This window comes from Lactuca sativa, chromosome 6, assembly GCF_002870075.4.
Source record: "Lactuca sativa cultivar Salinas chromosome 6, Lsat_Salinas_v11, whole genome shotgun sequence".
NCBI lineage: Eukaryota > Viridiplantae > Streptophyta > Magnoliopsida > Asterales > Asteraceae > Lactuca > Lactuca sativa.
In genome coordinates, this window is record NC_056628.2 from 179,795,039 (window position 1) to 179,867,127 (window position 72,089).

Consider the following 72,089-nt stretch of genomic DNA (forward strand, 5'->3'; position numbering starts at 1 on the left):
CTTAGTTACTTAGGAAAATGTGAATAAGGTGCTAATCCATGAAATTACACTTTGCACTTTGTTTAAGTCGTTAGTGGAGCGTGTGTGGTTAACTGGCACATTAACCTGGACTTAACAGGGTAGGCAAATGGTAGCTTAATATTTATCATAGTATCGATGGAGCATGTGTGGTTAACTGGCACATCGATTAAGGGGTAAATATTAAGGGTACCAAGTATATTTGCATGGTTACTTCACACCTTGATTTGTGATCCTCGGCATCCCAGTCACAAAACCTGAAGGGTACACTCGAGATTGAAACATGTCATTGAAAAGTTCAATGAATCTCAAAAGAATATAGGAGTTTCAAAACCAATTAAAACCTAATAATACATTTTCATTTATCTTGGTGGAAATTGGTGAATCATCATTCACTTACCTTCAAATATTTTATAGCTTAGATTACGGCATCCCTCTTCCAAGTTATAAAATAGTTTGTAGGGTCCTAGCCTTAATATTTCATATTGGGTGTTATATTAAGGACTTTAGATCAATTATCTTGAATATCTCCCAAAAGATGTCTAGTTCAGACATCTATGATTCTCCCAAATCTCTTGGAACTTCACTTCCTCCACCTCCTCCAATTATTCTCCCTATTCTACAAGTTCAAGGTCAATCTAGCCCTATTGGCAAGCAAGGTCTATGTGTGCACACATCTTGGAGATGAAGTCACATATTGACAAGCCGGGAGAGTTGGGTGTCAAAGTCTTGAGAAAGTTGGATGTCTAATCACTTTCTAAGTCACATAGTGAGTTCCTTTGGGACTCCTATGAAACAGACTATGACAAGACCCTTAATGAACTTATCTATTTGCTAAGATCAACTTCCAAAAAACTTTATGGACATTGACAATGATGACATTGGAAATCCAGAAAAGCATTCTCTTCCCAATGGAACGGGATCAGCCATAGGTAATTCAGTTGACCAAATGATAAAGAGAAATGCTAAGTTTGTGATAGTCCCATGTAGCATTATCAAAGAGTCCATATGTTAAATTGCCAAAGGAAGGGGCATTGATTACGAAGCTGCTAAATTTACCTAAGGATGTTAAAGTCAATAAGTTTGACTCTACTTCACGTAAAGTCCACTATCTAACTCTGTTAAGTTTGTACTCTGAGATTCTTATTACATGATGTGACTGGGACACATATTGATGTTTTAAGAATCAAAGAAAAAGTGGAGAAGGAAGTATATGCTGATTCTGATCGCGAAGATGGATTTCGATCGCGTGGTTCGGTGATCAGAATTTTGAGCAGGTGCTTAAGAGTTATGATAGATTGCTTAGGAATAGATGACAACAAGTTTTCCTATACATTTGCATTGTAAGGAGTAGTTTTTCCGCAAATTTTTAAAATAAAAGAAAAGTTTTTAATTTTATTTATTTTAAAATATCCTTACAATGACATTTGTGGAAAAAAAGATGTTGCTTATATGATTCCATTGATAGCAATATTGAAAATATGAATTTGATTCTTTCATTTGTGGTAGTGTCTAAATTTACCAAATAAGGAAAGATTCTCATCACCCAAGTTTCAATTGGACCAAAACTTGGAATCATGCAAGTTGTATAGTATGATGAATGAGAACTTCCGAGCATTGGAAAATTAAGACTAACTACTTGTTCACATGGATGTGTGAGTCAACTGAAAGGACTAAGGGATCGAGTACACATTCTTGTGCACTGGTCAAGTCTACCACAAAAGATAGATAAGACTATTCGTCATAATTTACTAAAGCTCAGTAAATATGGTTATACTTACAAGCTTAAGTGTAATTCTGAGACATTGGAAAAGGTTCCAATGTATGGCAGAGCGAATAAGAAGAATCAACTTAGGCGGAAAGATAAAGGTTTCTCAAATCTGAAAGGATGTGAGAGTACTTTAGCATCATGTTTTGTGATCATCTTAATGATTTAAAAATCATGTCAAAATTAGTCCTTTAAAGTCACCGTAGTGTATTCTTATGACTAAGAAGAGGAATCTTGAATTGTTGAAATGATTAAATTAAGAAGATGGGTCATGCTTTGTTCCAAAAACAATTCTTTGAGTGACACATCTTAAAGAAGGTTTATTAACACTAGTCAAATGTAAGAGTAAAAGGTTTTCTACTCTTGTACATTTGAAATTGGAAAGTTGTGATGTTTTGGATAAAACAAAGACTAACTTAGGCCAATTGTGTGAAGTGTTTGTCTTGATTAGAATCCACACTATCTCTTGAATATCTGACAAGAAAGTCTTATATGTCAAGAGGACAGTGGGAGTCTTAAAGGTCTTGAAAGTCTCAAGAACTAATCAAGAGTAAAACCTAAAGTTCTTCACTAGCACACGACTTGAGGTTTATAACCTATCGTGTTGACATATCTGTGCCTATTCAAGTTGGCTTTACATAGGAGTTCTGAGAGTTCTCAATTGGTTGCACAACTACTTGGAAGCAATGGCAGGCCCTTGAACTGCCAAATGGCAAGAATTTAAGATTGCACAAGTTTAATCCATATAAGTGTGGATTTGTCAGTAACCTTGTCCTGGGATTATGGTTTTGACAAATTCATATGGGTAGGAAATCATACACTAGAAAAATCTAAGTGTCATAAGGTTTCTCTTCGATTGAAGAAAATGATGGTAAGGAAACACTTTCACTAAGTAGATTTTAAGTAGATAGCAATGTTTGCATTCTCAAAGTCGTTAGTAGAGCACACTAACATGGACTTATGAGAAACAACAAAGGTCTAAACAATTGAGACTATGATTACGACATCCATTTTCATAGTTCTAAAATTGTTTAGACACACCTGTGAGCTATCTAAGAAAAGGTGTGTGATATTGATAAAGTCTTATCAAAGCAATCTAGTATCAGAAATCTGAACTTTGGTAAGAAAGTCAATAAAGTATTGATTTCTAGAAGTCCAGTTGATTTCTGAGTACATGTCAAAGCTAGTGGGAGCATAAGTGCTATGCTAATAATCATCATGTTAGTGGGAGCATGATAATTATGATAAGTATTGCATGTTAGCAATGTTAATTATAGAAAACAAAAGTTTCAATTCGTTGAAAAAGGTGTTTTGCTATAATTAAGGGAGATGAAAATATACTTCATGTCAATTCTAAAAGGCTTAGAGTGAGATTTTAAGCTTAGATTGAGATTTTAATCATCTTTAGTCAAGAATATATATATGAATTTCATGTTGGATTGGTTCAAAATAAGGAAATTCTATATATTGCGTTCTCAAAATTATATTATGATTACGGCATCCCTCTTCGTAGTCAAATCTTGAGAACATGGAAAATAAAAAATATTGTAGCAAAAGACTGATCTAGAATCATGTCTTTATGTAAGACATCATGAATCATGTCCCATTTGCTTTGGGTACAGGATCGATTGCATGTGCTATAATATTCATCCTTTCTAAAATTTCCAGATGCATGGGGCATTAAGAGGGGAAAAGAACTAGAATTGGATTTGACTAAAGTGATTAAGCAATTGTCGAGGACAATCTAAGGTTTTACCAAGGATTGGTTTCTTCAGGACAATTGGAAGTATAGTGTTAACTTTGGAAGGACCATATTGACCTAATCTGAAAAGAGGCAATTCTTGTTCAGAAGGGGTAGTCAAAACGGGAATATGGAGTTGTCTCCATAGGTGGAAGTTATCTATGTAAGAAACTTAATGCAAGAAGAATGTTCAAAGGCAATGAACTTTGAATATGAGACTTCGGTTCCATGGAGTTGATCTCTCCATTGGAATACTCTGTAATGTTTGTTGACAAGTCTTTGTGACTTTGTGCATAATCGTTACAAAAGGACCAATGCGTATAAGTTTAGAATCGAATAGATTTCGGTAAAAGGCATGAATTTGGAATTCTTGCATTGCCGTAAGGACGGGAGTGTGAAATTAGAATCATGGTTCAATTGGTTATTTCACAAAGTAAAGATCATAGACAAACTTGGTATGCATACTTGGAGTATGGCATAACTAATGTTTAGACAAACATAGAGTGCATACTTGGTGTATGGCAAAACTATTTTTTAGAAAAACATAGTGTACATGCTCGGAGCATGGGACAACTATTGTTTTAATTCAAGAATAAAGTTGATAGCTGAAACAGTATGCAATGAATAATGTGTAATCACATGGTGATAAATAAAAGGTGTTTTATTTATATTCATAAGTTCTGAGACCATACTAGATTCAATTATTCTTGTGTTTCATTTTGCATGTTTTGACTTCCAAATTAAACTAGGCCACTCTTACCGAATGACTAAGTTATTCAACCATCCACAGTCGGTCAAATGTTGGAAGTAGATATGAATAGAGACTGTCATGAGTTGGCTTGTAGAGGTCTAAGATGTTGGACAAAGGGGCTACAAGACTCTTGAGTGCTTATAAGTTCTGAGTATTGGATTCAACCTGCGCTCATTTGAATCACTTCATGGATTTTATCACGAGTGATCATGAGACGATAATATCTTATATTCTTCAAACCTTAAGATATGAGTTGTTACTATGATTTGGTTGTACGTTGATTGCATGAAAACGCATTGGTAACTCGATGTTATAAAACGTGCATTTGTGTATGATTCAACAAGTTGTAGAACAAGCCATATGAGTCGAAGTTTATCCATTCCTTTTACCTTCAGGAAAAAAGCGATATCTGTGGGCCCCTCGATGATTTAATGATGATACATGTGAGTGCTTGGCCAAGCCAGGACTAATTTGATATGTTCAATCAGTCAGTCACCATGAATCGGAAATTGGGAAACAACAGATGGATAGAGAGAATGATTCATAATCCATGTCTCAGTCCATATGATATCTAGAATGTTGGAATATATGATCACTTATCTAATGGAGAAGTCATTGACAAATGTCAGAGATCATCGACAAGGTCAGAGTTTGACGGAAGCTTTTGAGAGCTACGATTGCCAGTCGATTCTTGAAGTCATACGCAATAATAGTTTTAGACTTATCCAAGTGGGAGACTGTTGGATTAATGTCTAAGTCCATAACTATAATTGGTAAGACTTGACCCGACCGGACATGGTCCATTTGGGTTGCATGGCATTGGGACAATTGGATAGACAAGATGAGGAAAAAGGATACTAGTGATTTTATATTAATATATTATAAGTTCTAATATATTAATATATAATCATATTATTTAATTAGTATTGATCAAGAATTAATTTATAATTAATTAAGTGATCAAAAGGAACTAATTAAATATGGACTCTTAGATATATATGTGTGATGGGTCAAGTTCATTTAAGTTGGGCTAAGCTTTCATGGATAGTCCATGGAGTGTTTAACCCATGGATCATAAGAAATGAAAGGTCATGGGTATTAGGGTTTACCCTAATCTCCACACTATATAAAGAGGTCATTGGTTGGTGAAATTGGCACTAGTGTGGGTACTCTAAGAGGGCTAGCCGATTTCACTAGAGAGAATCAAAGTGTCCTTATTCTCAAGGTTATTCCAAGAGTTCATGGTGTTGTGTAAACCATTTAAGGTGTCACACTTGGGGCACTAGGCACTCAAGCTTCATGAAGAAAAGCTACATCAATAAAAGGTATGTATTCTATCCATTTGATTACCCAAGTATCAATTATTGTATGCTAGATAGGGTAATACCTTGGAAAGTTCATAATTGCATATATAATAGAGAAAACATAGATCCAAGGTATATAGGATTGCATGTACACTTAGGAGTGTTAGAATGCTCAAAACCCAACAATAATAGCATATATGGTAAACATATAGCATTTTAGGCATTTTCCTAAATATGGTAGTGCTTGTGTCTATTCAGGTACATTACCTAAATTTATTAGTCACACTCCTCACAATCATTTCTTAGCATTCTAAGTTTAAGTCTAGAAATCCTACAAATTCCTAGTTCGCTTAAACTAATGTTCTGATACCAACTGTTACATCCCCAAATTCACGGCTAGAAAAAAGACCAATTTAGCTTATGCTTTTTAAAATAAAATTAGAGTAATCTTTTGATTAAAAGTGTTGCGGAATTTGTTCCCAGAAAACATGATAAATGCTTTATCATAACATCTCCGAAGAGATGTATTTTGTTCATTTTAAAACATTTTGGATGTCCTGGTCAATACAAACACATAAGCATAAACCGAACTTACATTCATCTACACTAATGATATACGTCTCTTTAATCTCTCAGTGTAATGTGTATTTGTATCTATACCTATGATACAAAAATATTGAGTGGGTCAAGTTGGGAAAACCTGGTGAGTACATAGGGATTTCAATCCCACAATGTTATAACATATATATAATTTAGAATTCACATAATATAAAATTTTCTCTTTATATATATAACGAACTCTTAACCCACCCCGTCAATCCTCTCAACGAGACTATCCATACTCCTGGACCTTAAATTTTAGCTCTTACTCCCGGATTTAATCCATATTCTCAAGTCCATGATTGTGCCCATTCCATACTCTTGGATCTAAAATTTACCACTTTACCTAATCCATACTACCGGATTCCAGAACTAACCTATCGACCTAATCCATACTATCGGATTCTAGAACTAACCTCTCGACCTGATCAATACTCCCGGATCTAAAACTAACCTCTCTACCTGATCTATACTCCAGGATCTAAAACTAACCTCTTTACCTGATCCATACCCCCGTATCTGGTATGTCTAACCCATACTCCCGGATCTGGTATGTCTAACCCATACTCCCGGATCAATAACTGTGCCCATTCCATACGCTCGGAGTAGGGACAATTAACTATGTCTTAATCCATACTCCCAAATTAATAACAAAGAACTATGTCTTAATCCATACTCCCGGATTAATAACAAATAACTATGTCCTATCCATACTCTCGGACTAAGGACAAATAACTATGTCCTATCCATACTCCTGGACTAAGGACAATTGATTAAGTCTAATCCATACTCCCGGATCGATGACATACTTTTAAAGTTCTATTCTCTGTATATATCTCACTCGTACTCATAAAGAGATACTACCATATAACAATTATAACAAACCTTAGGTTTACTCTTTAAGCTAAGTTATCATAACAACCAGGTATGTTCTTTAACACATAATTCAGACATCATCAAATAACTTTCACAAAACATGTATTTAATAAATTCAAACAATACTTGTATTAAAATCCTGTTCATGAGAGGGACTATGCACTCACATGATTAGACGATGCTCGGACAGCACTACGACTCTTCAAGTACTATTCTTTTGATGTAACCGGGATATCTTCCAAAAACCGGGCTTCTCGCGGGCAGAGTTTCGGCTCGAAACTCTTTTCTTCTCGGGATCATTGGGGCTTCGGGACTTGCTTTGGGTGTTGGGGTGATACTGGGGCTTCGGGGGTACTTCAAGAGGGCTAGAGAGGGTATCGGGAGTGAGAGAGTGAAGGAATTAGCAACCAAAATTGGCTGCCCTTCGATTTCTATTTAAAGGGCCATTTTTATGGATTCACGTCGTGAATCTCAAATATTCACTAGTTTAGTTATCATCAGGTGCGTCATCGCAACTTGGGTCTGAAAGGCTCTAGGAGACGTCATTACTGAGTTCACGTCGTGAACTCTGACACAGTGTCGGGGTTTGTGCCCCGAACTTCAGAAAATCATATCTTTCACATACGAGCTCCCTTTTCGACATTCTTTATATCCACGCGTAGGTGAGATTATGCTCTACAACTCTCGTTTAGACTCCGTCGGCTAATTTTGACTTTATTTTTAGTATATTATTTTTAGTAGGTTGGGATAGGAAAACTCCGTTAGAAATTCATAACTTCTTCATTTGACGTCCGTTTTCGTCTGTCTTTTTACCGTTGCATTACTATCGACAAGATCTTCGGTTCTCGTTTAGATTGTTTCGGCTAGAAACCACTCGATCTCGTATTCGAACTTTGGGCTGCATACTACTAAGCTGAAACTTAGAAAAATCACAACTTCCTCATACGAAGTCAGATTTGGACGTTCTTTTTATGCACGCTATCGGTTTAACGTATTCTATGACTTTCGTTTAGATCAATAAGACTAAATATTGCTTTATCGTAAATTCACTAGTTACGTCCTATAGCGTCGTGCCGAATCTGTCGCGAAACTCCGGCAGGTCATAACCTCTTCGTTATAACTCGGATTTCAATGTTCTTTATATGTGCGGAAACTTTGTGACATATACTACAACTTGGTTAAGATTATTTATTCTAAAAATTCTTCTATCAAAAAGTCATTTTTGACGCTTATCGTCTCTAAATTGACTAGCCCGGATCTACGGGCGTTACATCCTCAGTGTCTATATTTTCTCTAGTTGCTAAAGCAAAATCAATGGAGTCAAGTTCTCCTGAATTTACACATACCACATATCTATCATGGTATCGAATGACCGTCTTTGATCTTCTCTTTGCTATAGATTTAGAACCATCATCCTTCCTAGCATTAGCACCACTGGACGAAGATCCCATAGGTTGCTCTTGGGTTTCATTTTGTCCAGGCTGTTTACTGCCACCTTGATCTTTGTTACTTATAACAACTATGTATGGGGTATGAGTTACAAACTCCACCTTCTAGCTAGCACCTTGATCTTTGTCCTCTTCTTGACTTGTATTACCTCCTCCCTGGTTACCCATGGCAGATTCATTAAAGGTTACATCTTTGCTCATGATAAACTTAGGAGTTCTGCTCATGATAATCTTTTACTCATGCCACATATCCTAGAAATATGCACTTCATTGCCCTTGGCTCATGTTTACCATCATTCACATGAGCATATGCGGGGAATCCAAATATACGTAATCCAGAATAGTCAGAGGGTTTCCCAGACCATATCTCTTGAGGAGTCTTCAAGTCTATTCTAGTTGATGGTGATTGGTTCACCAGATAGCAAGCAATGTTAACTGCTTCCACCCAAAATTTCTTGGATAAGTTAGCAAATATTCGCATGCACCTAGCACGCTGCATGAGTGTTTGGTTCATCCGTTCTCCCACTCCATTTTGTTGTGGTGTGTGTTGTATAATGTGGTCCTCACTATACCTTATACCTTGAAAAAATTATCAAATGGAGCATTGCAGAACTCCAACCCATTGTCAGTCCTCACATTCTTGATCTTTTTTCCAATCCTTTTCTCAAACATTGGTCTTCTAGTCCTTGAACTTCCCAAACACGTGATCTTTGGTCTTCAGAAAGTACAAGAAAACCTTCCTTGAATAGTCATCAATGAACGTCACAAAGTATGAGCATCCTCCTTGAGACTTCACTGGTGCAGGACCCCATAGATCTGAGTGAACATACTCTAGGATTTCCTTGCTTGTGTGTTGACTGGAACCGAACTTCACTTTGCGATGTTTTCCCTTAACGTAAGCTTCACAAAACTTGATATTTCCAGTAGCCACTCCTCCAAGTAGTCATTGTTTACTTATAACTGACATGCCCTTCTCACCCATGTGCCCCAACCTACAATAACACAACCCTGTCTTGTTATCACCTTTATTCAAGGATTGGGATTGGGATATAGCCACCATTCCCATAACCGTAATGCCTTCTAGGATATAGATCCCTCCACGATTCATCTTCCCTTTCATTATAAAAGAGAACCTTTGGTCACTTTGACCCAGTCATCTTCACCAGCGCACCTCATCCCATTCTTATCCAATGTGCCAAGAGACATTAAATTCTTTCGAAGTTTTGGAACGTACCAATAATCTAGCTTCCTGACCATGCCATCGTGCATCTTGATTTGCACCGTGCCACTATCTTTGATATTTCTCACCCAATCATTACCCATCTTGACTCTGCCATCCCACTCTTTGAAGGAGTCGAACCAGTTACGATTATACGTCAGGTGAGGTTTTGGCCAATAACCGCATAGAACCGCACGATGCTCACTCCTAATAATATCCACCTTCTTCTCAGATGCCATGTCCTTTGGCAGTTTTGCCTCTCTTTCTAGTGCCGCTGCACACCCTTGTTGAACCAGAAGAGCCTTCATCTTCACCTTCCATGAGGCTAAGTCATTTGAACCATTGAATTTCTCCAAATCCAACTTGTGAGTAGACATCTTCAATTACAGGAATATAAATCGTAGCTCTGATACCACTTGTTAGGAAGTAAAGTGGATAACTAGCAAAAATATAAGCACGCAAGACACAATATTTACGTGGTTCGGTCAAGGTGACGAACGCCCATGGGTAGGAGGGGAGTATTCTTTTATTTCAAAGCTCTCAAACAGAGGTTACAAGTACAATTAAACAGAGATTCGCCTATCACTCTAGACTTCAAGATATAAAATGACCTAACATGCATCCCTATTTATACTTGAGGGGTCAAACCTAAAACCCTAATAGGCCAAACCTATATGCCCATGAAAGGTGGAAACCTATCAGATTCCTCCATGTAGCATCTTCTGGAACATTCACCCATGTCATACAACCCATGAGCATCAGCAACACACATGATGGAGGACCTTGTTCCATAATGGATCATCATGATGTACAAGTGGCACATCATGAACACTGATGGCCCAACATCCATCATGGTGGCACAACATGGTGTAATCCTTGGGCAATACCAACTTTAGATCATCCTTGAACGATCTTGAGCATCATAGAGGATTTGATAGCATACTTGGCTCATCAAGGAGAAAGATGATACATCTTGCGCCATGATGGCACAACAAGAATATGGATGGCGCAAGAGGCTTTAAGTGTGGCACAAGAACTTCTAAGTTGGAGCAACATCACCATCTTGGCGCAACAATAACATGCATGGTGCAACAAGGCCATGTTTGGCGCAACATCATACTCCATGGCGCAATAGGAGTACCCCATGGCGCTAGAGGTAGTAGCTTGGTGCAAGAAGGAGTACCCTTAGCGCAACAACATCCTTCTTGGCCCAACCCTTCAACAAATGGTGCAACAAGGTCCCCATGTTGCTCTATATCACTCCTAAGTGCTCCAAACCTCTTCTAGGTGCTCCAAACCCCCTTTTGTATGATCTGTTCCTTTGGCACCTGATCCATTCCTTTGTCAGATGAACCATTCCTTTCTCAGATGATCCGTTCCTTTGTCACATTCTCCATGAATCCCAAGAGCTCAATTGAGTTCCAAGTGCTCCAAATGCTCCATGAACATGATCCAAATGCTTGAGTCACATATAACACTGAAAGATATAGTTTTCATTAACAGGTTGTCATAGAGATTAATTGGTTAAAGTATTATACGTTAATACTTGTTTGACGCGCTATCCTTCATTTGGATCGTCAGTAGAATCACCTGGATAACTATCAATCTTCCAAGTTATTATCAAGGTTAGTGCTTTTCAATATATTGTATACTCCAATATGTATCCTCTATATGTTAGGATATAGATACCCTATAGTATGCACTTAGGTAATTAGACTAGGACAATTAGTTGCTTTTTATGTGGATTGTTATATATATATATATGGTGTTGAGGGTAGACCAGCCCTGTGATGAGCGCCAATAGACTCGGGCGAACTAGCGCTATGCTAAAGGCCAAGTGAAAGCGGACCAGCCACGTGCTGAAGGCTATATAGGGTGGACCATCTTTATGCTAAAGGCCAAGGATGCACCCACTATATGTTCAAGGCCATTATGTGTATGGATTGTATATGTATTATGGATTATGGTATGTTGGGGAACTCACTAAGCCTAGCACTTACACAATTGTTATAAATATTTTTCAGGCACTTCATCGGTTAATGAAAAGGGCAAGGCTCGACTGTGCAAGCGCAGTCACAATCATGTTTCCGCATAATGTAATAAATACTCTGATGTAAATGAATATTTCAAATAAATAAAAATGAAAATTTTGGCTTAAAATGGTGACGTTACAAGATCCAACCGGTAGGCTACTTTGCCCACTCAAGCAATAACTCAGAAAGGATCGATAAATCTGGCGCCTAGCTTTCACTGCTTCCTGAAGCGAATAACACCCTTATAAAGGGATACTTTTAGAAGTACCATATCCCCGACCTAAAACCCGAACTCTAAATGATGTCAGTCCGCATAGCTCTTCTGTTGACTTTGAGTCGTCAGCAATCTCTGTCTAACATACGGAATAAGCTCAATCATCTTGAGCACCACCTTTGTGCTCCCCATGAATCTCTACCCAACCTCCTCCAAAAAATCGCGGTCCCATACTCCTTCCCATATAGAAGCTCATAGGATGGCATACATATGCTGGCATGATAACTGTTATTGTACGAAAACTCAGAAAAAGGAAGTGTAGGAGTCCTAGCTCCCATCAAAATCAATAATGTAGTCCCTCAACATATCCTTGAGAATTTGAATCGTCCTCTAACTCCGTCCATCTGTCTACAGATGATAAGCAATAATGAAGTGTAGCGTGGTACCCAACTCCTCATGGAATGTTTTCCAAAACCTAGAAGTAAACCGAACATCCAAATCTGAGACTATAGACACTGGTACCCCCATGATGAGACACTACCTCTCGAATACAAATGTTAGCCAATTTCTTGGCCTACTAGTTCTCTCGAATAGCAAGGAAATGGGAACTCTAGTTCAAACGATCCATAATAACCCAAATAGCATCAAGTCCATGGTCATCTGCTCCCATTTTCACACGGGGACCTCTAAGGGCTACAACTTACTATGTGGTTTTTGATGCTCAACCTTGACATTCCAACAAGTCAAGAACCTTTCAACAAACCATACAATATCCATCTTCATGCAGGGCCACCAATAAATGAGTCTCAAGTCTCGATACATCTTAGTGGCTCCAGGATGAATTGAAAACCTAGACTTATGTGCGACACTATTTGACAGACTCCCCCAGAAACTAGAATCCAAACTCCCCCACATTGGGTCAATAGCCTCTGACTATCGGTGATGAATCCCTCAATATGAGCCTCTATGGTCAAATATAGAAGTGGTTAAGTGATGTTCATTCTCAAACATATGTCTCGAGTGGGGGTACCAGCTGTATTACTACTCAAAGCATCGGACAACACATTAGCCTTCCCCGTGTGATATAAAATGTCATACTTATAATCATTAACCACATGAAGCCAGCCGCGCTTCCTCATATTCAGATTTGGCTGATCCAGGAAATACCTTAAACTCTTATGATCCATGTAGATAGTACCACGGATCTCATACAGATAATGACGCCAGATCTTGAGAGACAAAACCACAAACACAACTCCAGATCGTGAGGAGGATAATTCACCTTAAGACGCTTCATCTGCATCGAAGCGTACGCTATCACATGATCCCTCTGTATCAAAACAACACCTAATACCAAAATAGATGTGTCACAGTATACCGCAAAATCATCAACTCCTTAAGGGAGTGCTAGAACCGGTGCCTCATATAGCCTATGTTGTAGGGTTTAAATATCCACATGCTGCTCAGACTCCCAGCAAAAAGTGACATCCTTCCTAGTCAACTTGGTTAGAGGAACTTCAATCTTTGGATAAATATCGAATAAATCTCATAGTACCCAACCAACCCAAGGAAACTACATATCTCTGATGGGGATCTTGGAACCTCCCACTGAATTACAGCCTCAATATTGGCTGGATCGACCAAAATACTGTTCTGGTTGACAAGATGCCCCAAAAACTGAACCTCATGCAACCAGAACTCACACTTGGACAGCTTGGCATACAAAATCTTCATCCATAGAACCACAAGAATATCACAAAGGTGCTCCTCATGTTGCTCCTTGGTCTTACAACAGACAAAGATATCATCGATGAAAACAATCACATATTGATCTTGCATTGGCCTACACACTCGGTTCACGAAATCCATGAACTACTACTGGTGCGTTGGTGAGCCCAAAAGGCATCATCAGAAACTTGTAATGATCATAACGAGTACATAAAGTCGTCTTATGAATGTCATCCTTTCTAAACCTCATTCGGTGGTAGCATGACCTCAAATTGATCTTGGAGAACCCTGATGTTCCCTGCAACTGGTCAAAAAGTTCATGAAGCCTCAGTAGTGGGTAACGGTTTTTCACCGTTAACTTGTTCAACTCCTCGTAATCAATGCACATCCGGTGTGAACCATCCTTCTTCTTAACAAAAATGATTGGTGCCCCCATGGAGAGCTACTAGGTCGAATAAATCCTTTGCCCAACAACTCATGGAGTTGTGAGGAAAACTCCTGCATCTTAGGAGGCACAAGGCGATATGGCGCCTTGGCAATCGGGGCAGCATCAAGAATCAACTTGATCCTAAACTCTACCTACATCACATGAGGCATGCCTGGTAGATCGACTGGAAAAACCTCAGGAAATTCCCTCACCGCATGAACATCGGAAACTGACTTCTTCTCCTCCACTCGATTGTCAACCACATAAGGAAGGTAACTCGAGCATCTATGTTGAAGATACTTCTTAACCCTGGCGGGTGAACAAAAGGAGAAACCCACTCTACTTCCCTCCCTAAAGATGGCCAACCAATCCATACCCGCGATCACACATACATCTCTCATCAGAATAGGAATAAGGTCAATCAGAAATCCCACACAAAAATCTCCGTCATACAATCACGATAAACCTTCGAGGATGAAACCGTGTGGTTATCGGTGATGGAGACCTTTATAGGTCGATCCACTGATCTAAGGGGAACACAAAGATCCATGCTAAATGATGATGACACAAAAGATCGACTCGCTCATGAGTCAAACAATACTAACGCACGTAATGAATTCAATAGGAATGTACCTACATAAACATGGATATAAGCATATTAGAAATATAAATTGTTAGAAATATAAATAGATACATATCAATAATAATGCCCGACGTCGCCCTAGCCTCCTCCGCTATCAACTAGAAAGCTCGACCTTGGGCCTTTTGGGCCTCGACCATCCTGTGTCATCCATCAGTGATACAAAAAGTGGTAGGAGTTGGGGTATGCACTGATCTTAAGGCAAGCAATGGAAAATCAAACTTAACATGACCCATTTGGTTGCAACTAAAATAGATATGAAAACCCTTCGGATAATCTGTCGCAAAGTTCCCCTCCTTGCCACACATGTAACAAACCAACCCTATCTGACAAGGCCCCTCATGACCCTTACCGTAGTTGTTGCAAGTTCCTTTGACCTCCTGATCTCAAGTCTGCAGGTTTGGACCACTTAGTAGTTGGCTTCAACTATACTGGGACATGCCTCTTCCCCTTCCTTTGAATATCTATCTCATTATCTCTTGCCTGAGTCCCCAACTCAATCTCCTCCTCCTGGCATTGGACTGCAGCTCAACTAATAAACAGTACTTGGTGTTCATCATGAACTCTCTGATATCCATCTTGAGCATACTCAAGTACTGGGTCATCGGCACCTGCTCCGAGGAAGCATACTCTGGAAAAAAATAAGTACTGATGTGTGTAAAACCCACTAGTTTTAAACCTACTTTTAATTATCAAATAACACACAAAAGGCAGTGAACCTATCAATTGTGGTATAGCTAAATAAGCAGGGTATCGAACACAGGGAACGGCAAATTAAACTAAAAACTAATTTAATCTAAGTTAATTAAAAAGCAAGGGTTTTTCTCTAGTTTTACAAGACTAGAAACTTACTAATTATTACTAATTTAAGCTAGAAAATGAAGACTTTGACTAGATTCAATAACGGAGAAGTACTTCTATTTAGTTCAACTTAATTGATCCTATGGTTGATTTCAAGGTAAAAGTGCAATGGATTAATTCTTTTGCTAGTTACTGATTCAATTGATTAGTTCCGTATTCACTTCATTAATCCTTAGCAAATAAATCAATTTAAACAATGGCCAGTTGTCTATTTCAATTAAATTTACTAGATATAATATTCGGGTTAAGTTAGACTTGCAATAGCTAATTAATTTATCTTTTAATTAACTTCTTGTTTAATGGTCATCTCACAAGCTTGCACATAAATTTACTTGATTTTCTTATTAATCCTAGTTTCATGTTCACTACACTAGACATATGACAAAAAGTGTTCACTAAGCATATGAGATTGATAACTAATAGATGTTCATGCTAATTAATTATCTCCCTATTAAAAGAAAATCAATTATCATTCACATACAAGGTTCTTTAGGAAGCTAAAATAACTAAATTAATCAACATAGAATTAATCCTACCAAGAATCAAACCATTTTACCAATTTCGTATCCCCAAATAGAAGTTTAAAGAATTTAGTTCATAACTAAGGTAAATAACAGCAAACAAATAAGTTCAAGTTGCTTAATCATGTTGACAAAACAAAAGAAATAAGTAGAATGGTGAAATTATGCCTTAATTACTCCCGGAATTGGATTCTAGCTTCCTTGGTCGACTTCTAGGGTTCTTCTGGCTTCTTATTCGCAGCTAAGCACTTCTGAAACTTCCCAGAACTTCTACCTCTCGATCTGTGGAATTATCTTTAAATAAGCGGTCCGACTCGTCGAGTCAAGTGGTGACTCGTCGAGTCCCTCTCACATTCTCCGTATTGCGATAACTATCTGGGATCCCGAGTCATTATCCTTCTGATTCCTCGACCGGACTCGTCGAGTAGCTATCTGACTCGACGAGTAGAAGCTTTCTTTTAATGTTTTTTTTCCTTCTTCATTCCACTCTCAATCTTCTAACTGTTTCTCTTGCTTCCTTTTGCTTATGAGCTTCATCTTTGGACTGAAAAACATAATTTAACACTTTTAAGTACCTTTTGTCCATAATATGCGATAATTTAGCTAATATATGAATAAAAAACTATACTAAATACACACTAAATATGCACATATCAAAATACCCCACACTTGTCTTTTGCTTGCCCTCAAGCAAAACTGAATTTTAATCACATTAGAATTATGTATAACAACTCCAATCTAACCCAGCCATTATGCCAAGACCGCAACGCATGCATTTGTGTCTAAAATTTTTCCTAAAGAACCCCCCATATTCCAAATACTCACAATCCTCATAAACATTCGCCCACTTTTTCCGAACAATGCTCATTTTATGCATCCCTCCGAATCCATCCTCAGAAAACCTTTTAACCTCAAGGTATTTTTGGTTGAGCAACCCAAGCATACATAATCTAGACAATTACAATTTATGATACCACATTGGAGCTCTTTGGAATTCTTCACTTCTTTGACATTTGATCTTTAATTTCTTTGAATTCACCACCTTGTTGTTTGATTTTTGGTATCTTCAACTTTTTTGGATTTCTTGGAATTTTGATCTTTTGATCTTCACTTTATTTGCTCCAAAATTCTTACAACTTTTCTTGTAATTCTCTCTTTTTTTTTACATGTATACCTCACCTTTTTTTTCACTCAAAACCTACATGCTTAAGCAGGGGCGCTCAATCTCAACCTTTATTGGCTAATGATACAAATTTTCCTGGATACATTTCAGGTTTAGGCTGCTAAACATATTGCATCCCTCAAACTAAGCGAGGTTGTGTTTTTGTCCCATGATTTCACTAGAATAAGGAAGCCACAAATGCACTAGAACGTATATAGGCTCAACTAAACATTTGGGTTCTCATGCAATTATTAACACAATTCTAGTATGGAATCCTAATTTTTACCAAAATTTTCTAATTTAAGACCTAAATAATACTTTTGGTATGCAAAAATTTTTCAAATTGACTATTATGTAACCAACCCCCTACCCCACACTTATGTGATGCAATGCCCTCATTGCATATGATGCATAAAAACATAAAAAGAAACTAAAGAGGGAATTGGAACAAACTCCCCTGGGATAGCAGTCGATAGGCTGATCACTTCCATTTTAAGCTCTAACTTCAATCAACTTTAGACATGGTAACATCTCATCCATGCCTTGGGTGTCAAAACTCGTGTGGGTCGCTCCAAATATGCGGAAATTAGTGTAAGATCTTCAAGAATGGATATGGAAGAATAAGTGAGCAAGTTGGACAAGTAGCAGCATCAAATCAGCAGTCCGTCGGTATAAAAAGTGAACGACTCGTCGAGTCTTATGGTGGACTCGTCGAGTACCAGCGCGCCTTCTCAGAATATGTAGAAATACAAGGCGACTCGTCGAGTCAGATTAGTGCACTCGTCGAGTAGGCCACTGAACGAAAAAACTTGGTATTTTGCAACTGTTTTAGCCTCTAAAAACTTCTTTAACCCTTCCTCACATTTGGACTCAATTGCTCATACCCCTAAGGACCGGACTCGACACTTTGACGTTAAAAACCCGCTTCCTTGACTCGCTCTCACTCTCGAAAACATCCATGCTTTACATCTCTAAACCTTCCTAAGCAAGCAATCATAATTCAATCCTGAAAAATAACTAAAGCAAACAACCATTAAACATAATAAAATCTCAAAGCATACACACCAAATTAAAAATAAAACAAAACAAAAAATTAAAATTGTTTGATTAAAAACACAAAAACATCAAAATCAATCTTCATCCTCCTCATCATCATTGACGACTCCACTTCCCCCGGCTCCGCTTCGTCTCGCACCAATCCTCTCATCCCAAGATGGAATGAATGGGTAATTCCCACCATCAATATGTGGGATATTGAAGTGGTCAAAAAGTCGTATGTGGGATTGATTGCAAAAGTTCAGCCCCCTCGCCATTTGATCCTGCATCCGCCTCATCTCTACATTGTACCAATCCATTGGTACGTCTTCATTTTCGACCGGAATCACTGGCGGTTCGTCCTCCACATCCCGTTCTCTTCTTGATCTCACCCTCCGTCCCGGTGCTTCGGGACCAACAATGGGGTCATCATTTGGAATGGCATAATGGCCACCACCATAGTCTTCAATTATCCGTGCTCTTTGGAAAAGAATGGGATTAAACGGGGGCGTCGGGATCAATGTCATGAAGTTCCAGGCACCGCGGTTCATCAACCCGAATGAATTAGCCAATCGAGTGACAAACATTCCTCCGTTGATACGGGAGGTTTTGCGATCTTTGACCGCACCCTCCGAAAGGTATGAAGCAATACACCATGGGATGTTGCAAAAGACGCCGGGTGTTATTATGCTCCATAAGTAGAAAACGTCAAGGTTGGAGATCTTGTCATCGTCTTTCCTTTGGTTAATGGTGGAGGAAATAAGGCGGTGAATGAGGCGGTGTGTCGGGGATCGGATGCTCCCTTCTTGTGCAGACTTTGGGATGTAAACTTTGTTTCCTATGGTATTCCACCAACCCGTGCTTGTAACTCCATCGGGGAACGCCATATGAGTGTTTTCTAAGAAGGCCCGAAAGATGTTTGTTGACACCAAGGGTTGATCATAGATCCCTAGTCGGCAGGCAAGATCCACCACCGAGCATTGACGATACTCGCCCCCAAGACAAAAAGTAAAGCTCGCCGGGTGATACACATCCACTCCCCCGGTGAAAGACACCGTGGAGAAAAACTCCAAGCAAAGCTCTAAATACACCGGCTCTTGTATACGGAAGACCCGGCTCCACCCATCACACACCATAGTCTCGCCTTCATGTTGGAACTCCTTCAAAAGGTAAGGAGCTAGTTCTTCTTCATATCTAACACTTTGCAGCCATTCCCAATCAATTCTGTTCGGCACATACACCTCCTTCTTCTTAATGTCGGAGAGCTTCTTCTTCCACTTCCTCAGTGTTGAGGTGGATTCAATTTGCGGGAAGTTTAACCATGGAAACTCCCCTTGGCTACCACTTGAATATTGTCCTCTTCTGAACATGATTTCTGCAAAATAAACACACAAAACCCAGAAAACACAGAATATAGTTAAAAAAAATATCTCCTGTCTGTAACTCGACTGGACTCGTCGAGTCCAGGCCCGACTCGGCGAGTCGCGCAACCTGCACGAGTCAGTCGACGGGTCGCAATAAATTGGACCATAAAACCTTTAATTTCTGTCAAGGGTTTTTGTTCAGGGACTTCCTACTAAGTAATAAGGCCAAAATAAATGTTCAAAACAACAATATTCATGAAAAATCGAAACCCTAGAATTTCATTACTTTTCAAAAACGGGTTTTTTTCATGCAATTGCAGGTATAGATGGCCTTATAATCACATTCTTTCTAGAAATCAAGAAGAAAGTTGTTACCTTTTGAGTTTAAACCTTGAGAAATTGGAAGAAAATTTGAAGAACTCTTGAATGCTTGAGAGAGAGTTTGAGAAAGAGGTACCCGGCGAGTGTGGTGTGGAAACTAAATTTTAGGGTTAAAACCCTATTTACCAGATGTAAAAGTAATTTCGAAATTATTTTTTTTTTCTGTAAATAAAACCGACTCGTCGAGTCAGGGTCAGACTCGGCGAGTCTAGTCGCGCAGTCAAAGATTTTCTAAAATCCATATATACTCGTCGAGTCAGGGTCAGACTCGGCGAGTCATTTAAAAATTTGCATATTTTTCAAAAATTTTCTGTTTATTATGAATCATTTCACCCCACACTTAGGCTATGCTACTCTCAAGCAGACATGTCCGATGATTTGGAAGATTAAAATTGTGAAACAAAACAAAACTAAAAAAAAACTAAAGAGTAAAAGAAAGCAAACTCTAACGACGGGTTGCCTCCCGCCAAGCGCTTCTTTTTAAGGAGTCATTAGCTAGACTCCTTCCCATTTACGTTTTGTCATCTTCAAGCATCGGGAATGTATGCCTCTCTTTTTGTGGTTTATACTTGGTTTTGTAGGTGTGAATCTTTTTCTTGTAAGCCCTCTTCAATTCGTCTCTTCTCCTTTTCATTGCCTCATCTTCAGCTGCTTGGGCTTCCCTTTTTTTCTTTTTCTGCTTTACCCTCTTCTTTTTCACCAACTCTTGAACATCCTTCTCTTGAAATTTAATAACTTCATATTTCATGATGGTCCGTGCTCTAGGTTTAGTGGTGAATTGGTGATCAGCTTCCTCCTTCCTTTCCTTTATTCCTGCATCCTTTCCCGTGCTTAACCCTTCCTCGAATTTGACCGTATTAAGGCATGCCACATCGGCGTGTTGGACCTCCATTCCTTTTACTTCTTCTGCCGATTGTTCTTCCAAAGAATCAAAAACAGTAACTGAACCCAGGGTATGTGAAGAACTATCAACAAACAAATCAGCTTTGGTCAAGTTTTTATCCAAATCGACTGGACTCGTCGAGTCCATTATGATGACTCGGCGAGTCTGATCGGGTTCCATCAATCCTGGAGTGTTTTCTGAGTTGGCTCCTTCCAGTAGCTTTTCTAGCTCCTCCAAGTCTTTGTTAGCATCTTCAACTCCTTCAGAGTGTAGTGTGAACTTACTTGGGTCTTCTTTTAGTAAAATTTCAAGCTCTTTTTGTAATACCTCATCATCCAATTGGATAAATGAGATTTCTTCTCTCTTTTCTTCTTCTTGCTTGACTTCTGGAATAGCTTTAAACATCACCGACTCATCACCCACTCTTAATGTCAATGTAGACTCACATATGTCAATTAGGGCACACGCGGTGTTTAAGAATGATCTTCCCAAAATAATTGGTATTTCGGGGTCTTCTTCCATTTCCACCACCACGAAGTCTACTGGAAAAATAAACTTGTCCACTTTGATAAGGAGATTTTCACAAATGCCTTGTGGATTAATTATTGTTTTGTTTGCCAAATGGATTCTCATATTTACCGGCCTTGGTGCTGGTAAATTTAGCTTCTTAAAGAATGAGTAGGGCATCAAATTAATGCTTGCACCTGAATCAGCCAATGCTCGTGTAGAAACTTCATTACCAAATTGGCACGGAATTACTATGTTACCCGGATCACCCTTCTTCTCAGGCAGCTCACTCATCAATATCTCCGCGACTTCAACCAAATCCTTCCTAGCAGCAAAAAGGCCTTTAAGCAAGTTAAAGTATTTAGGAGTTTGGAGTATTGTTTCCACAAATGGCATATTGACTTGTAAAGCTTTAACATGCTCCATGAAGGTTCTATAAACTTCAACTTTTTCTGCAGGCATGGCTCTGGTTGGGTATGGCAGTGGAGGCTTATAAGGTTTCGAAGAACTGATGGGTTTCTTAATTTTGCATTGACTCGTCGAGTCCATAGGAGTGACTCGGCGAGTCGGGTCGGGTTTGGCTGGCTTCGATTCTTCTGCCTTCTCTTCCTACTTATTGGAGATCCTTAGTGCTTCTGTAAATTTTTCTTCACTGATGGAGGTTATTACGCTCACGTTCTCCATTCTTGGATTGGGCTCGGTGTTGCTCGGAAGTTGACCCGGTCTTCTTTCATTCACTTGATGTGTAAGCTGTCCCAGCTGTTTCTCAATGTTGAGAATGGAAGCTTGCTGATTCCTCAACATGTTTCTGGTTTCTTGCATTGCTACATCGTGATCATTATGTCTTTTCTCGGACGCGGTTATGAACTTTGTGAGTATTTCTTCTAAATTTGCCTTCTTTTCCGTCACCGGCTCCTCCTTTTGATAGAATCCCCTCTCCCTCTGTTTGTATTTCTCCTCCTTAGCCTTTTTATATTCTTCGTATGGGAGCCATTCCTTCTTTGGTTTCCTCCAGTCTTCATCGTATCTATCGCCACTGGAATAAAATACTTGAGCCTTTTTATTTCCATTCTCGTCTCGATCACAATCCTTGGTAAGATGGGGGCCGCCACAATTTTCGCATCCTACCCTAATAACAAGGATCGTTTGATCCATTTTCGTCATTCTTCGGTCTAGGCTATCGAGTTTAGCTATTACCGCCGCCATGCCATCGTTCACCGAGTTTACTGCTCCACGACTCACTTCATTCCTCGGATTGTGGTATTCTCTAGAATTCTTAGAGAATTCTTCAATTAATTCCTTTATTTCCGGAGGTGGCTTTCGGATGAGCGGGCCTTGTGAATAGAGTAGTTGCCTTGTGGTGACATTAACTCCATCATAAAAGATGGAGACCTCTTGTTGGCTATTAAGATCATGGTGTGGGCAATTTCTAAGTAGACTCTTGTACCTTTCCCAAGCTTCATAAAGAGATTCTCCAGGTTGTTGCTCGAAGTTGGCAATGGCTTTCTTTAGCTTGGCTATCTTGGAGGGTGGGCAGAAATGGTCAATGAATTCTTCTTTCATTTTGGCCCATGTGGTGACCGATCCGGGAGGAAGTGATTTTAACCAATCTTTTGCAGCGCCTTTAAACGTGACAGGGAGCATTCGAAGAAGCTGGGTCTCGCGTGGAACACTAGGCACGTTGAAGTAATCTGCCACATCATTTACTTCATCCAAGTGCTTATAGGCGTCTTCATGATCTCTCCCGTAAAAAGGGATCTCCTTGAGTTGAGCGAGAATATGGCCCTTTAGCTCAAACGTAGCGGTTGCGGGAATTGCGGGTTGCACAAGTCCCGGGCCGGTGTCATCACGCATCCTCTTCTTCCACTCCCCCATGGGGACTTCATCGATGTTAGCCATAGTGATAGCTAATTCTTCTTCGGAATCGGTTTCGTGCTCGGAAATATGCTCTTCTTTTTCCTCGGTCTCGTACTCGATATCTTCGTGAATTGGTTCTTCAATTGTTAACGAGGCACTGGATGCTCCTGATTTGCTGCCTTTCTTCTTGCTGAAAACAGATTTCAAGTTCTTGAGTGGTGAGTTCTTTGAAGTTGCGGTTTCTCCTACGGCTTTTCCCTTGCTTCTCTTTAGTGCAGATTCCAGGTCTTCCAAAGGTGGTACTAGAGGTGTGTCCGATCCTCGGGTCATGAAACAGCTGAACCTTGACATGGGAACTCTAGTTCAAACGATCCATAATAACCCAAATAGCATCAAGTCCATGGTCATATGCTCCCATTTTCACACGGGGACCTCTAAGGGCTAAAACTTACTATGTTGTTTTTGATGCTCAACCTTGACATTCCAACAAGTCAAGAACCTTTCAACAAACCATACAATATCCATCTTCATGCAGGGCCACCAATAAATGAGTCTCAAGTCTCGATACATCTTAGTGGCTCTAGGATGAATTGAAAACCTAGACTTATGTGCGACACTATTTGACAGACTCCCCCAGAAACTAGAATCCAAACTCCCCCACATTGGGTCAATAGCCTCTGACTGTCGGTGATGAATCCCTCAATATGAGCCTCTATGGTCAAATATAGAAGTGGTTAAGTGATGTTCATTCTCAAACATATGTCTCGAGTGGGGGTACCAGCTGTATTACTACTCAAAGCATCGGACAACACATTAGCCTTCCCCGTGTGATATAAAATGTCATACTTATAATCATTAACCACATGAAGCCAGCCGCGCTTCCTCATATTCAGATTTGGCTGATCCAGGAAATACCTTAAACTCTTATGATCCATGTAGATAGTACCACGGATCTCATACAGATAATGACGCCAGATCTTGAGAGACAAAACCACAAACACAACTCCAGATCGTGAGGAGGATAATTCACCTTAAGAGGCTTCATCTGCATCGAAGCGTACGCTATCACATGATCCCTCTGTATCAAAACAACACCTAATACCAAAATAGATGTGTCACAGTATACCGCAAAATCATTAACTCCTTAAGGGAGTGCTAGAACCGGTGCCTCATATAGCCTATGTTGTAGGGTTTAAATATCCACCTGCTGCTCAGACTCCCAGCAAAAAGTGACATCCTTCCTAGTCAACTTGGTTAGAGGAACTTCAATCTTTGGATAAATATCGAATAAATCTCATAGTACCCAACCAACCCAAGGAAACTACATATCTCTGATGGGGATCTTGGAACCTCCCACTGAATTACAGCCTCAATATTGGCTGGATCGACCAAAATACTGTTCTGGTTGACAAGATGCACCAAAAACTGAACCTCACGCAACCAGAACTCACACTTGGAGAGCTTGGCATACAAAATCTTCATCCATAGAACCACAAGAATATCACAAAGGTGCTCCTCATGTTGCTCCTTGGTCTTACAACAGACAAAGATATCATCGATGAAAACGATCACATATTGATCTTGCATTGTCCTACACACTCGGTTCACGAGATCCATGAACTACTGCTGGTGCGTTGGTGAGCCCAAAAGGCATCATCAGAAACTTGTAATGATCATAACCAGTACATAAAGTCGTCTTATGAATGTCATCCTTTCTAAACCTCATTCGGTGGTAGCATGACCTTAAAATGATCTTGGAGAACCCTGATGTTCCCTGCAACTGGTCAAAAAGTTCATGAAGCCTCAGTAGTGGGTAACGGTTTTTCACCGTTAACTTGTTCAACTCCTGGTAATCAATGCACATCTGGTGTGAACCATCCTTCTTCTTAACAATAATGATTGGTGCCCCCATGGAGAGCTACTAGGTCGAATAAATCCTTTGCCCAACAACTCATGGAGTTGTGAGGAAAACTCCTGCATCTTAGGAGGCACAAGGCGATATGGCGCCTTGGCAATCGGGGCAGCATCAAGAATCAAGTTGATCATAAACTCTACCTACATCACATGAGGCATGCCTGGTAGATCGACTGGAAAAACCTCAGGATTTCCCTCACCGCATGAACATCGGAAACTGACTTCTTCTCCTCCACTCGATTGTCAACCACATAAGGAAGGTAACTCGAGCATCTATGTTGAAGATACTTCTTAACCCTGGCGGGTGAACAAAAGGAGAAACCCACTCTACTTCCCTCCCTAAAGATGGCCAACCAATCCATACCCGCGATCACACATACATCTCTCATCAGAATAGGAATAAGGTCAATCAGAAATCCCACACAAAAATCTCCATCATACAATCACGATAAACCTTCGAGGATGAAACCGTGTGGTTATCGGTGATGGAGACCTTTATAGGTCGATCCACTTATCTAAGGGGAACACAAAGATCCATGCTAAATGATGATGACACAAAAGATCGACTCGCTCATGAGTCAAACAATACTAACGCACGTAATGAATTCAATAGGAATGTACCTACATAAGCATGGATATAAGCATATTAGAAATATAAATTGTTAGAAATATAAATAGATACATATCAATAATAATGCCCGACGTCGCCCTAGCCTCCTCCGCTATCAACTAGAAAGCTCGACCTAGGGCCTTTTGGGCCTCGACCATCCTGTGTCATCCATCAGTGATACAAAAAGTGGTAGGAGTTGGGGTATGCATTGATCTTAAGGCAAGCAATGGAAAATCAAACTTAACATGACCCATTTGGTTGCAACTAAAATAGATACGAAAACCCTTCGGATAATCTGTCGCAAAGTTACCCTCCTTGCCACACATGTAACAAACCAACCCTATCTGACAGGGCCCCTCATGACCCTTACCGTAGTTGTTGCAAGTTCCTTTGACCTCCTGATCTCAAGTCTGCAGGTTTGGACCACTTAGTAGTTGGCTTCAACTATACTGGGACATGCCTCTTCCCCCTCCTTTGAATATCTATCTCATTATCTCTTGCCTGAGTCCCCAACTCAATCTCCTCCTCCTGGCATTGGACTGCAGCTCAACTAATAAACAGTACTTGGTGTTCATCATGAACTCTCTGATATCCATCTTGAGCATACTCAAGTACTGGGTCATCGGCACCTGCTCCGAGGAAGCATACTCTGGAAAAAAATAAGTACTGATGTGTGTAAAACCCACTAGTTTTAAACCTACTTTTAATTATCAAATAACACACAAAAGGCAGTGAACCTATCAATTGTGGTATAGCTAAATAAGCAGGGTATCGAACACAGGGAACGGCAAATTAAACTAAAAACTAATTTAATCTAAGTTAATTAAAAAGCAAGGGTTGTTCTCTAGTTTTACAAGACTAGAAACTTACTAATATTACTAATTTAAGCTAGAAAATGAAGACTTTGACTAGATTCAATAACGGAGAAGTACTTCTATTTAGTTCAACTTAATTGATGCTATGGTTGATTTCAAGGTAAAAGTGCAATGGATTAATTCTTTTGCTAGTTACTGATTCAATTGATTAGTTCCGTATTCACTTCATTAATCCTTAGCAAATAAATCAATTTAAACAATGGCCAGTTGTCTATTTCAATTAAATTTACTAGATATAATATTCGGGTTAAGTTAGACTTGCAATAGCTAATTAATTTATCTTTTAATTAACTTCTTGTTTAATGGTCATCTCACAAGCTTGCACATAAATTTACTTGATTTTCTTATTAATCCTAGTTTCATGTTCACTACACTAGACATATGACAAAAAGTGTTCACTAAGCATAAGAGATTGATAACTAATAGATGTTCATGCTAATTAATTATCTCCCTATTAACAGAAAATCAATTATCATTCACACACAAGGTTCTTTAGCAAGCTAAAATAACTAAATTAACCAACATAGAATTAATCCTACCACGAATCAAACCATTTTACCAATTTCGTATCCCCAAATAGAAGTTTAAAGAATTTAGTTCATAACTAAGGTAAATAACAGCAAACAAATAAGTTCAAGTTGCTTAATCATGTTGACAAAACAAAAGAAATAAGTAGAATGGTGAAATTATGCCTTAATTACTCCCGGAATTGGATTCTAGCTTCCTTGGTCGACTTCTAGGGTTCTTCTGGCTTCTTATTCGCAGCTAAGCACTTCTGAAACTTCCCATAACTTCTACCTCTCGATCTGTGGAATTATCTTTAAATAAGCGGTCCGACTCGTCGAGTCAAGTGGTGACTCGTCGAGTCCCTCTCACATTCTCCGTATTGCGATAACTATCTGGGATCCCGAGTCATTATCCTTCTGATTCCTCGACCGGACTCGTCGAGTAGCTATCTAACTCGACGAGTAGAAGCTTTCTTTTAATTTTTTTTTCCTTCTTCATTCCACTCTCAATCTTCTAACTGTTTCTCTTGCTTCCTTTTGCTTCCGAGCTTCATCTTTGGACTGAAAAACATAATTTAACACTTTTAAGTACCTTTTGTCCATAATATGCGATAATTTAGCTAATATATGAATAAAAAACTATACTAAATACACACTAAATATGCACATATCAGTACCTATCATGGAACATTTAGGTGATCTCGGTCACCAACTTTGTTGTGTATCTGAGCGACAGGTACTCATGGGTCGGCTGCTCTATCTCCACCAAAGGAATATACTCATCAAGAAACATCTCAATAAATTGCTCCCATGTCACTATGGCTCGCTCGGTGGCTGAGTAACCTGTGGTCACAAACTTGCACCAGTCATTCGCTGTAACGCCCGTAGATCAGGGCTAGTCAATTTAGAGACAATGAGCATCAAAAATGAATTTTTGATGGAAGATTATTTAGAAGGAGTAATCTTAACTAAGTTGTAGTATATGTTACAAGGATTCCGTACATATAAAGAACGCCGAAATCCGAGTTTTAACGAAGAAGTTATGACTTGTCGAAGTTCCGCGACAGAACCGGCACGACACAGCGCGACGTAAATAGTGAATTTACGTTAGAGCGATATTTGGCCTTAGCGATCTAAATGAAAGTCGTAGAATACGTTAAACCGAGAGCGTGTAAAAAGAACGTCTAAATCTGACTTTGTATGAGGAAGTTATGATTTTTTGAAGTTTCAACTTAGCGGTACGCAGCCCAAAGTTTGAATATGAGATCGAGTTGTCTCTAGCCAAAACAATCTAAATGAGAATTGAAGATCTTGTCGATAGTAGTCCAACGGTGAAAAGACAGACGAAAACGGATGTCTGATGAAGGAGTTGTGAATTTCCATCGGAGTTTTTCTGTCCCGACCTACTAAAAATAATATGATAAAAAATAAATTCAAAATTAGCCAACGGAGTCTTAACGAGAGTTGTAGAGCATAATCTCACCTACACGTGGATATAAAGAACGTCGAAAATGGAGCTCGTATGCGAAAGATATGAATTTCTGAATTTCCGGGCGCAAACCCCGACACTGTGTCAGAGTTCACGACGTGAACTCAATATTTATGACTTTTGGAGCCGAACAGACACAAGTTGCGATGACGCACCTAATGACTACTGAACTCACGACTTGAATATTTGAGATTCACGACGTGAATCTAGAAAAATGTCCTTATAAATAGAAATCGAAGGGCAGCTGGGCATAGTTGCTAATTCCTTCACTCTCTCACTCCTGATACCCTCTCTAGCCCTTTTGAAGCACCCCCGAAGCCCCGGTATAATCTCGATACCCGAAGCAAGTCTCGAAGCCCCAAAGATCCCAAGGAGAAAAGAGTTTCAAGCGGAAGCTCTGCCCACGGGAAGCCCGGTGTGTGAAGATATTTCGGTTTCACCGGAGAATTGCTACTCCAAGAGTCGTAGTGTTGTCCGAGTATTGTCTAATCAAGTGAGTGTGTAGTTACTTTCTTCTACTGCACAGATATGAAGTATTTGCTATGAAATACGTGCTATGTGTTTATACGTTGTTCGTTTACTTGAGATGGATGTTGAATGAATGTTTTATACAAGTTGTTAAATGATTTAAACTATATATGTAATTTATATCTACAAATATGTTAGGTAGAACATGGGTATATGAAATAGTTGGTGTGTGAGGAAAGATTAGTTTGAGTATGAGACGAAAGATGATATAGATCATCAGATGAGGGTGACAGGTGAAAAATGAGTGAAACCTTCACCCAAACGATGGCCCCCGTCATTTATCAGAGTAAGGATGACAACCCCAGACTATTCTAGAGAATCCTGTGGAACACTAGCAAGCTTGCAACTTATAGATGTTGTGAAGGATATCTTCACCGGTGTACTATAAAAACACATTGATATGTATTGCTAGAGGAGTCTCGGAACCAATACTATCAATAAACGAGATAAACCCGGGCGACTATGGAGTTAGCGCTTGATAACTACGGATATAGTGTCTGTCACACCCCCGAACCAAGGATGGCGGACACATCTGGGGGTGGAGAACTTCATGTGTAGTATCATAACAACGAGTATAATAGTGCTCAAAGTAAATAAAATCATCATAAATATAATTGAAAAAGTTACATTGTAGCATGTGTTCACATATTTCAAAATCAATTACATTATGATGACAAAATGAAATGTTTGATGTCGGAGCGTCCCATCCTCAAAAGCTGTTGTTTATCTGGTTCACTGATTTCCTGAGAATACAAGTAGTTTCAAAAAAGTGTCAACAATTAAGTTGGTGAGTTCATAAGCTTTTGAACGCGGTGTTTGAATTTCTTTCCTTGTAAAAGTAATGTTTGTTCCAGAAAAATCCAATATTTCCCTTATAAAATGCATAGCGAAATGTACAAGTAATTTTCCATATTTAAAGTAATTTATGGAAGTGTAAATCGACATAAACTCGTTTAATTGAAAGTAAAACCCGGTACTTTGTACTGTACCCATTTTTGTATAAACCCGATACTTTGTATTCGTACCTCATTTATATGAAGACCCGATACTTTGTAATGTACCCCTTTTTATATAAACCTAGTACTTTGTATTCGTACCCCATTTATATGAAGACGCGGTACTTCGTAATGTACCCCTTTTTATATAAACCCGGTATTTTGTATTCATACCTCATTTATATGAACTAAAAACCCTTTTATAATGAGTTCGAAATGTAAATGAAACATAAACTATACCTATTATAGTTCATCAAAATTGTTTGTAATGTAAATGAAACCTTTTTTGTGTAAGTAGAATGTATAGCAAAAACATAACTATGTTAATCATCCCTATCTTGCATTATTGGTAATGATAAAGAACTCTTACAATTCAGTGAATATTTTCTATTATATAACTATATCACAACATAAAGCACATGTAAAATATGAAGTCATCAAGGATTAATACTTTGCTCGACATGTTACAAAGAGTTATGAAAGTGATAAGCTGTTGATCTGTTTTTAACATTTCTACACTGTTTTCGAAAAATCACAGAAAAATCATAAGAAGCCTAAAACTAAATCCGTAAACTCTGAGAGTTTAGAAAATATGTCTAGTTTGTTCATAAGTTGTATTATGATTTTTAGAAGTCTCTAACTGGTGTGAAAACGTTCATATTCACAGACTGGTCCGAATTCATAGCTACAGTGATAGGAAGTTTTGTAAAAATCAACATAAATTGTAGAAAAATCATGTGAATATATGTAGGTAGTAATTTTAAAGGTATAAACATGAGCTATTTGCATCTAATACATTTTTGAAAACTAAAAAGTTTAAGATGTTCAAAACAGTCCATGAATGCAACTAAACTTTCATGATGGAAAGCTGATGTTTGAGTTTAGTTAAGTTGTTGGTGTTTTAACATGTATTCTCCCCCCTAAAACTTGAAGAAAACATGAAAATATGGGGGTATGAACTCACCTTGAGTGATTCCTTGAGATGAATGTGGAAGAAGAGAGGTTTCCAAGTCAAGAACACTTGGGAGACACTTGAAGATTTGAAGATTTAGCAACAAATATGACAATATTTGTGTGAGAAATCCATGACTTGAGTGAAGATGTATGGGATAATAAGGTGAAGGATGATATTTACTTACCAAAACTGAAGTGAAAAGCTCCAGAACAACCTTGAAATCTTGAGTTCTAGAGTGGGAAAGTGAGAGGGGAGAGAGAGAGAGAGAGAGAGAGAGAGATGTGTGCTTTTTGGTGAGAGAGAGTGAGTAAAGTGGAGAGAGATATGAGAGTTCCCAGCTTTTGATGAAGCTATGCAGCTAGAGGAGGGGTGCCAAAGGACAAATACTTGCCTAGGTAGGGAGGAATAGTGACTGAGGGTTGTCCTATGAGGGTATGAGTGTTAACTTGTGTCATACTCTAGCTAAAGTCAACACTCCAACACCAATATCTTACCCACTAGATTTTATTCTTAGGAATGATTTTCCTCCAAAAATGATTAAAATATGATTATATAGGGTCTCATATGCCAAAATACGAGTTTGGGTAAAAATCCCGCGTCAAAATCATGAAAAAACGGGCTTAAAACGTGAAAATAGTCGAAAACCGGGACAAAGGAGCGAATCTGTGAAAATCCGAGGTCAGGAGGCGAAGTTCGGTCCATGGTGCTGAGAACCGAAAGCAGGTTCGGTCCGAGAAGGGTTCGGTTGCGTGGGTAGGACTGAAGGTGGCTCGAAAGCGAAATAGACCAAAAGCGGAAGAAGCGAAATGGACCGAGAGGACTTAACCCGAACCGAAGGTGAGTTCGGTCCTAAGAGGTTTCAGGTCTAGGAGGTTTCGGTTCCTTAAGGGAGGTTCGGTTCCTAAGAGGTTTCGGCCTTATATGGCTGTTTTTCAAGAAATCTTCCCGTTTTGCATGGTTTTTGACTAAGTTAAGGGTCGGGATGCTCCGAGTGATTATATATATATATATATATATATATATATATATATATATATATATATATATATATATATATATATATATATATATATATATATATATATATTCTAATTAACTGCTAGTTTTTGCTATTTCTTGTTGAGTTATGCGATCCCAACAAATGGTAAATACCGAGGTTGTGGAAGAAAAATTCAAACAACTCGAAGACATGTAATATAAAGAAACATACATTTTGATTTTTTGTTAGTTCTCTATTTTCTATGTGGCTATAAGAAAATTGAAGTTGATATTAGTGGATCAATCGAATTTTATACAACATGTTAACAACATATTGATCTTCAATCCGAGAGATGGAATTCGCAATTAAGATTTCTCAAGTAGATATTTATGTTTGAAGTTTCTCTCGACTTTCTTGATATGCTTCATATTATATTCTAGTTAAAATATAAAAGAAAAAAACACACACATTTTACACATTCTATAAATGATAAATTTGAGCTTACATGGAAGAATCGATTAATCTGTACATAAACTTTGTAGGTACTATCACACCACGAACCTTGTTGTAATGACTGAAGCTATATGCCAACAAATCTAACATCAAGATATCAATCACAAACATTAATGCATGATCAATCAAAAGGCTTTATGACAACATACCACAATCTAATAAATATAAAAAAGATCCACATACCTAATCACTTATATATAACACATGCACCATGGGGAATTTGGGCATTCAATCACAATGAAACACAATTAATGAGTAGCTCACAATGCTATGAATTGGTAAAGAAACTTAATGTTTAAGCTCGACCATCCTTGAATTAAATTGTTGGGCATATATATTCTAATTTTGCTTTCCATAAAAAATGGCATTTGTTGTAATAGGAATGAAGCATGAGGATTTTGACAAGAACACCATTTTGTCATAAGCTTGAATATTCATTTTTGCATGATTAACTGAATCTGTTTTTATCATTTTTAGACTTTCTATTATCGCTATCAACTCTATTCTTTTTTGATCTCTGATGCGAGAGAGATAAGCTCGAAGTCTGGGCATACTCCTCTACATTTCCTTGTCTCTATCTCTATAAATATTTATTTTTTCTTCTTGAACCTCGTAGCTACCACTTGTTGGGATCATATAACCCAAAAGGAAATAAAAACAACGTAGTGATCCATGACATCTCAATAAAGGCATTCTAAACGATCAAATAGACAAATGTGAAGAAAGTTTGATGCACACCAAGTAGGGATAAACATTAATCCAAAATCGAACGGAGAACCAAAGAACAGGAACCGATTTAATGGAAAATAGAGAATTGAGAACCCAACCAAATACTTTGGTTCCTACTTTTTATGGTCTAATCCAGTTCCACCGGGTCAAATGTTTATCCGTAAATTATCAAGTATCATACAAATTGTTTTGAGTTTAATACATAGTCATATAATGATATCACATTAGAAATTTTTTTATTTAATTTTTATTTGTCTATTTAGGAAAACTCACGAGATGTGAGGTTTTATTTAAAGAAAACAGTTATATATTATCGTCTGTTAACTTGCAAACATGATAAATTATTAAAAAAATTTAAACATGATAAATTATTAAAAAAAATTTAAAAATGCCAAAAAGATGATTTTAATTGATAAATATTTATTTGCTAAATCGAAAAATAATTTAAAAATATTGGATTTTTATAGAAGTAACCCAAAAGTACATACACACATGATCATTTATATTGTTTACTCTAAATATTGTTAAATTATTAAAGATAATATTACAAATTTTTTTATATATTCAAAAAATTGTATTTAAACCTAAACCTTTTCGTTTTGACCATTTAATAGGTTTATCAAAAATCTTCCGTTAATTAGCAATTAAAGAAAAAAAAACCCTAAACTTTTTATTTTCAAATAACCCCCACATGTCGTTCAATAAAAAATAACCCCCACATAATTTTAAACTTGCAAGTGTGAAAAAAAAAATGGTATTTGTACACGTTACGTAAACTGTGAATAAGTTACTTTTGTCCATCAACGATTCCTAAACTACGTTTTTGTACCGAAAAAATGTTATAGCTGGCAAAAATGATTTATTAGATAAAAATTTATAAACTATAAGATCGTAAAAAAAATCCAAAATAACTACATATAGGTACATCAATTAATTGGACAACGAGCGTCAAGCTAAATATTAATTATAAATTTGGAGAAAAAGTTTTCGAACGTGAATTTCAAATTATAAAGCATTAGAATTGGAACGTTTTCGAACATGAAGCATTAGAATTGGAACGTTGACTTTTGAAATTATTTATAAAAATTAGATTAAAATACAGATTTGATCCCTGTGGTTGACATATTGTTACAGTTTCTATTCAATTTTGAAAAATTGAACATGGAAAGTGACCTTGTTTTCCTTTTTCATCAACTTCGATCCATTTGTTGTTACCGTGACACCGTCTAGCTTCATCTATTAACAATATATAAAACATACCATTTTACCTTCTTTCTTTTGTTATTTTTATAGTTACATACTTTTGTTATATAGTTAAGGGCCCACCACCCCACCCCAGCACCAACGACATTAATTTCGGTCATTTTCTACAGTCATTTCAAATCAATCTTATAATAATATTCTTTTGCCATCTTTTACCATCTCAAGTCAATCTGAGATGAAACTGTCATTGTTCCTTCTTATGTCGCCTTTGTTAGATACGTAAAATTAGAAATCATCATTAAACTTTCAAAAACCATAAACTAGAATCAAATACAATGATATGCTTCAATGGACCAAAGTGCATTGAATTTATGGAGCATGAAGAAAAAAAATATGTTAGAGGTTATAACTTATGAAAAAACGAAAACCCAAGCAAAGATCTACGAATGAAACATGACATCCAATTGACCATTCATCTTTGATGCTTTGATATGGTATCTTACAAAAAATAAAAAATTGATGTCTCAACCAAGCACATCCTAGCTAACACTAAGTTGTATATGAGAAATATCATGAACAAAGAAGAGTGAGTATGTAGAACTGTTTTTCTATGACATATATCGAGAGCAAGAATTAAAATTCAATCCCACCTTGAGTAACTTGGAATTCGAATTAACAATTTGGATTGTGGTGACTTGGTAAGGCATGTGAAAGATATGATGGATAATCTATTGACCCATTTTCAAATCATGACACCACTCAGCTCTTGTGGCCATGAAGGTTCGCCTGATCCAGGACATGAGACAAAACTTCATGTTTGAAGCGGGGGATTAGTCGGTGGGCGAAAGCTGGCCCGGAAACCCTTGTTAGGGAAGTTCCCTCTAAAAAAAACTTGGAATTCGAATGGAGCAAAAATTTAGGTCGACAATTTGACATAATCTTTGACTATTATTTTTATACAAAAAAAAAAGTTGATACATTAGTGAGAGAGTGAGGAGTATAAGAATGTGGGAACATTCGTTGGGATGGAGAAGATTAGAGATAATGAGGATGAGAAATGGGTTGTAATGGAAGTTGAAAGATGGACACAACCAAAGTTAAGGACACCAACGAACGAAGGAGGTGAGACAGAAGAGATGAGAATTGATAAAAGAGAGCATAGACGAAAAAGTGAGATGTCGACGGTTTTACTGTGAATAAGTAAATACGCGAGATGGTGTAATGAACGACAGAGTCTGCGCTTTATTTCATTTTTGTGTTTTTTTATATAACTTTTTTTTTTAAAACGACAAACTAACTTGGTCTTAAAATCATCTATGTCTCCTAAAAAGACTTAAACCTATGAACTTTTATTTGAGAGTGTTACTTTTTACGGCTAGGCCAAATGCCCTTTGGTTTTATATAACTAGTTTGGTGATTGTGAAAATAAAAAAAAATAAAATAATAGGTAAATGAATGATATATTTGTCATTTTATTTAGACTTAACGGTTGATATCTAATGGAGTTAAACCGAAGGGCCACCAGTTCAAAGTTTTAAAACTAAAGGAACTATTTGTGATAGTTTTTTAAAAGTTAGATTGATACTCTAAAAATGTGCTAATCACCTTATTTAGTCTAAAAATTATGAATTACTTAACCATGTATCGTGAGAAAGAGGGATGAAATAATGTCAACCATTTATTGCAAAGAATCTCATAAGATTTTATTTCAATATTTTACATTACTCTTCAATTATAAAAAGGCAATTTGGCCATGTTGGCTCATTAAACTTTGATCCTACGTTAATTTACAAATTCATTGCCAAAATTTGTGAAAAAGTATTGCAGATAATTGTTACTCAACATCACTACGACTTAGTTTTTTTTATATATAAAAAAAGAAATTTAATACCCAACTTATATATATATATATATATATATATATATATATATATATATATATATATATATATATATATATATATATATATATATATATGGGAAAAGTGAATATACCCTTAAGGGTATATAAGCTTAGGTACCCGAACACACCATAATACGTCGTTTTGTTTGATATATTCATTATAATGTTCATAAACTTCAATCTTAAGTTGATTTACTTTCAAGATATTCGAAATTTCCGTATAATCTTTCTCTTACATCACATCTTTTTGGCGAACACTTATTAGGCTATATATATTGTAGATGAAATGAAAATTATGTAAGTGAAAGATAAATGTGTAATTTATAAAAATCTTGGAAGTAAATCAAGTTAGAAGTTAAATTATAAGAACATTAAACAATTAGAATGTATTATATGATACAAAACAACGTATTATGGTGAGTTTGGGTACCTAAGCTTATATACCCTTAAGGGTATATTCACTTTTCCATATATATATATATATATATATATATATATATATATATATATATATATATATATATATATATATATATATATATATATATATATATATATATATATATATATATATATATATATATATATATATAGGTAAGAGTTATATGGAAAATGAATGGTTAGGGCAACACATATTTAAACCAATGAAAACATGACAACACATCACTTCCACAATAACTTACACAATACATTACTTGTGAAGAAAGAAATGAACACGTGTCATTTGATTATTGGTTCCGGTAGATGTTGCCCTAGTTATTTATTTTCCATAGAACTCATTCCTCTATATATATATATATATTTATATATATATATATATATATATATATATATATATATATATATATATATATATATATATATATATATATATATATATATATATATATATATATATATATTGGTTGCAGTCAAAATTTGTTCTCAAATTTGTTTTATGGTATTTTGGGTACATATTCACTAATCGAAAATTCTAATGAACTATACATCTTGAAAAACATTGTTATCAATATTATGTGATAATTATTACGTATGTTCAAGAATTTCTTAGTACGAGAATTATGTCTAATGGTTCTAATGCTTCATTTAATTACTCTAATCCCAAAGGTTTGGAACTTGTTTCTAGTAAAGGATTTTCTGTCGATTAGTGATCTCATATTTACTACAATCCACGTAGATGTCATGTAGGATTTACTGCTTCAAAAAAATTTCATTAAAAAGACTGGGTTGTCATGTATGTCATACAATTTTTTTAAAATTTAATTTATATAAAACAATCAATTTAAACAAAATATTTTTATAAAAACTAAATTTTCACCAAGTTTGATGAGTATCACGAAATTTCTAAATAAAAGAATAAAAAATTTTGATGAACATTGTGGAAAACATTTTTATCTAGAACTTGGGTTGTCATGCTTCCAAATATTTTTATGTATGATTTTACTAATGTAGACTTGGGTTGTCATTCTTCCAAATATTTTTATGTAGAACTTGGGTTGTCATGCTTCCTATCGAAAAACATTTGAGTGGTTGGATTTGGAAATTGAAAATATTTCACAAGTTCTACATAATTTTTGTGTTGCTTCAGGTTTAGAGATTACCATGCAAAAATCTTCTCTATTCGGTGTTGGTGTAGAGTGGGACCGAGTACAATATGTAGCAAATACATATGGATGCAATGTGGGTCAATTATCGTTTACTTACTTGGGCATTCTAGTAGGGGTAAACATGTTTAGGAAGGATAGTTGGGATGTGGTACTGAATAAATTTCAATCAAGGCTCTCGGGTTGGAAAGCTAGATGTTTTTCGATAAGCAGGGGATATGTTTTAGTAAAATCGGTACTTGGAAGCCTTAGTATTTATTATATGTCGATATTTAAAGTACCTGAAGGAGTTATAAAAAAAACTTGAAGCATTGAGAATTTTTTTTTCTGTGGTGGTAAGGGTGCAACTTGAAATATGTCTTGGGTGAAGTGGGATTAGGTTTTATCAAGTCATGAAAAAGGTGGCATTGGGTTGGGTGGTCTTAAGCCGTTTAATAATGCATTATTGCAAAAATAGCATTGGAGGTTTATGATTGATGGTGACACAAGCTGGGCTAGACCGTTGAAATCAATTAATGGTGAAGACGATGTGTTTACTATAGCCAATGGTGGAGGAAGAAAATTGGGCATTTGGGCAAACATTGTAGTTACAATACATAAAATGGATGTTAATAATGTTTCCCAATGGAAACACCCCATAAAAGGCTTGGTAGAGGGAACTTGATAAAATTTTGGAGCGACGTTTGGTTGGATCAACAACTGCTTCAGATTATATTTCATAGAGTATATCGTCTAGAAACATATCAAGAATGTTACATTAGTGGTAGATGGAAGGATGGTAATTAGGTGTGGCAATGGAGAAGGCATATAAGAGGTGGTTGTGAAGAGAAACAACTTATCCAGATGATGGAAGATTTGCCAGGAGTATCCGAGTCTGACTGACCTGTTCACTTTTGGTGGTCATTATATCTGGTGGGTGACTTCTCGGTCAAGATTGCAAGAGAGCATATTGATGATAATTCATTGGCAGATGGAGATCAAATTACTAGACAGTGTAATACAATTCCAAGAGAAGTAAACATCTTTCTGTGGAGATTAGTACTAGAAAGATTACCAACAAGATTTAACATACAAGAAAGAGGAAATAGAGTTGGAGTTTATTATGTGCCCAAGTTGTGGGTTGACCGGTAAATCATCATATCATCTATTTTTCAAATGTGGTGTGGTGAAATCATTGTGGTCTCTCATTTCTCGATGGTGTGGGTTAACACTCCCGTCTTCTTCGTCGATCAAAGAATATCTTTCTTGGGTAGACAATCAAGTACTCTCTCAAAAGAAAAGACTTTGGTTGCAAGTGATAGTAGTAACCATGTGTTGGACAATTTGGAGATTTCATAATTACGTGGTGTTTGATTGGCCTCAAATTCGAAAAAAACATATTTTGTTTGATAGTATTATTTTACGGTTTTTGTCATGGTTGAAATAGCGAGCCTCTAAATCCAATGTACTTTTGAGTCATTTATAACTGGCAAGTCGCTAAAATTATTAATATGTAACATCCCAAAAATCTTGATAAAAGTTTTCATCTTTCAATTTAGATAAAATCATTATTTCAATCAAAAACCAAGTCATAAAAAAAACAAGTATCATAAATATCCCAAAATCAGAGTATCATAAAATCTCCAAACAAATCACCGAAGGATGTGCACGATTACGCCTTCACCTTGCCCCGATCATCAGAAGTACTTGAAACATAACACCTAAACTATATGCCAAAGCTTAGTAAGTTTCCCCAAAATAGCACCACACAACATAACATGCATACTGGGTCCACAACCATCCGATTGGATTACACCTGAGCCCACAACATGAGTCTGGTTTGCCCACTTGGCCCACAACTGATATCTGGATTGCTCCCGAGCCCACAACATAAGTCTGACTTGCTTTCTCGAGCCACAACTTATGTATGGATTGCTCCTAGGTTTTTTTGGCTTTCGCACAAAGCAGTATTGCCTGAACCTAAACGCACTATGTCGATATATGCAACCGGTAACATATAACTGGAAAACAGATAATCATACAGATCTAATAGATCACTACAACATAGCAAAATCATATATACCAGGATACATAACCTAGTGGGCCAACATTGGTGCCTTTTACCCACGAGTATAGTGAGGAAAACTCAACTCACAGTTTGAAGATAGCTGAAAAAATGTCGCTCCAGATACCAACTCTATAGGTCACTTATACACAATCAGGGATCTAATCCCAAACTACAACTTAAATTACCAAAAATGCCCCTAAGTCAAACTTGGTCAAAGGTCAAGGTCAAAAAGTCAAAGGGCCCATACAGGCTGAGTCACGTGCAACATAATGAGACCCTTCCTCGGATACGAGACTCCTCATCAGTACACTCAACGTACGACCAAGTACGCCTGACGTACTAGCGCTGGATCCAAAATTCTTTGTTAAGTCCTTAATGTATAAAGCCAACGCATCAACTTCATATCTAGGTAAAATGGGACGTCTCAATGGATAAAGTCTATGACTTTATCAATTTTTATGCATAAAAATGGGTGTAACCTCAAACCCTAGGTCCAAAAGTCATCCAAGGCTCCAAAACTCATGCATGACTTAATGAGAGTGACTAAGCTCTCACTTTTATGAATCTATGAGCTCAAAAATACAGAAAAATACACCTCAAGGACCTGGAGTAGCTCATACTCCATTCAAATAACACTATGGGAACAAAATGACCACAAAATCAAGACTAGCAAGATCTTAGTAATTTAATCATCAAGTTCCAAGCTTTATACCTTCTCAGGGTGCTTGAGGGTGAGATACTTTTGGATCTAAGCTGCCTTGACCTTCCAAGCTTGTCTACAACCTTCTTTCTCCTTCACAAGCACAAGAATACACACTTTCAAGCTCAAACACACACACACACACACATACCAAAGGAGTAGGGTTTTCAATGGGACGTTTTTTTAAGTTGGAGGATGATAGGGAAAAAGGTCTCAAGGAGTTAAGGACATTATATAGGGCTCAAACCCTAAAAAATTATGGTTAAGCATAGCAGCAGTACGCCCATCGTACTAAAGGTACGTCGGACGTACCACCACAAACCATCGCGACTTGGTTAAATGAGTTAAGCCTAGCGTAGCTCTAACTTACGCCCAATGTGAGGATCGAATTGCTAATATTTGAATATTTTGGGCCAAAAATGAAATTACATGGACAATGAGTGTTACAATTCTCCCCCACTTGAATCAGACTTTGTCCTCAAATTCCTCCGGTTTAAACAACTCTTCGTAATGCTCCCGCGTCTCTTTCTCAGGCTCCTAAGTCCACTCGGAGCCCTTTCGATGTTTCCACTAAACCTTGACCAAAGTAACCACCTTATTGCGCAAGGCCTTTTTCTTCCTATCTAGAATCGTCACTGGTCTCTCAACATAGTACAGGTTCTCATCAACATGAATATCATCCAATGGAACTACTATCGAGTCATCAGCTACACATTTCCGTAGCTGAGAGACATAAAAGGTGTTGTGAATCTGTCTGAGCTCCTTGGGCAGATCCAACCGATAGGCTACCCTGACTAATACTCAAAACAGATCGATAATTTGGGGCCCCGACTTTCCCCTCTTCCTGAAGCGTATTACACCCTTCCAAGGTGATACCTTTAGTAAAACCATATCGCTGACCTGGAATACCAACTCAGATCGATGTTTGTCAGCATAACTCTTTTGCCAACTATGTGATATTTGCAACATGTGATACCTTCAGTAAAACCATATTGTTGGCCTAGAACTCCAACACAGATTGACGTCTGTCAGCATAACTCTTTTGCCAACTTTGTGTTGTCTACAACCTCTGCCTGATCTGTTGGATAACTTTTATCGTCTTAAGGAGTACCTCGGTATTTCCCATGACCCTGTGACCGACCTCTCCCCAAGAAACTGGGGTATGACACTTCTCCTATAAAGAAGCTCAAATGACGATGCACCGATACTGGAGTGATAGCTATTGTTGTAAGAAAACTCAGCCAGAGGAAGGTAGGAGTCCCAAATCCCACCGAAATCTATAACATAGGCTCTCAACATATCGTCGAGTGTCTGGATGGTCCGCTTGCTCTAGTCACCAGTCTATGGATGATAAGTCATGCTAAAGTACAATCTCGTACCTAGTTCCTCGTGAAAGCTCTGCCAAAATCGAGAAGTGAACCGAACATCTCGACTAGATACAATGGAAATTGGAACACCATGTCGAGCAACAATCTCACATACATACACATCGGCCAATTTCTCAGACGAGGAGTACTCCCAAATAGCTAGAAAGTGGGAGCTCTTGGTCAGACGGTCCATAATAACCCATATCGCATCTAATCCCCTAGCCGTCCAGGGTAATTTGGTGATGAAATCCATGGTGATCTGTTCCGATTTCGACATGGGAACCTATAAAGGTTGAATCTTTCCATGCGGCCTCTGGTGCTTAGCCTTGACCATCTGATGGGTCAAGCACCTCTCAACATACCAGGCTATCTCCCTCTTTGCGCACGACCACTAGTAACTAAGTCTCAAATCCTGGTACATCTTGGTGGGTCTAGGGTGTATTGAGAATCTGGACTTATGTGCCTCCTCCATCACTATCTGCCTGACCCCACCAAAATCTTGTACCTAAACCCGACCTCACCCTTAAAAATCCACAACTATCGGTAAAAAACTTGTCAATCTCATCCCTAATTCTCTCCTACTTCCAATGTTCCTTCTTGACACCTTCGGTCTGAGCCTCCCTATTCAAATCCAAAAGTTGGGAATCGATAGAAATAGTCATACATAAGCCCTTAACAGAAGAAATAGACTACATGTGACTTAAGGTATCAACGACAACATTCACTTTCCCCAGGTGGTATAGAATCTCGTAGTCATAATCCTTGACCACGTCAAGCCATCTATACTGCCTCATATTCAGATTCCGATGATCCATGCGATATCTTAGACGCTTGTGACCCATTTAGATGGTACACCGGAACCCATATAGATAGTGTCACCAAATCATGAGGGTACACACCACTTCCCCTAACTCTAGATCATGCGTCAGATACCGAACCACATGCGACTTTAGCTGCCAAAAAGCATACACAATAACTCTCCCTCGTTGTATAAGTACTGCCCCCAAACCAGTGATAGAAGCATCACAATAAACATCAAAATCATCCATACCCTCCAGAAGGGTCAACACCGGTGCCTCACATAACTTCTGTCTCAGCGTCTCGAGCACAACCTGTTGCTCAGGCCCCAGCGGAAATCCACGCCCTTCATCGTCAAACGAGTGAGAGGCATGGAAACCTTGGTGAATTTCCTAAATAAAACTTTGATAATACCTTGTTAGACCCAAAAAACTCCTTTATCTCAGAAGGAGACTTCAGAACCTCCCACTGTATAACTACCTCAATCTTGGCCAAGTCGACCATTCTAGTTAACAAGGTGTCCCAAGAACTGGACCTCCCATAACAAAAATTACACTTTAGGAACATGGCATAAAGCCTATCCCTCCTCAAAACTCGCAGGAGATCTTAAAAGTGCTCCTCATGTTGCTCCCTGGTCTTGGAATAGACCAGAATACCACTGATAAAAACAACGACCGAACGGTTGAGCATCCGCCTGCATACCCCATTCATCAAATCCATAAATTTCGTAGGCGCATTAGTGTGCCCAAACGGCATCACCACAAACTCGTTATAACCATAACATGTTCAGAGCGTTGTATTCTCCACATCCTCCTCCCTGAATCACATCTGGTGATACCCCGAACTCGAATCGATCTTGGAGAACCAAGATGCACCCTGCAACTGATCGAACAAGTCATCAATCTGGGGAAGTGGGTAATGGTTCTTCACGATCAACTTTTTCTGCTCCCGGTAATCAATACACATCCGATACGAACCATCCTTCTTCTTTACAAACAAAATTGGTGCTCCCTAGGGCTAACTTTTGTTAGAACAATGTTCTATCAGTATCGTATGATTCTAAGCAAAATATAAGTAAGAACGTAATAAAGAACACAAGTATTGCACTGAATATGTAGAATGATTAATGCAAAATACCCCAGAAGAGCTCGATAAAGAACTTCAACTGTAGAGGTATATTAGGGTTACAAGAAACAATGTAATCAACTATTCGCTCTCTTTGCTATGCATACATGCATGCATATATTTATAATGAAACCCTAACAGTTTATCTAAATAAAAGGAAACTAATCTAGATAAACACGGATTGACAAGCCCAATCCGATTACAATACAAAAGGGCCTAAGACGCAACACCATAATTCTCAACAATCTCCCCCTTTGCGTCTTTGGAGCAGAGACTTCAATTCCTTTTCACAACATAGGATGTCTTCACCGTTTCAAATATTCTCGGTATGATGGCCAGAATGTGATGTCTGAATGTAATGTACCACCGAAGCATATCTGTGAAGTTCTTCTTGTCTGCTGCTGAGTTCTGCTTGCATCGGTGAATGATGTTTATAATATGCTCCAGACAATCTATTGAAAACAAATGCTTGTCTACTAAAGCAAACAGAAACTTGTTCCTTTCACCTTTAGTGAACATAACCGTCAAATTTGTAGAATCGATCTGCCCTAACTCCATTTTATGCACATCACCAGGCTTGGAAGTAGGCTTGATGGTCGGTTTCTTGTTCATTACTTTTGCTATCTCCTGATCCATAGTAGCAAGCTCATGGATATAGGAGGCCAACATTCTTTTGAGATGCTTCAAAATCGGTTCATACTCCCTTTGATTTGAGAGAAGAATGTTGTATAGCAGAATCCAATCATGAGGATTCAGATTGGGAAGATCTGCCAAAGAAATGAAGTATTCTGTGTTCGCCGTTCCTCTGTTGATCTTGAAGTTTACATTGACAAACTTCCCAGCTGGCGGTTGGTTTCAGTACTTTGATTTTCACAATTTTCTGTGCGCTCCATGTCAAGTATTGCGGTTGACCATACTTCAAATAAAAATCAATTAACTCTTTGTCAACCTTCAAGTTAGGATGAGGAACCTCAGCAGTGACATCAAAACAATGAAACGTAAAAGCCTTTCTCGTGATTGGCATGTCAAACTGTGAGTCCTTGGAATTTTCACAGTCGAATGATGCAATCGGTTCCAGCCAGTACATGGAAGGAAACTCAATCGCTTGATTGATGAGTGTGCCTCTGTCCCATTCTGGAAACAAAGTCTTTTTGCATTTAAGCGCATCCTTTTCCTCCTTATTCTTTCCTTCTTTTGCCTCTTCCTCTTGAGCTATCTTCATGGTTTCATCAAGCTCTTTTTCCTTCTTCTTTCTTTGAAGGGCTTCAGCGATGGTTTCATCAGTATCGGTATCACTGTCAACTTGAATTTTCTTACCAGAACCCGAAGCTAAATTAACCTTCGGTTCTGTTTTGAGCACACTCTCTTCTCCCCCTTGTCTTGGAAGAATGACCTTCTCCGAGACACCCTTCATTTCACTTAGAATGGTAATTGCAGGAAGGAGTTTGGCCTGGAGATGCTTCTGGATAGTCAATGTGAGGAAGGGATCATGAGTTTCGATAAGAGTAGTCAGGATGTTTTTCACATCACCGGCACAACTCTGAAGAATTGCCCGTTAAGTCTTCAACAAAGATATCTCTTGTTCTGCCTGGGCCAGTTGAACCTTCTGAAGATCAATAGTCACCTGGTGTTTGATTAGATCCTCCTTCAGGGTACTCTCTGCTGCAAGAGAAGCAAAACGAGAATCCAAGGATTTAAGAAAAGAAGTGGATTCTGTTTTGAGATTAGCACGGAGAGCTTCAAACTTTGTAGTTTCACTCTGAAGAGTGTGAGAAAAGGAGTCCACTGATGCTTGATATTTGGCCGCATTGACATCAGCATGTGCCTTAAGAGAATCAAGAACTATCTGAGTTGTGTGAACAACTTCAGAAACCTCTTTTGTGGCCTGTGAACACGAAGCAACTGATTTATCAATGGCTGTTGTGGATTGATCTAGAGCATCTGTGTATTGCTTGATGGCGGTTTCTATGAAAGCTTTCAACACAACACCGCCATAAGCTTTGTTATCCGCAAGCAGGCTATCCAATTTCTCATTGATGTCCTGGATCTGTTGACTGGTGACAGGAGCATCAGCATCATTGTCTGTTGGAATCCTGTATGGACTGTAATACAGGGAATCATAGTCCTCATCATCTCCACCAAGAGTAGCACCAGAAGTAGAGGATGGGGTTGGTGATGGAGGTATATTTATAACTGGTGTATCAATCACAGTAGTAGCCCCTGTATCAGATACATTGACTTTTACCGGGATTTGGAAAATGGTGGTAGGGATGGATTCGGTTATAAGTGGAGTTAATATTGATGTAGTTGAGATAGGAACAGAAGAAATGATGGTTGAAGTGGGTAGAGAAGTTGGTTAAGTTATAATAGGTGGTATATCGGTAGGAACAGAAAGTGGAACTTTCTGTTTCAGTGATGGAGGTGGGGTTGGAATTTTAGGAGACGGTGGAGGAGTGGGAAGTTTTGTAATTTTGGAAGATGTTGTTGGAGTTGGAATGTGAGTAATTTTAGGAGATGGTGGTGGAGGTTGAGACTTTGGAGGGGTTGGCTCTCTGGTGGAAACATGAGGATCTTCTGTTTCTTCTTCCTGTTCTTTAACATTATCAGGTCCAGGAGAAGAGTCTCTAGCCATCTTCTTAAACTTCTTAGGTTTTGAATGAGAAGTTTCTTCTTCACCAGACTTTCTTTTCGAAGATTTTGGCTTACTCTCCTTCTTTTCTTCTTTTTCTTTCTTCACAACCCTTTTTCCTCTATTAGCAGGTTGATCCAAAGCATCCAAGGCAGCTTGTTGTTCTTCAGACAGAACCCTTGGACCAAGAGGAGATCTTTTGTTGTACTCAGCCATTACTCTGCTTTGTGCCATAACACACCTGTACATGGATTCTGGAATCAATCCATAATGATGAGACTTACATGGATCAGAGATGATGATCTTTTTGGTTTGGAATGAGGCGATTGAGGCAAGAAGAACATTCTTCATCACAGGTATCTCCAGAGAATCCATAGCCTTCTTTGTAATTATCGTCCAGAAACGACCACAAGAAATTTCTGAGTGACGGGTCGTCGTGTTGAGACTCTGAACAACTTGAGACCAGATAATTGAGCCATAATCTAAGTTGATTCCATTGTATAGACCATAGAGAATTGTGAGAAATCCTTTCCTCGTAGTATCGGAACCACCACATCGTTCCGCCAAACCCGTGATCAGCAAGGTCAGCAACCCATTCCATTGTGATGGTAGGCACGACTTCTTGACCTTGGAAATCGTCGTAAGAACATCAGTGTAGCCCATCTCATACATCATTGTGAAAAGCTGCGCTGTAGAGATGAAATCAGGCGAGATAATTGAAGAATCAACTGCAAGCCCTAAAAGCGAACAAAACTTCGCCTTCGAAACAGAGGCTTTCTTGTCATGTATCGTAAAGTAGATACTATCTTTGTTCTTGTCATAGGTTGCGGATGAATAAACTTGTGACAACAATGACATCGGAACTGCTTCTACCTTTGTTAGGGCCAACAACAGAGGTGAATACTTCAAACACTCCACAACGTGTAGCATATACGAATCATACAGGAATGGTGTCATTTCTATGATCATATTTTGATTGGGTTTGATTGTAAGTAGGGATGATGTTGCAGTTTGATCTCGTGCAGAGGATGAAGTCGCCATTGTTAAATGAAGAAGAAGATGAACAATGTTAACTTTTTAAGAGAGAGATGATTCTTGATTGGTAAGTGACGAATAACAAGATCACCCCTATTTATATCGTTGCCTAGAAAATCGTGATGATGAGGTAACTAAAACGTCGTCTGAAAAAGCGCGATTTGATAGTATGGTTTATCCCAGGAAAACGTCAGCACACGTGGGTTTGAAACGAATCAAACTCATGCGCCTAAATCTTATCTTCGTACCGTTTGAAATTTCCTTTACCCTTGTTTGGTCACAACTGAAAACTAAAACCATATACCAAACATTAATAAGAATGTTGGAAAAATTAATTTTCGTGCATAAGGGTGTGAAAGATAAAGAAATTAAGCAAATGTGTATTGGATGTGAGTGATGTCCTTTTAGAAGACAGAAAGCAGAGGATTCCGGGCAAGAATCACTTCCTTCAAAGTCAAGAGAGACTTGAAGTGCTTGTGTGGTTTCCCAAGAAATACGATCAACTGTTTGTTAATAAACAATGAAAGGCTTCTTTTTGATCATAGGCTTTGGGTGGCTGTCCTCTAACCGAACATCAAGTTTCGACATAAAACCGATTGTTGGTAGAGGTACCTGTGAGACCGATGTGATCTATGGAACAGGTAGGTAGGATTTATTTTGTTAATGACTTGTAAGAAGCAGAAATCTCAAAAAAAATAAACTGGACCTTTTTGGGAAGAAATGTCTTGGCTTTAGACGATTTCATAAAAGATCATGCAAAATAAAAAGAGATTTCCATAGGTAACCAGTTACTGCTTGAGTATATCACTCACCGTCAATTCATTTTAGGTGTCGGATTTTGGGTTTCACTTAGAACGTGGTAATCGTATCCAAGATCATAAACACAGATGTTGTGTAACCATAAACCTCAGTGGCAAAGACCGAAAGTATCAAGGGTTACGTTAGTGAACCGAAGGTAGATGGAGAATATAAAGAGGTGGTTAAGAAACCGAATGTACCTTCTGCTAAATAAGCATGACAAAGCAGAGAAACTCTTAACTCAAATGAGAAGAGTAAGGTAGCTATAGACCGAGTGATGTAAAATAGCCCGATTTGGAAGAAACGATGGGTATCAATCGAATCATTAAGGCTTACTCAAGATCTTAGAGGCTTATGACAACATACAACAGCATGCTTCTAGGGACCCTTAACTAGGTTGTGTGAAAGTTGAAACATACCTGCTTTAAATCTATCGTTGGTTATACTTGTATTTACCTGTTAATACGGACACTAAACAAAACAAACAAGCAATTTGAAAGAAAGAAAATAATTTTTAAGTAAGTTTCTGAAAAAGAAATAAAAACAGAAATAAAAAATATTTTTGGATTTTTGGATTTTCTAAAAAAAATAAAATAAAGACAGAAATATAAAATATTTTTGGATTTTTGGATTTTCTGAAAATAAAATGTAGTAAAAAAAAACAGAAAGACTTTAAATACAACTGAAACCTTATCTTATTGATGAGAGCAGCGAAATAAATTGATCATTAAATTTTCCTTTGTTCCGGAGAATTATGGAGCAGAGATAGAAAGAGCAGTCTGTGCATTTTGGTTCCTTAAAAATCAAGAGCAGAGATAGACCGAGCGGTCTGTCCATTTCGGTTGTCTGAATTTTAAAGAGAGATTTGAGGATTCGGTACCGACTCTCCTTCCATCAAACCCAAACCTTGTAAGATTTTATTGAAAGTTGTTTCTGGTAAGGCTTTAGTAAAGATATCAGCCAGTTGATCAGCAGAACGAACAAAATACACTTCTACGTTCCCATCTTCAACATGATCCTTGATGAAATGATACCTAAGTGCAATATGCTTGGTTTTCGAATGTTGCACTGGATTATGAAAAATCCTGATTGCACTTTCAGAATCACAGTAAAGAGGGATCTTTTTCATACTCAGCCCATAATCTCTTAACTGACTTTGAATCCAAACAAACTGAGAGGTACATGATGCGGCAGCAATATATTCAGCTTCTGCTGTGGATAAGGAAACACAGGTTTGTTTCTTTTATTGCCAACTGACAAGTTTTCCATCAAGGAGTTGACATCCTCCGGTAGTGCTTTTCCTGTCCAGTCCACATCCTCCAAGATCAGCATCTGAAAAGGCTTGTATGAAGAATCCAGATTTTGTAGGATACCAGAGACCGAGAGATGAAGTCCTCTTCAGATATCGAAAAATATTCTTCACGGCAAGCATGTGAGGTTCTCTTGGATTAGCTTGAAACCTGGCACAATAACAAACAGAGAACATGATATCTGGTCTACTAGCTGTTAGATACATAAGAGATCCTATCATTTGTCGATAAAGGGTTATGTCCACAGCCGGTTTCTCTAGTGATGGAGTTAGCTTGGTGCCGAATGCCATAGGAACCTTTACTTTTGAATCACCCTTCATTCCAAATTTAGTCAGCAAATTCTTGGTATATGCTTCCTGGTTTATGAAGATGCCTTCTGGTCCCTGTCTAATATTTAAGCCAAGAAAAAAGTTAATTGGACCCATTGTGCTCATTTCAAATTTAGTCTCCATCAACTTTCTGAATTCAGTAGTTAAGCATGGATTCGTGGAGCCGAAGATGATATCATCGACATAAATCTGAACAATCATTAAGTGTTCGCCTTCTTTCTTTCGAAAGAAGGTTGGGTCAACCGAACCTTGTTTAAATTTTGACATTTTTAGAAATCGAGTAAGCGTTTCATACCAGGCTCTCGGTGCTTGCTTCAGCCCATAGACAGCTTTATCCAATACATAGCAATGATCAGGGTATTTTTCATTCACAAACCCAGGTGGCTGCTCAACATATACAGTTTCTTCTAATTCTCCATTTAGGAAAGCACATTTGACATCCATTTGGAAAACTTCGAAGTTCTTGTGGGCGGCATATGCTAGAAATATTCGAACAGATTCTAACCTTGCCACAGGAGCAAAGGTTTCTTCATAATCAATCCCTTCTTCTTGACAATAGCCTTTAACAACCAACCGAGGCTTGTTACGAATGACATTTCCTTCTTTGTCCAGCTTATTCCTAAACACCCATTTCAAGCCGACAACTGAGGCATCTTTCGGTGTAGGAATCAATCTCCAAACTCTGTTCCGTTCGAATTCATTGAGCTCATCCTGCATTGCTTGAACCCAATCAGAATGATCAAGTGCAACATTTATGGTTTTTGGCTCTATTTTGGAGATAAACAAGTTAAACATACAAAATTCCACTTTAGAGAATAATGTTGTTTGTTTCGCCTTCACTTGAGATCTGGTAAGAACACTTTCAGACGATTCACCAATAATTTGCTCTTTGGGATGGTCTTTTGTCCATTTTGTTAGTGGAGGATAGCTTGGATCATATTTTGGATTTAGTTCTGCTTCAACTTCAATTTCAATACCTGACTGATTTCCTTCATTTTTGTCAGTTGAATTATCACTTATTTTCTCCCCCTCGACTGGCAAAGTGAAGCTTGTGTCTTCAGTAGAATCGACAGTGGGTATCTCCCCCTCGATTGGACTATCACCTGTTGATTTCGGTTCAGGTGTTTGAGTGGGAATTGAACTAGTAGAAATTGGGTCAGAATTGTGATTCTCCCCCTTAACAGGAACTTCAGATGTTTTACAAGTTGTAGAGTTCTCCCCCTGGAATGTTGAATCGGTGTTTGAAGGACTAGATGATGGTTTAGGAGCAGGTGATTCAGTTTCCATTGATTTAGCTGCTTCATCTATTACTTTCTTCAAATTATCTACCTTGTTATCCGCTGTTGTTGCCTCCGAATGTATTGCCTTTTCTGGTTCATCAAATAACCGAATGTATTCATCAAACAGATTGGATATAGGAACCGAGACCTGCCCAGATTCTGGAAATATGTTTCCTGAAGTATCCTCTGTTCTTTGAATCTTCTTCATGTAATTGTCATCAAAGGTGACATAATAAGTTTCTTCAATTCGTTTGGAACGCTTGTTCAACACCCAATATGCTTTTGATGACAGAGAGTAACCCAGAAAGATCCCTTCATCGGCTTTAACATCAAACTTATTTCGGTTTTCTTTAGAATTAAAGATAAAGCATCTGGAACCAAAAATGTGGAAAAGCTTGACGTTCGGTTTCCGATTATTCAAGATCTCATATGGAGTTATCGAGAATCTTTTGTTGAGCAAGGACCGATTCTGAGTATAACAGGCAGCAGCAATGGCGTCAGCCCAAAAGTATAGAGGCAGAGAGGCATAACTGAGCATGGATCTCGCTGCTTCACACATCGATCGGTTTCTTCTTTCAACAATCCCGTTTTGCTATGGTGTATAAGGGGCCGAAAAATTATGTGTGATCCCCTTATCAGCCAGAAAGTCTTCAAACTCCTTGTTTTTGAATTCCAGCCCATTATCACTTCTGATGTTTCTCACTATCTTCTTTAATTGAACTTCTACTTGTTTGATGAACATCTTCAGCTTGGGAGTTGCATCTGATTTCTGTTTAAGAAAGAAAACCCACGTGAAGCGTGAAAAATCATCAACAATAACCAGAATGTACTTACTTCCACCGATACTTTCTATAGCAGAAGGTCCACACAGATCGATATGCAACAGTTCAAGAGCTTCCACTATCTTTGTATTTATGCGTGTAGGGTGGCTCTTTCTGCTCTGTTTACCCATTTCACATGCTGCACATAAATGCTCCTTGTCGAACTTGAGAAGAGGAAGACCTCGAACGTGATCACCAATTACCAATTTTTTGATATCTTTAAAGTTCAGGTGAGATAAACGTCGATGCCAGAGCCAACTTTCATCAGAGCTTGCCTTTGAGAGTAGACAGATAGCTGGTGTCCCTCGAATAGGATTAAGATTCAGAGGATACATTTCTCCTTTTCGTGCAGATTTCAGCAGAACTTCTTGGTTTGTTTTTCTATTATCTCTGAGCCTACATCATCAAATGATACTTTTAGACCTGTTCCCACAACTAATTGCGAGACGCCGATAAGGTTGTGCTACAATCCCTCTACATAAGCCACCTTTCTGATAGAGAAGTCTCCATTAGTTATCATCCCATATCCTTTGATTGTGCCGTAAGAGTTGTTTCCAAACTTTACTGATCCACCATCCTTTAGAGACCGAAATTCCCTTAATTCCTCCTTTCTTCCTGTCATGTGACGCGAGTAGCCACTGTCAATATACCATTCGTCGTCAAACTGCTCGTCACTTATTACTTGCAAATTCAAGCAGATTTAGGAACCCAAAGTTTCTTGGGTCCTGGTAAGTTTTTCACAAAGAAGGGAATAACAATAGAAGCATCAACTAAATAAGTTCATTTAACAAGAGTTGTTTGATCTTTTCTTTTGATCGTAAACACTTTGATTTTAGTTTTATCTTCTTTGAATTTTAATTTATTGTCATTAGATGGTTTCGTGTTTTTCATTTGATTCTTAGGTTGTGGGGGGGGGGGGATCTCTTCTTTTTATTCTCAGATACCAGTTTTCCTTTTCCTTTGATGTCCTTAGAGGAATTTGTTTCATTTTGGGACCTGGAGGATCCATTTCTGGAATTGGAACCGAAACTGGTGTTAGAACCGAATCTGGATTGAGGACCGAACTTGGGTTGAGGACCGAACTTGGGTCCAGAACCGAGACTTGACTTTCGGTTTTGGGATTTGGAATAATAGGAATTAGGACTGAAATTTTCCTTTGACTTTTCCTTTCCTTTATCCATGGGTTCTTTCCTATGAGGATTATAGTTAGGATTTTGAGAATTCCAATGCCTTTTACGTTCATTCAGATTCGAGGCATATCTTTGATTTCTAAGTCTTTTCTGTTCAGCTAGCTCCTTCTGAGACTTGTGAATATTGAAGCTGGCCTTTGGTTTCTCTGTCTGAGTTGCATTTGTTTTATCTTCCATTCTAGTTTAGGTGCTTTCCTTAGTTTGAGCTTCCCTTGCTTCCTGTTTCTTGAGTGGACTTTTCGATTCTTTCCTCTCGATTGGAACATCAGGTTGCATCAATGGTTCTTCTGGAACATCTTTAGTTCCGCTTGTGCTGGGAATATCAAAACTGGATGGTTTATTGATGGGTTCTGGTATGTATCGTCCTTTGACTCTCCATGTGGTTTTCTCAGACAGACCCACAGTTTCATCTACATTGTCAATGGGAGCAGACCAGAAGTAGTCTTCGCAACCTTCAACGTTATCCTCGTTAACTATTATTTTTAATTCTGCTGTCTGTCTTTGAGTGACTCCAGTCACAGCATAAACTTGGTTTGGCACGGTCTGTACCTTCTGATAGACCAAGGCCTTTTCTTTGAGTTTCGGTTTTTGTTCCTTTGACAAATGCGCAAAATCAACTGAATTTTCTGAAATAAGAGGTTTTTCGCTCTTGGTTTCATTGTTCACAAACTTAGAATAGTCAACAACATCCTCTACTGAGATTTCACTCATTTCACTCTCGGTTTCAAATTCAGAAGAATTATCTACATTTATTTTATTATCCTTGACAATTTTGGCATTTGATTCATCGAATGTTTGTATAGTTTCGGTTTTGATTTTTAGCCTGTCATTTTCATCTAAGATATCTTTTAACATGCTTTTATGTTCCTTAGAGTCGATGAAAGCTGCTATCTTATCTAAACCTAGCCTATATGACATGGATGTTTCATCAGAGGATACTTCTGATTCACATTCTGCTATAACATCATCTTCTTTAAATTCAAGAAAAGGCAATATCATTTTATGTATTTTCTTTCCAATTTCGCAATTAAGATGTAATTGAGCAATATTAGTATAAAGACGCTTAGCTATTAAACAGAAAACATTTCTTTGTTTTAACAATCTTAAATTGTCTCTTTGCAAATAAATACTTTCGTCCTTAGCCCTAACTAATTCTGCTTCCTTCTGCTCAATCCAGATCCTTCTTTCCTCACTTTTTGATGACACCCTGCCGAGTTGGTCAATTAGATTAGAGTTTGCCAAGCGGGTTTGCATGAGGCTACTACTTAGGTTGGAAAATTTAAAGTTTAGTTCATTTAATTCTTCTAGATATTCAGTTTTGGAAATTTTAAGAGATTCAAGGATAGAATGTAGCTTTTTGATCAGTCAATCGCAGTCGTTGATCTTCTCACTCATCGGTTTGGCTGCAAAGCACTTGTTCTCAGTCATGTTCGGTTCTGTGTCTGCACTTTCGGTTGATGGACCAGTTGTGACGACAAAGCATTTTCCACCAGAACCTGCATTATTTGCTAGAAACGCCTTTCCATGAGTGGGTCTTCTAACCTCTTCATCTTCAGAGTCTGTTGACCAGACTTCCACACCACCGAACTCATCTTCACCTGCATTTTCTTGTACAATTAGTGCATTCATTGAGCTATTGGAAGCCTTTTTCTTCTTGACTTCTTCAAGCTTACGCATGTAATACGCTTCATCATCTTCACCCTCTCTCTTCTCAGCCATCTTTCTCAACATGCAATCTTTGGCAAAGTGGTTCTTGCCGTGACAATAGTTGCAGTCGAATCTAGAGTCTCCTACAAGCTTGTTTTCCTTTTTCTCTTCCACCTTTTGAGAAGAGATTTTCAGTTCCTCTTTTGCTTTCTCAGAGCTATAACTTCCCTGCCAGTTTCGGTTCTTATTGGTGGGAAATTTTCTTCTTGCAAATTTCTTTGGATTTGTTATCATTAGAGCGTACTCTTCACTCGTAAGATCACATTCTGACATGTCTGACTCTTCTTCTTCCTCAACAATGCTTTTTCCTTTAGAGATAAGAGCCAGAGATCCCACGCCAGAGAACCATTTCGCCTCCTTGGTTACAATACTTTCATGTGACTTTAGTATACCAACTAGTTTCGCCAGTGAGTAGGATTTGAATTGTTCATGCGCCTTCACAGTGGAAACTACAGCCATCCATTCTGGTCTTAGACCGTTCATGAATGTAACTTTATGTTCGATCAGCTTCCTCTCAATTCCGTGCTTGATCATCTTACTTAGAAGATGGTTGAACCGATCAAAGGTCTGAATGAGTTTCTCGTCAGGTTTCTGTTCAAAAACTCCAAATTCTGACAGCAACAGAGTTTGAATGGAGTGTTCCAAATCTTCATCGGTGGAGTAGAGTTCCTTCAACCTATCCCATATCTCCTTAGTATTTGTGCATGAGCCTACAAGCCTAAAAGTGTCAGATTGTAGGGCGAATCTTATCATTCGCATGGCTTTGACATTACACATGAGCTTATCCTTCTCATCCTGTGGCATCTTCTGAACATCTGTCACCAACTTGTTGTAATCCTTCTGTGTCTTGACGATTGTGTTTGTCTCTGAATGCACAAACGGTCCAAGAATGATAGCTTCCCAGATGAGATAGCCATTATCCTCAGATCCGACCACGTAATCTTCAAAGTGATGAGCCCATACTTTGTAGTCTTGAGTATAGAGTATGGGAACTCTAGTTGTTGATCCGATGCTGTTTGAGATGTTAATTGGGTTTGTATGCGTATCGTCGTGAGACATGGTGAGCTGCTAGAATCTTACCTGTAAACTTGAGATTAGGGTTTTATCAAAAACCTAGTAGTCGTTGTTAAGAAGACAACAGCTTCGATAAAAGCGGAAACCCTAAATATTTGAGAATACAGAAGAAGAGTGTATTGATCACACAATCTCCTGCTCTGATACCAATTGTTAGAACAATGTTCTATCAGGATCGTATGATTCTAAGCAAAATATAAGTAAGAACGTAATAAAGAACACAAGTATTGCATTGAATATGTTAAATGATTAATGCAAAATACCCCAGAAGAGCTCGATAAAGAACTTCAACTGTAGAGGTATATTAGGGTTACAAGAAACAATGTAATCGACTATTCTCTCTCTTTGCTACGCATACATGCATGCATATATTTATAATGAAACCCTAACAGTTTATCTAAATAAAAGGAAACTAATCTAGATAAACACGGATTGACAAGCCCAATCCGATTACAATACAAAAGGGCCTAAGACGCAACACCATAATTCTCAACAACTTCTCGGTCAGATAAACTGCTTGCCTAAAAGCTCCTGAAGCTGAGAGGACAAATCTTGCATCTCTGGTGGATTTTATATGGTACGTACCTTAGCAATCAACGATGCACCAGAGATCATATCGATCTTGAACTCCATTTGCCTCACAGGAGGCACACTGGGCAATTCCTCCAAAAATACATATGGAAACTCTTTGACTACATCCACATCTAAAATTGAAACCGCCTTCTCTACCCGAGTGTCAACCACATACACATGATAGCCCGTACACCCATGTTTCACATACTATTGAGACCTGCTAGCAGAACAAAAGGCTGATCCAACCCTGGTACCCTCGCTATAAATAGTCAGTTCTCCCCTATTTGGGTTTCGAACCACTACCCGTTGTCCCTCACAATCTATCATGGCACCAAACCTACCCACCCAGTCCATCCCTACTATCATGCATACATCCCCCATAGGTATAGGGATCAAACCAATTGGGTAAGACACCACGAAAATCTCCAAGGTACAATCACAAAAAATGCTCTATGAAGCAACTGATGGGTTTTGAGCATCCTAACACTTCCTAAGTGTACATGCAACCCTAATAACCTTGAATCTATGTTTTCTCTATATACATGCAAATTTCTTTTCAAGGTTATTTCCTAACTAGCATGGCATGGGGAATATATGAAACATAAAAACTAGTAGAAATACATACCTTGTTGTTGCTTGGATTCCTTCAAGACTTCGTGAGCCTAGCACCCCAAATGTTGTGCTTCAAATGCTTCACACAACACCACAAAACTTGGAATAACTTGAGAGAATACTTCTTGCACTCAAAATCGGTTATGCCCTCTCTAGTAACACTGGGTCCCCATTTTGCTAGCAAAAGGGTTCCTTTTATAGTGGTGTCACAATTAGGGTTTCATTAAGAAGGCCCATAATTGTCATGACTCTTCATTTCTCATGACCCATGGGTTTGTAACTCCCATGGACTATCCATGGAGCTCCAAATGGTTACATCCATAACCCATAAACCATGGATCATTAATCCACCATAAAAGAATTGATGATTGTCATAATCAACCCTATATATTTAATTAGTCTCACTTTGATCACCAAGTTAATACTAGATTAATACTTGATCAATACTAATTAAATAACACTATTATTAATTAGAACTTATAATATATTAATAATCATAAGTGCCTTATTCTCATATTTAGTCTATCCAAGTATTGCAATGCCATGCAACCCAAATGGACCATGCCGGGTCGGGTCAAGTTCATACCAAATAAAGTTATGGACTTAGAAACTATATCCAACAGTCTCCCACTTGGATAAGTCTAATAACTATATTTGCAAATATGACTTCGAAATCCGAATAGCAATCGTAGCTCTTTCAAAGTCTCTCGGAACTGAGATGATGATGATACACCATTTAAGATAAGTGATCATATAATCCTCTGCTCTCATGATATCAGCCGGACAAACACATGGAACATGGTCTTACTTATTGTCCAGCATTTGTTTCTCGATCTCTGATTTGTTTCGACATAGAACTAAATTGAACACATCAATTAGGTTCTGACCGGGCCCGGTACATAGGTCAAAACCAAATCATCGAGGGGCCCAGATATCGCTTCTATTTCTAGAAGGAACAGATAAACTTCGACTGATATGCTTGTACTAACTACTTGTTGAATTATTCAACAAAGGCATGTTTTATAACATCGAGTTACCAATGCGTTTTCGTACAATCAATGAATAGCCAACTCATAGTTAACAACTCATATCTTTAGGTTTGAAGATTTATATGATATTACCGTCTCACGATCACTCGAGATAAATTCCATGAAGTGATGCAAGTGAGCGTGGGTTGAATCCAATACTCAACCCTTATGAGTACTCATGAATGTTGTAACAACCATTGCATTGTCTAAAGCACTTTAGACAAATCATACAAGCCAAATTCATGACAGTCTTGATTCATATCTACTTCCAACATATGACTGACTGTGGATGGTTTGAATAATATGATATATATACCATAACATAATTATTCTGGAAGTCAAAACATGCAAAGTGAAACACAAGAATAATACTAATCTTATATGGCCCCAACACTTTGAGTGTAAATAAAAACACCTTTTATTTAAGCACCATATTGATTACTCATTATTTATGTTTCGATTAATCAACTTTATGCTTGAATTAAAACATTAGTTGTCCCATGCTCCAAGCATGTACACTATGTTTTTCCAAACAACAATTATGTCATACTCCAAGTATGCATACTATGTTTACATATGGTCATTTCTTTGTGAAATAGATCAATTGACAATATTCCAATGATGCTCATTTCACAATTCCACTCCTTGTTGTAAATGCAAGAATACCAAACTCTTGCCATTTACTGTAATCTGTTAGATTCTAAACTTATATGCAATGATCCCTTTGTAACGACTATACACAGAAGTCACAAAGACTTGACAACAAACATTACAAAGTATTCCAATGGAAAACAATTCCATGGAAATGAAGTCTCAAATTCAAAATACATTCCTTTGAACATCCTTCTTAGCATTAAGTTCTTTAATCTTACACAGATTCAAAGAATAACTTCCACCTATGGAGACAATTCCATATTACCATTTTGACCATCACTTCTGAACAAGAGTTGCCTCTTTTCAAAATATGTCAATATGGTCCTAACTCTATACTTCCAATTGTCCATGAGTAACCAATCTTTGGTAAACCTCAAACTGTCCTTGACAATTGCTTAATCATTTTAGTCATATCTAGTTTCAATGCCTTTTCCCTTCTTAATTCCCTAAGCATTAGGAAAATTTAGAATGGATGAATATTATAGTACATGCAATCGATCCTATATCCGAAGCATATGGGACACGATTCATGCTATAAAATTTTTATTTGCCATGTTCTCACAATTCAGACTATGAAGAGGTATGCCGTAATCATAATCGAATTTTGAGAACACAACATATATAGAATTTCCTTATGCTGAACCATTTCAGCATAACATTCATATATATTCTTGACTAAAGCAGATTAAAATATCAATCTAAGCTTGTAGAATTGGAGTGAAGTATAAAATCCTCTCCCTTAATTATAGCAAAACAACTTTTCAAAGCAAATTGAAACTTTTGTTTTCTATAATTAACATTGCTAACTTGCAATACTTAACATAATCATCATGCTCCCACTAGCATAATGATTACCAGCATAACACTTTATGCTCCCACTAGCATTGACATGTACACAGAAATCAACTGGACTTCTAGAAATCAATACTTTATTGACTTTCTTACCAAAGTTCATATTTCTGATACTAGATTGCTTTGATAAGACTTTATCAAAAACATACACCTTTCCTTAGATATCTCATATGTTTGTCTAAACCTTTTGCAATTCTCACTAGTTAGTGTGCCGGTTAACCACACACGCTCCACTAACTATATGAGAATGCAAATATCACAACCGCTATCTACTTAAAATCTTCTTAGTGGAAGCGTTTCCTTACCATCATTTTCATGAATCGAAGAGAAACCTTATGACACTTAGATTTTATGGTGTATGTGTTCTTTTCCATGTGAATTTTGTCAAAACCATAATCACAGGACTAGGTTAGTGACACTTCCAAATTCATATGGACTGAACTTGTGCAATCTTAATTTCTTGCCACCCGACAGCACAAGGGCCTACCATTGCTTCCAGGTTGTTATGCAAACAGTCGAGAACTCTCAGAACTCCAATGCAAAGCCAACCTTAACTGGGATGAACACAGAATATGTCAACACGATAGGTTACAAACCTCAAGTCGTGGGCTAGTGATTAACAAAACTCTTGATTAGTTCTTGAACCTATCTTAATATCTTTTTAAGACTCCCACTGACCTCTTGACATATATGATTCTTATTGTCAAGAACCATTCCTTGATAAAACAAATATTCAATAGTTAGTGAGGATTCTAATCAAATTAAACACTTCCCATAATTGGACTTAGTTGGTCTTTGTTTTATCCAAAACATCACAACTAACCAATCTCAAATGTACAAGAGTAGGACACATCTTACTCTACATTTGATAAGTGTTATAAACTTTCTAAAGATTTTGTCACTCAATGGCTCAATCTTGGAGTATAACTCCAGGATTTGTTTTTGGATCGAAGTATGAGTTATCTTTTGATTTAACCATTTCAACAATTCACGATTCCTCTCCTCAGCCAACATACACACTATGGTGTCCTTAGAGGATCAGTTGTGATATGGTTCCATAATCACTAAGATAATCATAAAACAAAATACACAAGTACTCTCCCATCTCTTCAGATTGGAGAAACTTTTATCTTTCTGCCTTATTTGATTCTTCTTATTCATTCTACCACACATTGAAACTTTTCTAATGTTTCAAAATTACACTTAAACTTATAAGCATAACCATATTTACTAAAATTTAGTAAATCATAATGAATAATCTTATCAACCTTTGCGGTGGACCTGACCAGCACACAACCAAGTGCACCCAATCTCTTAGTCCTTTTCTTGACTCACATGCGAATGGGAGCAAGGAATTAGTCTTAATTTACCAAAGATGAAAATTCTTATTCATCACACAATACAACTTGCATGATTCCAAGTTTCTATCCAACTGAAAACTTAGGTGATGAGAATCTTTCCTTATTTGGTAAATTATGACACTACCATTAATGAAAGAATCAAATCCATTTACCCATATTGCTTATCAATGTAAACATATAAGCAACAACCTTTTTCACAAATTCCATTGTAAGGATACTTAAAATGAATAAAATCAAAACCATTTTCTTTTATTTTAAAACTTTGTGGAAAACTTATCCTTACGATCCATATGGAAAACTTGTTGTTATCTATTCCTAAGCAATATATCTAACTCTTAAGTAACAACTCAAAATTCTGATCACCGAACCATGCGATCGAAATCCATCTTCACGATCAGAATTAGCATATACTTCCTTTAAGTTTATTCACTCTTCTTTGATTCTTAAAACATCAACATGTGACCTAGTCACGTCACGCAATAAGAATCTCATAATAGAAACTTAATAGAGTTAGACGATGGACTTTACCTGAAGTAGAGTCAAACATTTGACTTTACTATCCTTATGGACTTTTAGGTAAATTTGGCAGCTTCGCAACCAATGCCCTTCCTTTGGCAACAGAAACATATGGACTCTTTGGAAACGGTACACGGGACTATCACAGATTCAGCCTTTCTCTTTACCATTTGGTCAACCGAGTTGACTATGGCCAATCCCTTTCAATGGGGAAGAGAAAGTTTTCCTGGAGTTCCAATGTTACCATTGTCAATGTCCATGGAAGTTTGGGAAGTTGATCTTCCAATCAAATTTTGCTTTACCAATGCTCCAAATCATTGTTGATTCAGCATCATCAAGCAAATAGTTAAGATCATTAAGGGTCATCTCGTGATCTGTCATCAGGGAGTGACCAAGCCAACAACCAGCTACCTTGAGACTTCGACACCCGACTCTCCCGTCTTGTCAATATGTGACTTAATCTCCAACACCTAAGCACATATAGACTTTGTTTGCCAATAGGGATTGAGTGACTTAGAACTTATCAGGTCTTGAAACTTGTGGGATAGGGAGATTTATTGGAGTAGGTGAAGGAAGTGAAGTATGATTTTCAGTCCCACTAATGCACAACAAAGGGATTGATCTTTCACCTTGATTGCCATTCGGGATATCATCTTCATTAGGAAGCATCTTCCTAAAGATTTGGGAAGACCATAGCTGTCTAAACTAGACATCTATAATGGGAGAAATTCAAGTTAGTTGATTTAAAGTCCTTAATATAACACCCAATATGAAATATTAAGGCTAGGACTCAATAACCTATTTATAACTGGAAGAGGGATGCCGTAATCCAAATTATAAAATAGTTAAAGGTAGGTAAATGACGATTTACCAATTTCCACCATGAAAAATGAAATATAATTAAGTTTTATTTGGATTTGAAACTCCTAGATCTTTTGAGATACATTGAACTTTCAATGGCATATTTGAATCTCGATTGTGTCCTCTCAAGTTTGTGACTGGGATGCCGAGGATCACAAACAATGTGTGAATAACCATACAAATTGACTTGGTACCCTCAACAATATTACCTAATCGATGTGCCGGTTAACCACACATGCTCCACCGATCTATAATAAAGTCAAGTTACCCTTTTCCACTCTTACTAGTCCATGTTAGTGTGCCGGTTAACCACACACGCTCCACTAATGACTTGGTAAGGTACAAAGTGTAATTTTATGGGCTAGCACCAATTTCACATTTTCCTAAAGTAACTAAGATTGGGAATTTATAATGTATAGTTACTTTATAATTCATTATACTTTTAATGAGTATTTAAAGTCGTATCCTACCCGTTCGGCTAACGACCCTCCACCGATCAAGGAAGCGGTGGGTGAGAGTGGACACCCATTAAATCACCATTTTATAGGCAACAACCTTATACCCCCCTTATAGACCGGCTTCGTGAATGAGGCCTACTAACGGTAAGAATGACATATTCTTATACATATGTATATAATTAAAATTATAATAATAGTATAAGGGTGTATTTTAAACAATTAAAATACTTGGTGGTTTAATCTATTAATTAAACTATACTCTTAATTTAATTAAACTTAAACCATGTCTTTATGGAATTATTAACTCTTTTAATTAAACACTTTAATTAATTTAATGAAGTCCATAAAGTTTGATTTTTTTTAACTTTAAAAAAATAATAATTTGGAATTAAAGTGTAAGACTTTACAAATTCCAAAACTTGAGGGCAAGAACTAAAACTATTCCAAGTCTCTTCAATTTGTAACTTATGAGTTTTAATGGTTCATAAAGTTGAAGACTTTTCATTTTATGAAACCTACTATTCTTTAATTTCAACTTTTAAAGAAGTGACTTTTGGTTATCCATAACTTGAGGACAAGTTATGGACACCATCAATGCCATTAATATCATGAATTAAACATACATGGAGGTTACACATAATTCCTATGATCTTCTAAAAACTCATAAGAACACAAATTCATGTCAAGCAATTTCAAGAAATCATATATACATATATAATATTTGAAATTTGATAAAAGTCATGCAAAAATGGGTTAACATAATCATTATCATTTTGAAAAACAGATTTTACAAGTCCAAAACAGATTGGGATAATGATTTTAATCCATTTCTAGCAACAAAACACGAAAAAGCTGCCCAACACGCTCCTACTCATCGAGTGCATTATCCTACTCGACGAGTAGGATGAATTTGTTCATGGACTCGGCGAGTCCTCCTCATGAACTTGGCGAGTCCAGTCGACAGTGAGCAGAATTTTCGATTTTCAAGTAGTTTTGCCTCAAGTATACAGAAAACAATCCTAGGCTCTGATACCACTGATGGGTTTTGAGCATTTTAACACTTCCTAATTGTACATGCAACCCTAATAACCTTGAATCTATGTTTTCTCTATATACATGCAAATTTCTTTTCAAGGTTATTTCCTAACTAGCATGGCATGGGGAATATATGAAACATAAAAACTAGTAGAAATACATACCTTGTTGTTGCTTGGATTCCTTCAAGACTTTGTGAGCCTAGCACCCCAAATGTTGTTCCTCAAATGCTTCACACAACACCACAAAACTTGGAATAACTTGAGAGAATACTTCTTGCACTCTAAATCGGTTATGCCCTCTCTAGTAACACTGGGTCCCCATTTTGCTAGCCAAAGGGTTCCTTTTATAGTGGTGTCACAATTAGGGTTTCATTAAGAAGGCCCATAATTGTCATGACTCTTCATTTCTCATGACCCATGGGTTTGTAACTCCCATGGACTATCCATGGAGCTCCAAATGGTTACATCCATAACCCATAAACCATGGATCATTAATCCATCATAAAAGAATTGATGATTGTCATAATCAACCCTATATATTTAATTAGTCTCACTTTGATCACCAAATTAATACTAGATTAATAATTGATCAATACTAATTAAATAACACTATTATTAATATATTAGAACTTATAATATATTAATAATCATAAGTGCCTTATTCTCTCATTTAGTCTATCCAAGTATTACAATGCCATGCAACCCAAATGGACCATGCCAGGTCGGGTCAAGTTCATACCAAATAAAGTTATGGACTTAGACACTATATCCAACAACAACTCGGTGCTCGTTGGTGATGGAAACTCACAACAAGCACTCCAACTCTCCAAGAGACATATTACAACTCATACTAAAGGATTAAGACACAAAGGACCGACATAAGATTGGGGTTTAGATCTTACCTTGATTGTTATGTAGCAATAACAATCTCCAATCCTCCCTTGTAATGGCTTTAGAAAACTTAGAGTCACAAGTGTCACTCCTCTAATGGCTTACAAACACCAAGAGCAAGAGAATGAAGAATGAGAAGAGAGGAGGCACCCAAAAAACGTGTAGAAACCCTAAGGAAACTCTTCGCCACTTTTTTGGTGCTCTAGGGATCCTTAAATAGCGAGGCTATTAGGGTTATCTAACAAGGAAACCCTAATTTGACTGCTTAAGCCCTAAGCAACCCATGAACTCCCTCCTTAGAGGCCTTGGACGATTTCTAATGGGTTTCCCCATAGAATTCGTCCACTTCATCCTCTATGGAGTCTATTAGCCCAATATTTAACTATCACACAATTGACAGTTCTAGTCCCCTTTATTTAATTAATGTCTTTTAGCCACAAAATTAATTCTTATTAATTCTTGACTAATATTAATTAAACAATATGATTTCCCCTTTAATATATTATTCTCATAATATATTAATAAATCATAATTAATCATTTCTCTCTCCATAATTCATCCTATCAAGTTGCTTTGGTGAAGGCAACCCAAAAGGACCATGCACCATCGAGTCAAGTACATACCAAAACAGTTATGGACTTAGACACTAATCCAACAGAACCTAGTTATGGGCAATAGGAGATCATCGCATGTTACCAAGATTGGTGTTTATTCTTTAGTGCTTAGTAGTGGGTTATGTTTAGATTTAAATAATTGCTACTACTCGTTAGAAATAACAAGAAATATTATTTCATTTCATGGTTTATGTAGACAAGGTTTTAGATATTCTTTTGATAATGAGAATGGTTATATTCATGCTTACTATAATAGTGTATTGAAGCATTACCTTGTGATGGCGTGTATGAAACTTTGATGGTTGTAGACAATTTAGGAAATAGTGTGTTGCAAATTAATTCGTCTAATGGTTTAGACAAAGCATGCATGTAGGATTGTCATCTTGGACATGTCAAGAAGAAACGCATTGGCCAACTTCAAAAGGATGGAGTGTTGGAATCATTTGACTTAAGGTCAGATGATGGATGCAAATCTTGTTTACTTGGAAAGATGACTAAATCACCTTTCACTGGCTCTTGTGAAATAGGTGAAGGATTGTTTGATCTCATACACATGGATGTGTGTGGGCCCTTCAAATCCACCACAAGGGATGCACATCAATTTTATGTGACTTTTACCAATGATTACAGTAGATATGGATATATCTACTTAATCAAGAATAAGTCAATAACTTTTGAAAAGTTCAAGGAGTTCAAAAATGAAGTCGAGAATCAATTGGGTAGGAAGATCAAGATGCTCAGATCTGATAGAGGAAGTGAGTATCTTAGATCGAGTTCCATGACTACCTCAAGGAACATGGAATTGTTTCACAATTGACGCCTATTAGGAAGCCACAACTTAATGGTGTGGCTGAGAGGCGTAATCAAACATTGTTGGACATGGTTCGTTCCATGATGAGTCGAGCTCACTTCCAATTTCATTATGGGGGTATACCTTAGAGACTGCCGCCTACATTCTTAATCTTGTTCCAACAAAGAAGGTTGCCAAAAAACCTCATGAGATGTGGATAGGTAAGGTTCCCTCGTTAGCACATACCGAGGTTTGGGGTTGTGAATCTTTCATTTAGACGAGAGACTCATGGCAAGCTTGAACCTCGAAGTGAGCGATGTATTTTCATCAGCTATCCACAAAAGTCCTTTGGATACTTGTTCTACAGACCAAGTGAGAACATGGTCTTCGTAGAACGAAGGGGAGTCTTTTGCGAGAGAGAGCTCATATACAAAGAGGACAGTAGGAGTGCAATTGATCTTAAAAAATTCAAGAGCCAAGATATGAAGGAACCTCTAACACTAGCACTCAAAACGAGGAAGAAATTCCTATTGAACCTATTGACGAGTCATTACCACTTAGACGTTCCAATCGAGTTAGAATGACACCAAAGTTTTATGGTTTCCATATAACTACAGATGGTGATACATTTATCAGTGATAGTATACTAGTAAATTTGGATGAGCCTTCTAAGTATAAAGAAGCCATAGCGGGCCCTGCGTTCGCCAAATAGAAGAGGCAATGGATAGCGAGATCAAATCCATGTATGACAATCAAGTTTGGAACTTGGTTGACAATGTACCAGGTCGTAAGACAGTTGGGTGCAAATGGATCTTCAAGAAGAAGAATGACATGGATGGAAAGGTGCACACCTTCCAGGCTCGAATCAAACCCCATGGATTGACTATGATGAGACCTTCTCACCGATAGCTAAGATCAAATCTATAAGGGTTATGTTAGCCATAGCTGTATTTCATGATTATGAAATTTGGTAGATGGATGTCAAAACCGATTTCCTTAATGGAAAGTTGGCGGGGGATGTTTACTTGAGTCAGCTAGAGGGTTTTGTGGATGCTTAATACCCTAATAGAGTGTGTAAACTTGAGAATTAAATCTATGGATTGAAACAAGTTTCTCGTAGATGGAATATTTGCTTTGACGAGAAGGTTAAAGAGTTTGGCTTCTCTAGAAGTGAAGATGAATCTTTTGTATATGTCAAAGCTAGTGGGAGTATAGTGACTTTCCTGGTATTGTATGTTGATGACATACTACTTATAGGAAACGACATTCCAACCTTACATGAAGTTAAGTCGTGGCTTGGAAAGTGTTTCACTATGAAGGATCTGGGAGAGACTGCTTATATTCTAGGAATAAGGATTTTGAGAAATAGGAGTATAAGACTAATTGGACTTAGTCAAAGTACATATTTTGATAAGGTTCTAAAGTGTTTTATCATGGAGAATATTAAGAAAGGGGAGTTACCTATCCAAAGTAATACCAAGCTACGTAAGAATCAGAGTCCGAGTAACGATGAAAAAATAGCAGAAATGAGTCGAGTTCCATATGCTTCCTCCGTTGGATCGATCATGTATGCTATGACATGTATGTGTCCTAACATGGCTTTTTCTTTGAGCATGGTTAGTCTATATCAGGGAAATCCAGGTAAATCTTATTGGATAGTGGTAAAGAACGTCCTTAGGTATCCGTAAAGGACTAAGGATTAGGTCCTTATGCTTGGTGGAAGCGATGACTTAAGAGTTACTAGGTATAGTGACGTCGAATTTCAGACCGATAGAGACAATTTTCGTTCTCAGTCAGTCTGGGTGTTTACCCATAATGGAGGAGCAGTGACTTGGAAAATTTCCAAGCAAGAGACCGTGGCTGATTCCACATGTGAGTCAGAGTATATAGCTGCGAGCGAAGCGTCAAAGGAGGCTATGTGGATGAAGAACTTCATTGGAGATGTTGGAGTTGTACCGGCCATTAGGGAGACGATACAGATTTTCTGCGATAATGAAGGAGTGGTTGCCTTGACCAAGGAACCGAGAGATCATGGTAGATCAAGACATATCGAAAGAAAATATCACTTTATCATACATTATGTAGAAGAAGGAAGCCTCGTCGTTAAGGGGTATCATCAGAAGAGAATTGTAATGATCGTATTTCGAGGTATTGGTTATTTAATTTTCTTAAATTATAATTAAGCCAAGTATGGATAATAGGAGTATTGGATTTGACTTATGCACTTGAACCAAAGGCTTGGAATGCCCAGATGACTTACGTTGGGCGTAGCCTGGGCGTACGCGGGGCGTAATGGGGCGCGGTTAGAATCGGGGGCGCGCACATGTACACGCAGCGTACCAAAGTGTATGCGCAGTGTATGTGAATAGATAAGGAAAACCCTGATTTAGGGTTTAAGAGCTATATAAACCCTATTATAGCCTCTCCCCAGGTTTCTTATCATCCTCCTCACCCACAAGGAAACCCTATCGTTCTTACCCCTTCTCATTGTGTGAAGTTGCTTTTGTGAGTGTTTTTAGCGGTAGAAAGTTGTAAAGAAGGAAAGGAAAGGATGGAGAAGAAGCTTAAGCTCAAGGATCTGGACTAAGCTCACCCTTTTGTCACAAAAGAAGGTATAAAGCACTTAACTTTCTTCCTCATATTCTAGATCTAGGGTTTTGGGAGTTTTGGACCTCTTTAGGTCCAAAGGTTGGACTTTGATCTTGTGAATCTGTTTTTGAGCTTGAGGTTGCCATCCTTGAGGCTCAAAACACCTTCTTAGCTATAAAGTTTCAATCTTTGAGGCTTTCATGTAGCCATGCATGAGATCTTGCCACTTCCATGGAAATACATTATTGTTTTTAAAGTTTGAGCTTATGTGAGTCATGTAAGCCGTCAAGTAAGCAACTTTATGGTTTAATGCATGGAATAAGACTTGGATCTAAGTTTGTGGCTTCTGACTCAAAATATTAAGCACTTAATAGAGAAAGGACTTAACAGGGAATTACGCTGAGCGTAAATGGGAGTACGCCCAACGTACTCGCCATCGAACAGTTACGCTAAGCATACTTCGGAGTACGCCCCGCGTAACTTAGTCATTTTGGACCTTGGGTATTTGGGCCTCGGTTTGGGCTGTATTTGGACCTTGGGCCTTAGTGGGCTAGTAGGAGTCAGAGTATGGGCCAAAGGAATTTTGGGCCTTAGTGGGCCAATAGGAGTCAGAGTATGGGCAAAGGCATTTTGGGCTTAAGTAGGGCCATATGAGGAATTGGGCCCAATTTAGAAAATTAGGCCATTAGTGGGCCTTCGGTGGGCCATTAGTGGACTTAGAAAGAAGTAAAGGGGTTTGGGCCTTGGTTAGGACCCACACCATAGCAGGGGTAAAATAGTCATTTCACCCGTAGAAGGATCCTCGTTTTGATTAAGTGTTTTACTGGTCATGATAGCCGGAGAGTAGCCGGGACAGCAGCCAAGAACCCTTCACTCGGATTTTCAGTGATCAGTTCTTCGAGGTGAGCTTCCTTCTAGTAGGAACGGGTCTACGACCATAATGTCGGCCCATTTAGATAGCAGTAGTTCCGGACTACGGTCCGATGCCAGGGTGGTACCGAGAAGTAGTTCAGTATGTTTGATGTCTTTGTGATTCAGGCATGTCTATGTGTTATGTGTTCAAGACTACGGTCCGATGCAGTATGCAATATATGTGTTATGATTATGTTATGCAATGTTTAGTCGGTTCCGGACTTCGGTCCGATGCAGAGGGCAAGGCCCTAGTCAGTTCCGAACTTCGGTCCGATGTAGAGGGCGAGGCCCTAGTCAGTTTCGGACTTTGTTCTGATGCAGAGGGCAAGTCCCTAGTCAGTTTCGGACTTCGGTCCGGAGCAGAGGGCAAGGCCCTAGTTAGTTCTGGACTTCGGTCTGATGCAGAGGGCGAGGCCCTAGTTAGTTCCGAGCTTCGGTCCGTTGCAGTGGGAAAGGCCCAGTATGTGCTTTATATGCTATTGTATGGTATGTGGTAGTTTGGGGGAGCTCACTAAGCTTCGTGCTTACAGTTTCAGTTTTGGTTTCAGGTACTTCAGCTAGCAAGGGAAAGGGCTCGGGATGATGACATGACACCCACCACATTTTTAGCCTGGGAGTTAGACTCTGATATTTGACAAGATTTGACATCTGATGTGATGTGAGACATATTTATAATATCTTGAGATACATGACTTATGGTTTTTATATATGATGATGAATATTATGGTTTTAGTAATATTTTCAAAGCAATATTTTGGCTTGTGTTTTTGGGATGTTTCAAGTTGGTATCAGAGCCTTGGTTTAAGGGATTCGGACACACTTTCGGGTGTGTCTGAACTCAAACTAAGGAAATGGTATAAGGTTTTCAAAAGAAAAAGACTTTCGAAAGAATTTTTTTGAAAATGAAACTTAAAAGAGAAAAAGAGTTTTAAAAAGGGAAAAGGGGTGTGGTGCATGCGATCAGCCGAGCTCGAGTAAGTACTCCCAAATTACCCATACAAGTTCATGTTATGATATGAGTATCAGATTTATGAGAACTGCATGCTAGATTAGGACTAAGGATCTAAGAAGGATGCCTTATGTGCCTATTGTATGTGTATCAGCTTATTGAGAAATGCATGATAGTTTAGGGCTAAGGATCTAGGAAGGATGCCTTATGTGCTTATTGTATGTGTATCTGCTTTATGAGAACTGCATGCTAGTACAAATTAGTCAGTATGATAGCCAGAGTAGTATATGCTTGATTATGTGTACTCAATGCTCGAATGTTGTTTGCTTTGTGCTTTTAGAAGTTCTAGTTGTCTTTCACTAACTAGTAAACGAATACGATAAGTTATATATTGCAAGGACTAAATAATTTCAAGAGGTTAGGTCTAGCTCTATTTTACATCTCTTGATTGAGTCCAACCGTTGTCGGGTAGGATCTCTCATTCGAAGAATTATCTAGTCTGAGTAATATGTAATAGTATTCATGATCTAGTTAGGGAATATATAAGGGACTTCTTATGTAGCTGATGGCGGAGAGTGGGTTGGTGATTACCCTAGGGCAAGCCTAGGATGAGATTAGCAAGATATCAACAGTAGTAGTAGAAGGGACTTGGTGGAATCAAGGCAGTTCTTGAGGAAAGTACGGATATATGTGGAAGGTAGTAGGGGCCCATACTACTGAAAGCAAAGGATCCGTACTCGAATTAGGAAAGGCTGAGACGAGACCAGGGAACTTGTAGTAGATGTGATCTTTCTAGTTATATAAACGTTTCTAACATTGTTGCATTGTGTTTCAGAATGGTGGTTTTACGCCCTAGACCAGCAGTTGGCAGTTCAGGTGCCGGAGAGGGACCAGGTTCAGGCTCGGGGGCCGAGCATTTGGATGAGGAGACTAAGGAGTTCATCTCCTCAGAGATCACACACATCATACTAGACCAGACTCCTGTGATCTTTGGTACGGTCAAGGAGGGCATTCTAGAGATTCTTGATGAGAGGTTGAACG

General features: G+C 37.9%; 1 non-coding gene across 1 annotated transcript; it reads left to right on the forward strand.

The window, feature by feature from the left end:
- The first annotated feature begins 22,889 nt into the window (after positions 1 to 22,889).
- Positions 22,890 to 22,996, forward strand: LOC128126949 (small nucleolar RNA R71). Its single transcript, XR_008224930.1, has one exon. It is a non-coding gene; the product is annotated as a small nucleolar RNA R71 (small nucleolar RNA).
- The last annotated feature ends 49,093 nt before the right edge of the window (positions 22,997 to 72,089 follow it).